At 39.3% G+C, this 72,089-nt stretch overlaps 3 protein-coding genes across 3 annotated transcripts; 1 reads left to right on the forward strand and 2 right to left on the reverse strand.

The window, feature by feature from the left end:
- The first annotated feature begins 7,535 nt into the window (after nucleotides 1-7,535).
- On the forward strand, nucleotides 7,536-53,419 carry LOC121294714 (anoctamin-3-like). Its single transcript, XM_041218746.1, is given in 27 exon segments — nucleotides 7,536-7,747; nucleotides 17,255-17,446; nucleotides 22,751-22,878; nucleotides 23,567-23,722; nucleotides 24,166-24,266; nucleotides 24,836-24,880; nucleotides 27,167-27,298; nucleotides 27,688-27,794; nucleotides 28,288-28,343; nucleotides 28,943-29,064; nucleotides 29,460-29,594; nucleotides 30,469-30,565; nucleotides 34,431-34,475; nucleotides 34,477-34,495; nucleotides 43,496-43,578; nucleotides 45,995-46,135; nucleotides 46,785-46,949; nucleotides 47,414-47,450; nucleotides 47,547-47,658; nucleotides 48,004-48,061; nucleotides 48,463-48,560; nucleotides 49,051-49,202; nucleotides 49,575-49,727; nucleotides 49,900-50,047; nucleotides 50,162-50,242; nucleotides 50,405-50,510; nucleotides 50,754-53,419. Coding segments are annotated over 27 exon segments (2,898 nt in total). The 5' UTR covers nucleotides 7,536-7,701; the 3' UTR covers nucleotides 50,937-53,419.
- muc15 (mucin 15, cell surface associated) lies at nucleotides 34,857-42,297 on the reverse strand. The gene is made up of 4 exons (XM_041218745.1): nucleotides 42,057-42,297; nucleotides 38,187-39,064; nucleotides 37,035-37,205; nucleotides 34,857-35,363 (listed from the first exon to the last, which is right to left on the reverse strand). Exons 2-4 carry the CDS (start codon nucleotides 39,028-39,030, stop codon nucleotides 35,236-35,238), a joined length of 1,143 nt encoding a protein of 380 aa, XP_041074679.1. The 5' UTR covers nucleotides 39,031-39,064; nucleotides 42,057-42,297; the 3' UTR covers nucleotides 34,857-35,235.
- A 1,903-nt stretch (nucleotides 53,420-55,322) lies between the features above and the next one.
- On the reverse strand, nucleotides 55,323-60,869 carry LOC121294983 (sodium-coupled monocarboxylate transporter 2-like). The gene is made up of 15 exons (XM_041219246.1): nucleotides 60,513-60,869; nucleotides 60,222-60,287; nucleotides 60,075-60,126; nucleotides 59,480-59,547; nucleotides 59,034-59,188; nucleotides 58,394-58,534; nucleotides 58,001-58,130; nucleotides 57,683-57,771; nucleotides 57,298-57,410; nucleotides 57,070-57,137; nucleotides 56,880-56,966; nucleotides 56,436-56,614; nucleotides 55,963-56,066; nucleotides 55,705-55,829; nucleotides 55,323-55,475 (listed from the first exon to the last, which is right to left on the reverse strand). The coding sequence occupies exons 1-15, from the start codon at nucleotides 60,867-60,869 to the stop codon at nucleotides 55,323-55,325; spliced, it is 1,887 nt and encodes a 628-aa protein (XP_041075180.1).
- Nucleotides 60,870-72,089: the final 11,220 nt, after the last annotated feature.

Raw genomic sequence — 72,089 nt, forward strand, 5'->3', positions numbered from 1 at the left:
ATTGTGCATTACTTTGTAAAGACACTGTTGCTGGTGATAGCTTCATAGTATTTGGAGACTCTTTGTGACTTATGATCGATAAGCAGTTCTTGAGATGTCTGCTTAAAGATCGCTACATTTAACACAAGGTAATCACAGCAACCCTGCTCGACCTGGCGTGAGTGGTCTAACTACTTAGGCACTAATCTGTATACAAATATTTTAACACACTGTGTCACTTGTTCATGTCATGGTTAGATGGCATCCCACGTCTTGTATATCACACTTCATTAATCCATACTTCATTAACAGCAAGAGTGAGAGGTGCTATCCCAGCATTACCTTCGAGCTGGGCGTCAGCTGTCCTTGGCAGCTTTGATCCCTTCAATTCAGGAGAATTCCTGCAGTCTGTGTGCCTGTTCCCTATCCTGTGCCTGCAAGCATCCCTCCCTGTCCCTGTCTCCCATATAAAAGTTAAGCACACTATTTTTGCATGGTAATTTTGTATTTTTTACCCTTATGCTTGGTAAAGCATAGGGACAACATGGTAAAGCATGGTGTAGCATTGTAAAGCAAGGCGATGTATGGTAAAGCATATTTAAAAACTTAACAAACCATGTTAAACTATTTTAAATGCATAGCATAACCATGGAAACAGTTGCAAAAATACAGTTGTAAACTTTTATAAGGGTAATTGTAAGTCGCCTTCCTTCCAGAACAGAAATTTCTTCCAAAATGGCACTATTGCAAAAACAATGCATCGTCTGATATTGTCAGGGAGGTTTCTTGTACTTTACTAAATGTTAAGAGAAGGATCAGCTTCATTCCAGTTCATTTTTAAAACTCACACTTTAGCTTTATTATGAGTGAATCAAAGATCGGTGTCCCATGAGTTTTTGCACAGGGTTTGAAGTATTTTAAACAATACCGTTGTGAAAGTTTGTGTTTTTCAACAGTTACGGGGAGTCACCGTCAACAATGATTTCTTCCAGTGTCAAAATATGCAATCTTTTTGGAATAAGGTCACAAGCCTTCTGCGTTTCTTATCACAATCACATCCTGAAGCTACCAGCTGAGAATTCGTTTGTTGTATCAGTGACAGTAAGGGCCTGCCAGATTCCCTTTTCTTCTTTTTTCTTTTTTTGTTGCTTAAATAGCATCAGTAAAACGAATGTGCCAAACAAAATCTCACCACTCGACCTTCATGGGTATTGATTGCAGCAGAGAATCTTCACAGGCATAATGAATTAATTATCAGATGATACACAGAACTTGGAAGAAGAATAAACTAAAACTTGGATAGGATTCATGCAAAGTTATCAATAGCTGGCTGGTTTCACATACCGTGATTTAGCACTTACTATACAACAACCATAAGAGTTCAATAGACGTATATGACAGAATACACCTCCATTCTGCCTGCCTGCCTGCCTGCTTGTCTGCCTGTCTGCCTGCCTGTCTGTCTGTCTGTCTGTCTGTCTGTCTGTCTGTCTGTCTGCCTGCCTGCCTGCCTGCCTGTCTGTCTGTCTGCCTGCCTTTCTGTCTCCCTGCCTGCCTGCCTGCCTGTCTGTCTGCCTGCCTTTCTGTCTGCCTGCCTTTCTGTCTGTCTGCCTGCCTGCCTGCCTGCCTGCCTGCCTGCCTGTCTGTCTGCCTGCCTGCCTGCCTGCCTGCCTGCCTGCCTGCCTGCCTGCCTGCCTGTCTGTCTGTCTGTCTGTCTGTCTGTCTGTCTGTCTGTCTGTCTGCCTGTCTGTCTATCTGTCTAACAGTAAAGTCATACAAATTTAATTTTAATTGCTCTGGTTTGTGGTTTCTGAAAACTTTTTGTTTGAAATACTTTAATTATTTAAGCAGACAGCATTAAAAAGGTTTTATAGTCTTGTATCTCGGATGCATTAGAAATATATATTTTTCATATTTAAATTTCAATATAAAGATGCCAATCTACTTTAATTGTGTATCTAGTTGAATGTTTTTTGATTGGTACAGAACTCTTTCTTCATAGGATCACTGGTTTGTGGGCTGTCTAGTTTCACTAAGATACTTTCAGGTTATATGCAGGATCACTGGTCTGTGGGCTGTCTAGCTTCACTAAGATACTTGCAGGGTATATGCAGGATCACTGGTTTATGGCTGTCTATCTTCACTAAGGTATTTGCAGGGTATATGCAGGATCACTGGTTTATGGCTGTCTATATTCACTAAGGTATTTGCAGGGTATATGCAGGATCACTGGTTTATGGCTGTCTATCTTCACTAAGGTATTTGCAGGGTATATGCAGGATCACTGGTTTATGGCTGTCTAGCTTCACTAAGGTATTTCCTCATTGTGTCTCATGCATTTTTCACAGTGGATATAGAGCTGATTGACGGAAATGTTGATTCCTGTCAGTCCCAATGGTCTTCACCTTCCAGTTACAATAGACGGAGATTGATCTTGTATCGTTGGCCAGGAAGCCAGAACATTTTCCAAAGCATATTGCAAGCGGTGGACAAAAAAAAAAATAGAAACTGTGGCCGTAACTCTTTCAGCAGAGCCAGGGGTCACCGTGGCAACCAGAAGGGCAACAATTCAACTTGACAGCTTTAATGGAGGAATATGCGTGGATATTCCTGTAGGATTACTGAATTCCTTAAAAACAGCTGTAACAAAAACATCTGTCTGTTAAGGAGGCTGTGTGGTCCAGTGGTTAAAGAAAAGGGCTTGTAACCAAGAGGTTCAACCACTGGTTCAAATCCCGGCTTAGCCACTGACTGGATCTCCACCGCTATCTGTTCTTCCAGAGAGAGGGGCAGGCAGTGTGTGTGTGTGTTCATTTAAATGCAACTTTCAGCAGGGTACCCTAGTTTTCTCAGGAACGATAGGTGAGTGCAGGCAGTCCCGTTACGAAGGTGTAAAGCCGCTCTCATCAAACACTATCCAGGGGAGATAATCTTTACAAAACTGCGGTTGAAAATTTAATGTCAGCTTCATCTGCAGCAAAGGCGAGCTAGGAAGGGTATTGGAATGTATTTAAAAGCCAACAGATCTACAAATAGCTTGTTTACCCCTATAAGAGTATACCACAGTATTTTTACATGGTTTTTATGCTTTCCCATGGTTACCATAGTTTACCCTGGTTTTCCTTGTTTATTAATATGCTTTACTATTCCTCTGTGCTTTGCAGTTATTACCTGTGCTTTACCATGGTTTCACTGCTTTAGTACACTCACTTCACATGCTTGGTAATGTTTGTTTTTTCCAGTAGTTCAAATCATTATTCACTCAAGTCCCTTGTCATTTTACCAGTTTTCCAGACCTTGATTTCTCTTCGATTCATCGGAGAAAGCCCAGTAATCCTTTCAAGTGACCACTACAGCCCGTTCGTAGTAGTTCAAGTGATGCTTCACTATGAAATTGATTGCATACTGGATCCTCCACCATAATGGCCTGATATATGAAGGGTATTTTATTGAAAAACGTTTTCACACGATCCAGCTTGCAGTCACATCAATATTGAGTGTTACCTCTCTCTGGCTGAGCTGCATCAATGACACGTGATACCCGTCCAAATGAAGAGTTTATGCATATCCTAGACAGAGCACAGGCATGGCAATGCTGCTCTGTTCCTTCACACATCTATATGCGCTTGTCTCCTCTCTTCACCAACTTCTTCTATTCACATTAAATAGGAAATCATTTGCATGAAAACACAATTGTCTGGAGTAATGCCTCTTATCCGTGCTGATTCTGAAATTAATGAAGAAATGACAAAATACTCACAGAGACTGTCCTAAACATGCGTCGTGAATGTAACAGGGTTACATGCTGGGATTTGAAACTACTGTACTCTAAACCTACAATAACCAAAACACTGCACTGCAACAATGTTTCCTTCTGCCTATCAGCTGAATATAAATAACACTTTTCAGGGAATCTGAGTGCAAAGGGTGTTTTTTATTAAGCCTTGGCTATACGGCGCCACAGTTTAAATATGTTCCAACCTAGCATGACCTTCTAAGTAGATTATAAGCAACAGCAGAGGGAGGCCAGCAGTAATTTCAACGTATTAATTCCCTGGTGAGTCAGTGTGACAGGATGCGAGCGTGAACTTGGCTTGTTTTATTACAGGAAATGTTCTGTACTGCTGTGCATTAGAAGCCTGCTATAAATTCTTCATGATTGTGGAATTAAAAGCAGAGAGGGGTTAGGAGTGGGATGAGGGTAATGGGCAGTGTTGTGTGATGCGCTGCGTTAATGATTCTGTCCCCTGTCGGTGAGATTTAAAACTCTAAAACCACAAATGCAGTGGAGCAAGGCTCTTTTGCATAGCGGTTAGGGTGCTGGCTTGTGGTGTGCCGGGTCGCTGCTTCCCACCCAGCTTGTGCCCGGTTATAGCTGCAAGACCCAGATCAGCTCAGGCGCATTGTTATCTCATGTTTATGTAATCCCAAACCGGATAATCCTGCAAACAGGACCAGCTGTTGCTTAGCTGGTGTGATATGGATGGTCTTATGATAAGAGTACATCAACTCCAAAAAGTAGGATTTGGGGGAAATGTGATTTGTTGTTGGTGATGTGACTGGTGTGCATGATTTAAAACCAGTACTTGTTACTTCACTGTGGGATAAACCATGGGTTGGGATTAAGTCTGAATTACAGGGCTGAAAACCAAAGTGTTTATTGTCTTTAAAGAAGTGAGTGCAACTCAAAGATGCAGCCTCCAGAAGCCCCTCCCCTTGGGGGGAGCCCTAGAATCTTGTTCCCTGAAGTTTGGTGCCTTCACATGTTTCATTGCTTTAAGATGAGTGTGTTCTTCTCAACAGCCGCATGTGGTGAATCAGGAAACACAGACAGCGGACCAAATAACAAGGAATTTCCAAGCAAGTTCACTGCAAACAGAGACATCTATAGAGAAAGATGATTGAACCTCAAGGATGGAACAACATAACGTCAGCACGATTGCAAATATCATAAAAACTAATAGAATGGGGCTCCCTACAGCCTGGATGTCGTGGGTTCGAGTCCAGGCTATTCCACTGCCTGCAGTGGACGGGATGTCCCAGGGGGCGGCGCACAATTGGCCGCGTGCCACCCGGGCGGGATGGTGGGTTGTGGGGGGGACTTAGGTTGGCCAGGGTGTCTTTGGCTCATCGCACACCAGCAACCCTGTGGTCTGGCCGGGCGCCTGTGTAAAAGAAGTTGTCAGCTGACAGCACACACTTCGGAGGATAGCGTGCGTTCGTCTTCGCCATTCCCAAATCAGCGCGGGGGCGGTAGTGGTAAGCTGAGCCTAAAAATAACTGGTTATTCCAAATTTGGGAGAAAATGATAAGAATGAAATTGTGTTAAAAAACAAAACAAAAAACCCCAAAAAACTAATAGGAACATTAGAATTACATTTGAGGCATCAGATCCTGTAACAGGACACTAATCATAAAGCACAATATACAGTAGGCTTCAGACAATGATAAAGATAAACAGGGTGATGCACGCTCTCATGGAATCTCACTGAGTATGAAATAGCAGTCAGTATAGAAATGGAATTGAGTGTGGCTGTACTGCACAGTAGCTTCTGCTTATTGCACAGAAACAGTGGGCTGCTGTAGATCCATCCTGTTAATGGTCTGCATTGATTGATCAGTGTATATCCCTTGTAAACTGCTGTCCAAAGCACTGCAATTATATTCTTGATTGAAGAGGCATTTTTCTTTTCTTTGTAAATACAGAAAGAAAAGGAAAAATCATTAGACTAATCTAAGTTGTAGGCACCTGGATTAAAATGTTTAATTTCTTATAATTTTTAATGATTGTACTAGTATGCAATTTTATCTTATATATTTAGCAATATCTAATGTGGCATGCATGCCTGTCTTAAATGTAATAAGATTGATATATACTGTACATGGCTGGTTATTATTTTCCATAACAAGCGCCGTTAATGGACATCATATCTCTGTTCCAGGTGTAGCTGATAATTGTATTGTGTTTGGGCTTCAAATGCTTCAGTATAGCATTTAAAAGTTATTTCACACTTCAAGGAGCTGCAATAACAATGATCATATCTGCACCTAAACATAAGTTGACAGCTACTTGTGAGAACAGAATGGCTATCAGGAGTTGCCAGGAGGATACTGGTTCAATGCATCAAGTCCTGTAACTGTTCTGGAGGGATGCATGAGCCTTCCGTAATTAATGAGCACCACCCAGGGTTAACCAGCCAGCTCTGTTCTCCAGAATGCTGTATTGAGTTAGAATGCTTATGAACAAGTCCTTGTGAAACATTCATAACCTGCCCAACTAACTAGGCCCTTATAATCAGCCCACTGTCCAATTCTGTCAGACATGCTGTCTTGCCCATCGTGACTGGAAGTGACTGAACTGTAGCTGTTCTATATTGACATGGGAGGGACGATCTAAATACATGTTTGAGCCACATGCAGCAGGCACTTGGAGAAAACTGGGTGATTTATATTGTAATGCAGTTCATCACAAGCTCCAGCTATAGTGGGGTAGCACAGTTGTTTTGAAATCTAGGTCTAGGTCATTGATTGTAAATGCATTCTACAAAAAAAGGCAGTAATGTAATAGGTTTAATGTAAAAAAAGAGCAGAGCATTCTGCATGTTGACAAAAAAGTATCTGTGAATGAGTTTGCCTTTGCAACAAACCCCAGGGCATTGGGTTTGGCAGTGTCTTGACTTTAGTTTTGATGAGGTTTTCACTTGGGCACAAAGACAATCATTAATCTGTCAATATCTGTCTTTTTTAATCAGTGAAATAATCGTCACAATTAGCATTTATTGACAGACAATTGAAAAAATATTTTTTTTTTTAACATATTGAATCAAAAAACAAAATCAACTGCATGAAAATACCGCTGGGTATGTTGTCTGGCAGCAAGAAAACGCACATACTTTGTATTCCTGATGATTCTACTTACCTTGTGTAAAAAAAAAAAAAAAAAAAAAAAAAAAAAAGAGAATTTATTGTACTATGAACCGAATGCAATATATGAGTTTGGGCAAAATATAACATTATGTGATAAGTGGAGACAACGTGGTGCAATATTTATCTGACACACCATGGCTGTCTCTCAACATTAAACGCATTCTAACAGAGGTATAAGATCGTGCTACTACCTTTTCTGACACCTGCTGATCATCAAATGAGATTTTCGCGAGATAGATGCATCCATCTCTAATGAAGCAGGTCTAATGTAGCAGTCCCCGTTTTGTTAACGCTGCAAAATCCTTACCCTTATAAAAATGTATCACAGTACAAGCATAGCAAACTGTAATACAACATAGTGCAAGCATGTTAAAGCATAGGGATGCATTGTAAAAAAACAGCAAGGTATATAAAACATATTAATAAACATGGCAACCTAGGGTAAACTATGGTAAACGCATAGTGTAACTACGGAAAAGGCATGGTAAAAAGTACTGTGCAAAAATACCGTGGTTAAGTATAAAGGGCGCGATCAGTATTATGCTAGTGGCCACGAAGACATGTGTGATGCTGATCTTGTCCTTGCTGTGCATCGTCATGACAACGGCAAAGGCTTGAAGATCCTGCACGCAAAAGCAGGTGCTCGGGTTGCGCAGCCCTCCAGAATGCTCCTGGGTTTGAGCGAGGAGCTGAGGTGAGAGTGTCTGTCCTTCAAGTCGTCGGAACGCACGCTGCCTGTTTAGACTTGATGAAAAAGGGATTATTGTGAATCAGGAGCTCAGAAAAACCGGAAAGATGGTGCACCACTCGTGTTCCATTCAGTCCTTTAAGCAGCAAAAAGGTCAGTTCTGAATAGGTTTTGTTTGTTATACGTGAAGTGAGAGAATGGTAAGATATGCCCGTTACAGTGTGGGTCTGGGTCGGTACACAGGGATGCTTGTTATGCAAGAAGTATCATTTCCTTTCAGTTTTCTGTGCGGTGCGTCCGAAACGATGATTGAAGTTGGAGTGTTGCGGTAGTTACATTAGGGGTTGCTTAACAACTCGTTGTGCAAACGAAATAAACTCTAGCTCGAAAGTGCAATTCTTAAAGTTTTTTGTGTGCTCAGTTTCTGAAAGAAGCAGTGTATTACGTCTGGTTTTTGTTTGTTTGTTTGTATGTTTTTTTTTATATATATATATATATATATATATATATATATATATATATATATATATATATATATATATATATATATACACACACACACACACACACACACACACACACGCATATACATACGCATATGTATGTATGTGTGTGTGTGTGTGTGTGTGTGTGTGTGTGTGTGTGTGTGTGTGTGTGTATATATATATATATATATATATATATATATATATATATATATATATATATATATAAACACAAACAAAATAAACAAACAAACAAACAAACAAAAAAACAAACCAGAACCCCTAACTTTTAAACGAAAGCCAAGGGTTCCATACCAGGACCAGATTATTTTAAAAAACACAGTGAGAACAGTGAGAACATTAAAAGTGTTTTTTTTTTTCAGTTAGATAGACTAGAGTATGTCTTCTTCTTCTTCTTCTTCTTCTTCTTCTTCTTCTTCTTCTTCTTCTTCTTCTTCTTCTTCTCAGTAATAACACTGTATAATTTCGCATAGTTTCAGTTTGTTCCGTGCAGTTTGTACATCATACCTACATTTCCTCTAGCTAACATAATTTCCTGTTGCATTTTCTGTTCCAGCTCTACTGAGACCTTGTTATAGAGTGTACAGAACCCCCACTGATCTGTATCCTGTGCTGTTATTTGAAAAGCTCACAATAATATTTATTCTTGCTACTGATATATTTATAAAACAGTTTTATTGCTTCCAGTTTCCCTGGTGTACACATATTGAACTGCAGATAGCAGCTATAATGGTGAAAAGCAGGTGTCTATTAAAAGCATGTTTGTGCAGCAAAAAAGGAAATCTTTTGTGAACAGCTGATATCTTTCCAGCAGATGTAGGTCAGTGTTGCCATCTGTCAGGATTCTGAACAATTTCAGATGTTAAATTGACCACCTGACAAGGTTTAAAATAATATCTGAACATAAAATAGATACATATGGATATACCGTACAGTGCTGTAACATACATTGAGCTAATACAAATTTAGTTAGACGCAACTGAACTTGTTACTTGTTAAATAAGTCTGGTTTGAAAAGCTTGTAGTAAAACCTACATGACTTCAAGATTCATGTTTTCAATTAAGGTGCAACCTCTTGCCTTTAACCTCGTAAGAATCAGGCTAAAGATGCTTGCACATTCTCAAACAAGCCATTACTTTTGTATTAGTGTGTGTTTGAGAAACAGCAGTCTGCATGTCTGCACCGCTGTGCGTTTGTGGGTTCTCTCGATGTTGTTGGAAGTTTGCTGTTACCGTCCCAGGTACAACCACTCAGGTGAGCTGGGGACAAACACTTAGCCCTCCCACGAGTAATGTGGCAAATCCTGATCTTGTAGTTAATGGTCTGGTACAGTAACTCCACCTGCGCAGTGTGGCCAATAGAATGGATGTATTCTGCATTTCGCTTAAGCTGCAAAGGAGGATACACTGATATGACACTTGCTCTTGATTGTTGTTACTTTATATCACAATCAATCTTTTGTTTTTAACTGTCTGCTGTTAGGATACAGTGTTTTTGAAGCTTGACACTGTTCTGAACCCTCAGGGGTTGCATAACAGAGATGTGATTAAGATATATCAGTGGAGCTTTTATGCCACAGTCAGGAATAACAGTGAGTAGAAAGAGGTGTTCAGGAAACACATCGTACTTAGAGCAGCTTAGCAAAATATGTTTTTTTTTTTTTTTTTTTTAATGTTCTGATCATCATTTCAAACTAGTTATGGTTTGACAATCTGAGCTCTGTTTTCCAAATTAAACAATTATATCAATTTACAGCTACAACTGTAGCCTGCAGTTAGCACTCTTCTAGTTGTCATAAAGAGATCAATTCATAAGCTACACCCCAGTGTATGTGGCTAGAGAGCCCTGGTTACTCATTTTTGGCAGGAGTAAGTTATCACCTTATACTACAGCCAGGGTAACATGCAGACACTAAACCCTGGAAGGGAAACAGCTGCTAAAGACCTTTTCAGGAACATTAAGCAGCTTTAGCATTTTATTCCATTGTTGATAAAATAATGTGGGTTTTCTCCATTTCCAAGAGTACTTTCTGGCAACGAGGGCCCCAAGAGGGTAGTAATTTAATACTCTGGATAATCTGGACTCTCCTGAACATGTCATATTTAAAATATACTTTCACTCGAAAAGGTTGATTGTAATGTGTCCTTCATTGTAGCAAATACCTCTTGTGAACCTTGTAGCTGCTGAATCCCCACACGAGTTACTATTGTAAATCATAAGCCGCAGAGCGGTGCTCCAATCAGTGCTCTTGCTGGCTGCCGTCTCTGCCATAACCAGTTATTACAGTAATGCTGTTTTTAAACTATCGTGGCTTCAGTTTCAGCAAGGCACGGGCAGTTTGGATGCATATAGCGATGCAGGACAACGGTCAACGTGAGAGGCTTTAAGCAAGTGCTTTTTTTCTTAACCCCATAAAATGTTAAGAAAAAACTAAAAATGAGTTTGTGTTAGGACGGTGGTGTTAAGATACGCCACTGTGCAGATTGTAAAAACAGACCCCATACCAGCTCTTCATACCTTAGCTGTGCTTCAGAAGCTGGGCTATAGCACAGGGCTGCAGTGCACGGGTCAAGCAGCCTGTCACTTGTGCTATGGGTGCTGGCAGTCAGGCTGTGGATATGAGTGCCCGAAGGTAATGAAAGCTGCGTGTTTTGAGATGTTTTGCTCAGAGCTGAGCGGTTTAATGCTTGTAGAGTTGTGGCTCGTTTAACTGTTACAACTCCTGGTGAAATCAGCTTCACACTTGACAGGCTGCCACCCTGTAGAAAATATTGCATGAAAACAAAATATAAAGCTGCTACTGTAGGAGTCGTGGTAATTATTCTATGAGGCGCGGTGTCCAATTAAAATGACTTTGTTGCCACTCAGGTATCCTATTTCAGTGTAAAATGGGCACTGCAGCTTCAGTCTGTACTCTCTATCCCACCCATTAAAATGGGCACCGCAGCTTCAGTCTGTACTGTATTGCAATCGTATTCAATATTTAGAGTGAATGACTGGAGGAGATAGTAGTTTGAAATACCCATAATGTGATCATTAATATATTTTATTAGCAGTGCTCCCCATCCTTCTGCTCATAAACTAGATATTAAATATTATTGGGGTGAGCACACCATTTAATCATTTTACAGTGTGTTAAACATTCATGTATTTAAGATTGAGGACTGATGCGCACAACAGTATTAAGGAACATTTTTGTAGCGTGTTAATCAACGTTGTCTTTAGTTAAATCGCGCTTTGAAGTATGAGAATAAACTTCTAACTCTCTCCAGAAAAGTTTTAAAAAAGGTTCCATGCATTGCAAACCTGGTTGTATTAATCGAAACAGGCTAACAAAAATTCCTAACAAAACTCAAAATAACCTTAAACTCTCTGAATTCTGTGGAGGTTCTTTGACATGTCTTGGAATCTTAAATAATATTCTATAGATTATCAACAAAGACGAAGGCAGGGTTTGACAGGATAGAAACCAGTACTTTACCGGGAGGCACGGACCCACTCTACTGGAAAGACTTGCAGTAGTTGCATTCATTAAAAGTATGCGCCTCAGACTTGATGTCAGGGATATACACCTATTCCCAGTCCTGTATACTGCTGCACAGAAACTGCCAGCTTGGTGGAAGCCTGTAATTGTATTATTGGTACAGTTGATGCAAGCTTGCAAAGTGCTAGCCCCTTGTAGAGCAATAAAACTGTCATAATTTACTTTAATATGACAATGAATTCTTCTGGGGGATTTCAGGTCCTTGGGAAAGTCAAAAGAATTAAAATATAAAAAAGTTTTGCAGTGAGTCATAATGAAGTGCTGTCCTACTTCCAGTGTTCCCAGCGCTCCAGGGATGAAGAACGATGTGTCTGTTCAATCGATCTGCAGCTTGTGGCAACCGATGAAAAATGGTGCTGTCTGCCCTGGTGCATTGTGGGTTTCAGTTTAGGCCAAGTATGAATAACTTGTGACATATATCAAATATTTGATAATATTAAAGAACAAATTGTAAATCCATTCTGTGTTATACTGCAGTACCAGTTATGCTGCATCAGTTTACACAAAATAAAAACCCTGCCAAAATGTAAGAGGTGATAAGACGAAATGGTCATGGCTCCCATTTGCCCCACAATGTCATTGCATGTCATGTCATGTCACTAGTATTCTCGTTATAAGGCGGAACACGAATAGCGCGGTCTGTTAACTATGGCTCCCAACTGCAGCGTTATAAAGGGGGCACAGTATGAATCTAAATAAAAAATCAGCCCTGTTTAATACAACTTCTGTAGTTGTTTAAAAAATAAACTTGGTAAAGTCTAATGGAAACTGTATGTGCTCTTATTTTCTGCCCTAGATTATACAACCATAGATTATCCACCAATGTGTTAAAAACACACAGTTTTATTAGAGAGCAGGCTAACGAGTTTCTGGAAATGAAGTTGTTTTTTTTTTCACCATTCTACTCTTCCTCATTTGTCTTAGTTATTTTTATTTGCTTTAGCTCTGCAGGTCAGAACTGACAAACTGCTGGAATAGCTGAAGCAGGTGTTTCCGAGTACCGTGCTCCAATGAAAGAGATCTGCAGTGCAGTTCAACTTCTTAAATACAAATCCTAGTCTACTTGCAGATATAAGCAATAAAACAGTGCATTTTAAATAACGTGGCTGCCCCTTGTGACATGGATATGATATTATCATGGACTTGCTTGTTTCAGTAATAAACAAGCCAATCTGGCTGGAAGGAGGGGTCTGGCTTATTGAATGCTTAATTTGTCTTTGTCATTCCTGTACTTCCAAGTATAGGACAGAAGCAGCATCTGCCTCCCCACAGCCAGTACTTGCTTTTCTTCGGCAGCTGCCCTACTTCTCCTCCTCCGGGTAGTTGGAGGATGTATTGAAGTGTTCACATTTAAAGTAATGAGGCTGAACACCAGCACAGCTGTTTGTCGCTGCAATAGAAATGAGCCCGTACATTGCAGGGAATACAATCTGATTCTTTCCTGTCTAAGTTCAGTATAACTCTTCATGTAACCCTCATGCACGACAACACAGCAATGCTTTTCAGAAGGTTTTGCTGTCTAAACTACTGTGGGCTATTTAGGCACTTTACATTTGTAATGTGTTGTATAAAAATGAATTGCCGGTACATGGAGCTATCAAAAGAAAAGATACTCAGGTCAAGTTGTGTTTTGAATTGTGTTGTAAGCTTTCTTGGATTCTTTACAGATTGTTCACATCAAATCAAAGCAACCAATTTGAAAAGCCCTTGTGCGCAATGCATACTGTGTCACAAGTAATGAATTGAAGTGGCTGTAATTTAAAAAAACTAATAAAACACCTTACAGTGTGTAGGACTTAACAAGGTGTCCCTCTCAGATATGCAGTTTTAAATTTAGAGTTGTTCTTAACAGAAACTCCAGAAGTTTTTCAGTAAAAATGACTGTTGTAATAAAGCCAGGAAATTCAAGTTTCTGCAGCCTGACCTTGTGGGGTTTGATTGCTGGTTATCTCTGATGTACAGCTAAGGTCCTGACACTGTACAGGTGTGTTAGTTTCAAACTCAATGGTTTGCTATTCCCGTGATGCTAAAGAACATGCTCAATTTAGTTGCCCACAGGAGATTTCAGTCAGATGTGTTTTGATTTTCTAACGAGTCGTTAGTATGTATCCAAGTCACCCTTCAAGTAATCAGCCTAGCTGTTACATTGTTACCATATTACAAGTAATGACACTATATTAGGTAATTGGGTATCAGCACATTTGTGAATGCATCAATTTTCAGCATGTTGTGTGTTTAATAAAATGTTTTTCTAGGCTGTTGTTAAAAATAACACAAGAGTACCAGTATAACACAGTTTAAGAAGTATCAAACTTTTTTTTAATAATGATTTGTATGATTCATGAGTTAAAGGTTTGTGAGTATAGAAGTCAGTGAGACACTCTGAATTACAATACTACAGTTAGCATCATTTGTCTTCCTGACAGGTGCTTTATATCTTGCTTGAGTCTGAGTGGCCATGGCAGCAAACCAGATAAAAAGGCAGCTAGAAAAGGGACAGGTTTTCTATTAGCTGTCCTGAGCTTTCAAACTGGATATGGTATTGATCACCGTCTGCCTGATCACAATTACAATCCGGTTTCTTTGACTGTTCTAAACTGCCTTGTAAAAGTCTCCCATAGTGAAAGCATAGCGGTGTAATAAAGCACAGTGTGGTAAAGCATAGATAAGCATTGCAAATCACAGGGAGGTATGGTAGAGCATATAAAAAAAACAACATGGCAATACCAGGACAAACTATGGAAAATGCTTTTTAAATTATTTTTTTATCTGCTGTGTCTGCTGACCTGCTATGGAGCCGCTCCCCACTTCGGATGACAGGTAGGTGATAGAAATACTGAAGTAATAAGAATATGTAATACTTGATGGATCACTTGCATCTTTTCAGCATCCAAATTCCTGTTTTTTTTTCTTTAAACTATTTCAACTTGTTTTTGCCAAAGTGAATATCGAGTATGGCTATGTGCATATTCATTTGTAATCTCCACCACACACTCCTAACTACCGGTTGAGTTAACAGGCTATTGCAGGCATATTTACAAAGGTGGGTGGAAGACCTGATATTTACTAACAATGCAAGTGGTGGCAGACGGGTTGACAGCTGCTCCTCACACATGAAGCACAGTGCATTCACTGAATGTTTGAATCAAAGCAGTGCTTCTGAACTGCACGCAGCACGGGCGGTAGAGTTGTGTGGGGCAGTTTAAACTTCCCTACTTTATCTAAACCATTATCTGCAGCTGTTTCTGGGATACACTTAGTTTGTAATATTACATGGCAAGTGCTGCATACTGCTATGAAGTGCCATGAAAACTAAAATGTTCTCTGCAAAACTTATGTTTAACTTGGGCAAAATTTGCTGCCTAAGGGTGGGCATGGAGAAGGCCGTTGCCCACCAGTCCCTAATGCGCATGGATTAAAACAGTTGCATCAATTAGATTATTTTCTAATGCTGGGTGAGAGACCTTGTCGTAGATAGCTACACATCTGGAATGGCTAAGTCATTTTAAGGCATGTGTTGTGCACTGTATTGCATCCTAAAGAAGAAATATTAAGGGATTGTGAGCAAATTATCCTTTCAATAAGACACACACAGTGTTTTTATTTCTTAATAAAGATATTTCTTACTGAGGTCACGACCATTGTAACTTACAAAACCATAGCTTTAAGATATGAAGTTTCAATATAAACCCAGTCCTTAATCATGTTATTTCTATGGTCTTTTTCTGTAGCTTTGGACATATTTCAATTCTAACAGTTCACTCTGTTAAGATTATAAAACAAATGCAGGTACATAAAAACATAGGTGACAAAAAATAGGTGATTCAATATGAATGACTGTTGTGACTCCTGTTTTTTTTTTTTTTTAAGTACATTGTAATATACTGCATGTATTATTGTAAAATCCATCCAATGGATAGTTTTCTTTGGGGATTATCCCGAAAAACTGTTTTCCATGGATTTCTGTTCTGGTCTGGTTTTGCAGATGCTGTGAAGGGTAATGAGTCTGCTGTGGTATAGCATTGTTCCAAAACAAAACCCATCAATTGATGAGATTAGATAGGAGAGGATAGGATTTAATATGGGGGTATTGTAAAGCATTAATCTGGATTTGGCCTACTATTAGTGAAATAAACAACAGGAGAGAGAGCGGCTATAATGATATTTCTGGGAAAAATATATTGAACTGTAACTGGGTATTAGATCATTCATTACAGATGGATATTATTTGTGGGATGGTTTTAGAATGCTTTTTGTGAGGCAAGAAAGGGAGTTAAGTGGAAAATTTTTGAGGTTTGTTTTCTAGCAAGTAAATTTACAGTAAGGCTACATTAAGTGGGACTGAGAAGCAAGAATGAGTCAATTCCGCAACCTTACACCAAACCTCCGGATCTTAACAGCGGGCTGGATTGCAAACAGAATCAGTAATTTCTAAAAGCTTGCTTGCTGTGCAGCAGTCTACTGTGAGGAGAGTAATGAGGTCATAAGGAAAGCAGGTGACCACAGCCTCACCTCAGTCACCCACAACTGCAGTGTCCTTCTGGCATTACAGTATACATACCAGCACTGTTTCTTTACAGTATGTTGAGATAGGATAGATCAGTCTTGTTTTCATGCAGGCAGATTTGCAGTTAATGGTGAAGTTTGATACAAGCTGCACAACTCGAATGCAATATTGCTATCAGATTATAGTAGCACCTTGGGAACCGACAAACCATTGGATATTCTGGGTCCAACTCCATTAACCTTTTGTCTGTGAAAACACGTCAGGAAAGCATAATATTCATGCAGTAAACAGACTGCAGATGTGGAGCAATTTCAGTTTAAAAAGTCAAAATAAAAATGCATGCACATGGACGTCTTTATTCATGTGCTGCATTTTTCTGTTTGAACAAAATGAAAACAAGAGCATTTTGATGGGTTTTCTGTGTCTGCTCAGGTAATTACCAAATGCCTCTCTGTTAAAGAGGGGAGACATCCTTATCTTTGCTCTAAATACAGAGTGGATCCACGTGTAGCGGTAGTAAAATGATAATACGATTTTCAGCTTGCATTTCGTGCACTGTTGGTGCAGATATCAAAGCTAATATTACAGTCTGGCTTGAGGCAACTTCCATTATTCCACTGCTCGATGGCACCTTATACTAATACAATCCCCAGAGGTGTATTTTTTTTTTTAGTCTTTTCATTTTGTACAGGGGCGATAAGGCTGAGTAACATAATGAATGTAGTGCTGATATGAATTACTTTTTAAATATTACCACTGTACAAATATTAGTAATACATACTGCAGGGTAATGACATTAGTTTCCTTGTTTTTTTTCTTTATTAGGGATTTTTGGCATTTGTGACAATTGCATTGTATTTATTATTTGTAGTGATAGGGCAGTCGTTACTGAGTATTGACCCAGGCAGCGTCAGTAAGTGCGACGAGGAGGAAACAATCGGTCAGGCTTTAAAAAAAACAGATAATGACAACTGTAATATCACATTGTACTTTATTCATTCATTCATACATAAACGTACTATATTCTCTGCACAGGCACGGACAGTAGCCACAGGTGTCAGTGTCTAGCTGTTAACGTTAGTTTTTCTTTTCTTTTCCTCAGGAATGCACACGAGTATCAGTGAAATCATTAAAGACAAGACACTGAGGCCATCCAGGAGAAGCATGCCCTGCCTGGCTCAGAGCCAGACTCACCCCCAAAATCTGAACAAACTATCTCTGCACCAGCCCAGTCAGACCCAGCTGCAGACGAAGAGTGCCGAGCCCTCCTCCGTCAACATCTCCTGTGAGAAAGGTCAGTCCCAGAGCAATCACAGCGTTACAATTACAGCACTCGACAGACAGGCGGAAAGAATGAGAATATAGAGGAATGTGTTAGAATTAATTGCCCACTAGGCTTTAGTGCTGTGTGTACTGTATAATTGGACAGATACCTAGAAGAAGGTTACTCTTGTTAACCACCTTCCAGAATAAGTTTACTAAGTAAGACATCTATAATACTAATACAAAAGTTCCTCGACAAACTGCAGGACATAGTTATGGATTAATAAGATTCCTTCCTTGTTTACTCAGTTATCAGGGTTTGTCTGCTGTGCTATAACCTGAATGTGGTGAGGGATTTTTTTTGTGTCTTGAGTTGATGCAGGCAATTATTCATACTTCAAAAACTACAAGAAACTCAAGTAAACAAACCTCTTGGCTATTGTACTTGACTTTCTTAAAATGAATGCAATCACAATTTCCAATGACTTCTTGGGCTGGCATGAACTTGCATGCTTCAGTTTAGCTGCTCTGGTCCCTGAACTCATACATATGAGGTACTTGCCAACTGGATTTGGGAATGAACACAGTCCTACCACAATTCCTTTATACAACTTGGCTGTGGATCAGTGAATGCATTGCTCCATGCCCTTTGCAGTGCATGTGCCCCGCTACGACCTTTACAAGATGAAGAGTTCTTTACTCGTATGTTCTCACGTGGTTTAGCCTCACCCTTCTGCTTCTGTAAGTACAGTGTCTTTGGAGGGTTTAATACAATTTAACAAGCGGAAGTAAGGCTGATACCCTCCTGTTAAAACAAGATGTCTGTGACAGAATGAGTTGTAGCTGGAGCAGGACGGGATAGACACACACCCTGCTGTCACATTCACCGATTTCAGTATATGGTGGGTTTAATATTCATTCTATCAGGCAGCAGAGTGCTAAAAGCAATATCAGGTGGCTCAACAAAGCATGAAGGATCTGTGTATAGGGATATATTCAGCTGCTGACAACTCAGATATTGATTTAGTAACAAAGACATAAAGTATATAATAGCATCTGGAATCTGAACTTTGCCCTAGAGCTGTTCCACATCCTCATGTTTATTAAGACGACTTTGTCATGGCACTGATAATTGTAAGGGGTTGTTTGTACCAGTGATGGGGGACATGTACTGTATGATTGAGTCATATCTCAGCACTTCCAGATTTAGCCCTGTCCACTTCTGAGTACAGGGAAGATCAATTGGAAATTGCAAACGATTCAGGCATAAATTACACTGCATACTGTTTTTCTTTCAGCAGACTGTAGTGTACTGTGGTTCTGGCATGTGTCTGATAACTCTCTTTTGGTGATGGTCAGGCGCTGTACAAATTAGTCGTATCTTTTGTGGTCATTTCTTTCTGAGACTGGAGGTAATCAGCGAGACTCCAGGAGATTACTGTGAGTTATTAACTTTGTAAACCTTAAAATACTGCAGGTATATAGCTATGCTCATCCACCCTCGGGTAAAGGAATATCATGCTTTTCAATCGTTGCTTCTGCAATCAATAATTCAAGAGCAGCTGACTCATGGTACATCCGATAATGGTGCTTACGAAAGGTCCTTGTCTGGACTTTTACACCGCAATACAAACATGTGTTAAAATGAACACAGTAATGTTTTTGATTAAGGGACAGACAGTAATTTTTGTGTTAATAAACCCTGTTAAAACATACCATCGTTAACTCTGAAATTCACATTGTTGTGTTTTTAATTAACCAGTTTGCGCGTAGAGAACATGCATTTTCAGAATAACATCTGAGCCTGGCTTAGTTAAAAATGCATCGGTAATCTCGCCTTAATCGTTTCAACTGAGCGAATATTAAAAAGGAATGGAGGAACTTTCTGGTATCAACTTTTGTGTTGTTTCACAGGTAACTAATCCCAGTGTGCCCCCTGTATAATTTGAACTGGATTGTTTTAAACCTATTTGTTTCGTTGCTAAACCTGCATGCATTTTTTAAGGCTTTTCTCATCTGTATTTGGCTGTGTTATTCCCACACTTAAATCAGCACACGTCACTGACATGATTTTGGTGGCAGGCAGTAATTAAAGAAAGTGCTAAGAATCATAGCTTTGCAGTTAGACACATGGTACAGGCTGATTTAAAAATAAATAAATAAAAAAAACAGCTGAGTAATTCAGTCGTGCTGCTGTATTTCAAGTGCAGTTTGGGAAAAATGATTACAACACAGATGGTTAATAAGATTCGCTTCCTCAGTAAATTTAGTTTGGGATTCCCCCCCCCCCCCCCCCCCCCTCCCCGTGTGCAATGGCACAGTTTTCACTGTGTGTGAATTCAGTGGAGAATACATTTTTAACAATCCTTGAATTAGAAACAGCTTGTACTGCGTGAATCATACAGCTAAAAGCCCAGGAGTACCAGTATACCCAGAATCATTGCCGTCCCTGTGCATTTAAGTGCTCTTAAGGTATTCACGACTATTGCATTTCCTTTATAATGGAGATCTCACTTTATAGATCAGGCAGCTTTAGCACTTTGAGTGCAGGTCTTTGTTCTGAAGAGGTCCTTGAAAATGAAACCTGAGATGGTGTGGAGTCGCAGGTCTGGAGTTGAGTACTCCTGGTCAATATGGATTTTAAATAGTAAATAGACTGATGCCTTGCTTACTGTACACAAGCCCCCAATCATTATGTTTTCTGGTTTGCCAAGCTGTAGTTATAATTAGCTTTTTAATAATGCTTGGCTCTCTGTAAGTCTGACAGCTCTGCAGGCTCCCAAAGCCAGTTTTATACAAATTAGATTGTGCAGTGACATTTAACAATTTGGCCTTTTACAGTACGTGGCTGAATTTCCGTAATGTCTTTTATTTGAGGCAGATTGATTTTGATTCAGAAGAAGTTGGTGTGAAACATGGAGGCTCTAAATCTCTGTGAAGCCTAAAGTTACTTTTTGTTTTTAATTAGCATCAGTTTTTTTTTTTTTGTAAAAGTATACTTCTGGGTGATTAGTATTGAACAAAGAGCGATGGTGTTTAGATCTGCCATTGTTCAGATCATAACACAGACCACTCGATTAGCAGACTCTTTTAGAGTGGCTTAGCACAGAGAAGAGGGAACGCACAGCAATGATGAGACACATTAATACTGCTGTAGCTCTTAGTAGTTTCCATTGTCTGCACTGTCAGATCAGTTATTGACTGACCAATATGAGATAATGGGATGTTTTAGAATTGTTTCATGCTCCAGCCAGTCATTTGGTTCTGTGGTTCAGGCACAAAGAAACCTTGCACATTCCCTATCTCACCCAGTCAGAACATAAAGAAACCTTGCACATTCCCTCTCTCATCCAATCAGAACATAAAGAAACCTTGCACATTCCCTATCTCATCCAATCAGAACATAAAGAAACCTTGCACATTCCCTATCTCATCCAATCAGAACATAAAGAAACCTTGCACATTCCCTATCTCATCCAATCAGAACATAAAGAAACCTTGCACATTCCCTCTCTCACCCAATCAGAACATAAAGAAACCTTGCACATTCCCTATCTCATCCAATCAGAACATAAAGAAACCTTGCACATTCCCTATCTCATCCAATCAGAACATAAAGAAACCTTGCACATTCCCTCTCTCATCCAATCAGAACATAAAGAAACCTTGCACATTCCCTCTCTCACCCAATCAGAACATAAAGAAACCTTGCACATTCCCTATCTCATCCAATTGGAACATAAAGAAACCTTGCACTTTCCCTATCTCATCCAATCGGAACATAAAGAAACCTTGCACATTCCCTATCTCATCCAATCAGAACATAAAGAAACCTTGCACATTCCCTATCTCATCCAATCAGAACATAAAGAAACCTTGCACTGTCCCTCTCTCATCCAATCGGAACACAAAGAAACCTTACACTTTCTCTCTGTCATCCAATCGGAACATAAAGAAACCTTAGGCTTCAAATCTATGCTTACCCATTTACTTATGGCTAAGGATGGTGCCTTAAATATTTAATACTTAAATACTAGTACCAGCTGCCCAGCCCCTTCTTAAGACAGTCTTCAATTTTTTTCCACTTTAGCTTGGAATTAACTCAGTACAGACCCCCCATCCATGACCACTCACTTTCAATACAGCAAATTGCTTCTGTCATAAAAGGTAGAAGCATAGACAAAGTTTTTAATTACTGCAGAAGACCAGGATGTGTTTGAGTTTGTACTGGTGATATAAAAGAGAGCAATATTCTCTTTATAACTGTGTCACTGGGGTGGGGAGGAATGTAATAGTGTTCTAATCAAGGCCATTCTAAGAGAATATAATGAAGTCTGCAGCTACAATAAGGCATTATTGGTTAGGATGGCTTTAATATCAAAGCCACTCTGTCCTAACTTTGCAAAATAACATATTTGTTTTTAAAACTAGATTAGGAACAGCTCAATCCTAAATTACTGTCCCCAAGCATGGAAATGTAATCTTGAAATTCAGCATCTTCCCTCAGTTCAGACATTGATGTTGTGCTTCCAGAATAGTAGTGCAGAAGAACTAGATATTTTCTTTCACAGATATATATATATATATATATATATATATATATATATATATATATATATATATATATATATATATATATATATATCATATGATATGCACATATCACTTATATTTCATTTTATTTTGACATGGTAAAACAAAAATCATTATTGAACATCTGCCAGTGCACAGAAGTAATTGCAGTTATTAGTTTTTGCATTGTAATCAATTCATAGTCATAATGACAATCTGTTCTTTAATACGGTGATAATGGAATCAGAACTGGCCACAAGCACCGGAGGCTTAAAGGGCTTAGAGCTATCAATAATTACCATGCTCTGCAGTGGAAATAAGAAACACCGGAGCGTGGAAAGGAATTCCACAGAAGCTCTAATTTATTAGGTGTCAAACTGGAGGGTTATTAGCAAGGTGGCTGGTCAGCATAATGTAGTCCAAGCCATCAGTATGGAGCCAAGAATATACCAGGGACCTAAATTCTGGAGTTGGCTGTTAGGCATATTATAAGATCTCAGATCAGTTACAATGGTGGAACTCCATCATGTTGGGCATATATATCAAACCCACTCTTGTGAAAGTTCCCACCACCAATACACACCCAAAATAACTCCATGTGTATCAATCAAAAGGGAAATACACCTTATGGTCATCATAGGAAACCTCCAATACATTTAACTTTCACAAGTGCGGTTTTGAAAATAAACATAATATATATTTTATCTGTATATATAATTATAATAATAATTGACTCCAGCCTCTCATCTCTGTTTCTGCCCAGATGGAGGAAAGGATGTGTATATAGATGAATCGGAACAAGGAAACTACGACTCCCGGACGGATCAGTCCCTCTTGATCCAAAAAACGTTGAACCGTCCAAAGCTGGAAGGCCGCACAGAGTCCTTAGAGGTACTGTGACAAAAATATCTGATGAAAAACAAGTCTTTATGTAGTCCTTAGAGACGTAGCATGAAAGCAAACACTGCAAACTCACACTGAAATCTGTTTTTTGCATGTAAGTCATTGTCGTGGAGAAAAAAAATAAACATTTAAACTTTTTGAAATGTGACAAGAGTAACAGTATATAACTGATTTCTGTGAGTCTTAAATGAGTATCTACAGTGACATAAAGCTAGGAACCCCAGTTGTAAAGCTCTTTATCTTACAAATGTATCCCAGACTGTATGGGCAACAGGACAAACAGGCTACTGTGCTTCAAGCACTACTGTTTGATTGCACATTTCTATTTTTAATGGATGATTTACATGGGAAACACATCTTTAGTTTTTCAGCTCAGTGGGAGCTTAATAAAATAGATTTCCTATTAAAAGGACACTGACGAGACAAATTCAACACCACGCTGCTTTTTCATTTATTCTAGCAGGGTTACTGATCGAAGATTTCTCAGACAAATGTCATGAGAGTTAGAAATACCCTTTCGATTTAAATAGCCTGATTTGTGGAGCTTGGTAATTTTACATTGAGAATCTCTTAACTGCTTCCCTGCTAAGCCCAGTGCTAATGTGCAAAAAAAATGCATTCTGTGGCAATAAAGGGATTTTCAATTTTAAATAGGTATGGCAAATTCTTTCCCTAGGATAACAACCCAACTGCACCATCAGGCCTGTTCTTTAGGGATGGGAAGAAGCGCATTGACTACATCGTAGTTTACAAGAAGTCCAGCCTGCAAGTGGAGAAGAGATGCACCTTTGAGAAGAACCTGCGAGCAGAAGGGCTAATGCTGGAAAAAGAGGTAAGATAGTCTTCAGATTGCAGTAACCTCTTAATGGGGAAAACCAAAAAAATCTCTGTTATGTAATGGGCAGTGTTGTGTGATTCAGTGCCATTATGGATTGGCCCCTGTTGGTGAGATGAGGTGAGGTTAAAAGCTCTATAACCATGAATGCAGACGAGCCCGGCTGTTTTTCATAGTGGTTAAGACGCTTGTCTTCTGGGCACGTGTTCCCCGGTTTGCATCCACCCTCCACTCTCCTGCAGTTCCATACCTGAGTACTGACTGAAAATCTAGTTTGCCAATATTGCTGCAGCTTTAAACTTCGAGGTGCAAATGTTTTTGTGTGCATGTTGGAAGTTTATTTTATTTTTCACTGCCATCCTTTTTTCTTTCCGTGGCGTTCTGAAGTGTCTCTCTTCAGTTAGTTATTTAATCCCTTGTTTGTTTGTTTTTTCTCACAGCCATCTTTGACAAACAGTGACATCATGTTTGTTAAAATCCACGTTCCCTGGGAGACGCTTTGTAAATATGCAGATCAGCTGAACATCAGGATGCCATTCAGGTAAAACACGGAGGTCAGGAGCAGGAATGATTCCGTAGGCATTTTCCTTATTGGAGAAGCCTAACAGAACTGCATGGCATTTCAATGTATTGTACTGTATCACATGCAGAAACCAAGCACTCTTCAAGAATAAATGTCATTGTTTAAATGCTTATGAATTAGTTAAAACAGCAGTACTTTACATGCATTTACAGGAAAATGCCCACTTATTGAAGAGCATTACAAATAACAATTGTTTCAAAATTGATTGAGCTGGTGTATATTGTGCACACTACAAACATTTCTAATGATACAGCGTGTCGTAGACAGGGCTGTTTTTTGTGTTAGTTCTTCCTTTGATCTCATTACTTATTGACCATGTCAGCATGTGTCTGAGTGATAGATGTAAACGCACTGCAGTGCTTGACACTATGTCACATCTTTTATTTGATACACTGCACATCAAATCCATCTTGCATCTGATCGACTGTACAGTGCGAGAATGGGTACTGCTATGATGCCAGTTTGCGTGATATCACTGTTCAGTAGCCTTTTTATATGCACTTAACTGACGTCTTCTGTCCTTTCAGGAAAAAATGTTATTTCACTGATTGGAAGAGCAAATCGATGGGCAGGTTAGTGGGTGCTGTGCAGTTACTTTATTTTATTTTTATTAAATTTTTTTAACACCAGATACCATTCAGCACCACAATCTCCTTGTTAGCAGGTGGAAAACCATAAACAAAAAAATTAAATAGCCCTTCCACTGTGCCCTCATATTTCACTCCCATGACTCGCAACTAGGTTTGCAATTGGACTCTAGCCATAAAGCATTCATTTGGAAAAGATACTAAGTGTGGCTTTACAACTGCTGACTTGCATGGACACTGCAGCCCTTCAATGCCTGTCCTCCCTAACACCTGGCTTCATGTTGGCATCTGTGCTTGTGCTGCAACCACAATTTCCCACTCTATGTAAGGCCACAGAGACAGAGGGAAGGTACTGTGTGCACCGCTGCTTTGCTTTTGAAAGTCAATAATTAAAATGGCAACAATGGATAAAGAGGTTGTGTTTAAATTCTACAAGGAGCTCCCCATATGTATGCTTCATATGAAAAGTTAATGTGCTTATGATCATCCATAAACATGTGACTTTGAATTCAATAAATACAAGACGATCTCACCTTAAAATAACCTAGGTCTGTCCAAAGATGATAGGCTAGTGTTTTAAAGCAAATCAGAACATTATTGATTTTGACAATAAGTAATTCCTTGTGTGGTATGCTTAATCTCTGTACTGTAATAAAGTAATGTCCAGTGGATAGTTAAATGATATGGTTCAGCAGCAATCACCATTTGCTAAACTTGCCATGACTTCCTTCTCAAAAGTATTCCACCACAACACCATTACTGTTTTACTGCATGCTTTCAGATCACACATTACAAATGTAAATGTTGTCTGAATTGTTTTTTAAATTGCATTCTGCATTTCCAAAGCTAACACCTACCTGCTAAGGCTGCTAATGTTGCTTTATACTGTAGAGGTGTCTGCAAGCCATTGCAGGAGTTGAATTCCAAAGGGGATTTACTTTAGCTTTGTGACACAGAAAGGTTCAAGTTACATTACATTCATATTGAGAAGTATGCAGGAATGTCTACTACTGTACTACTAACCAGAGGCTGTTTCAGCAACATGTATTTATGCATTGATTCGTCCTTGTATGGCACTAAAAGGATTTAGGAGCTGTGCCAATGTGCATTTGCCAGTTGCCTCCCAAGCACAATGACCCATGAAGCCCAGTGCGTAGATTACATATTCATTCAATCTGCATTGCCTGAGGCTTTTGTTCCTGCTTTAAACTAGTGGACTATCTGTCTCCTGTTGGTACCCTACCTGCCTCTAAATGCATACCGACAATGGCAGAAATAATCCATCACCACGTACTGAAGCACTAATATGAGATCTCAGCTGTCTCTTTGCAATACCACTTTGAAATCATCCTTTGAAGTGTTAATATCATCTCACCAAAAGCAGGTAATTATAGTTTTTAGTTTTTTCTACTTACTAATTGGACACTGTGGAGAAAATGATGGGTTAAGCTGGTATGCTTTCTCTTTGATCTGAAAGAAAATTAATGTTGCAAGGGTTGCAGGGTGGCTCTGTCTCTGCCGAGTACATGATGTATTTGAACCCCAACCCGAATGGCTTGATGTTTGCATAACAAACAAAATAAAATGAAGTCAGTTCATTGGTGGATGTTACACTCCCATAGGACAGAATGCGCTCAATACTTAGATCCACTTCTGGTTTAGCAGTGGATGTGGTAGAATGGGCCTCTGCATTAGATAAAATGTATTACATTCATCTGCATATTTTGTTTTAATGCAAAATGAAGTCCTGAGTCCTTTACCTATTTGCTGATGGAGAATCCAGCCGGCCAAGCTCTCAATAATGTACACTGTACACTAGCACTGCATGCTGGACACTTAAAACATTGCAGCTCACTTAAATAAAAGTCCAATTAAATGGTGCATAGTGAGCAGGGCACTGTACATACTTTGTCCATAGGCAGTTGTTGTGCATATATAACGCAGCCTAAGTAAGAAGTTCCTGCATCCCTTTGCAAACCAACCGTGCCCGCTATGTAGGTCATAAGTCCCCTGTAATGCTAAATGAGCATCATTCCCAGGCACAAAATGCCATGCCATGAATACATACTCAGACTTACAGTACATGCTAAAGCTCACACAGTACTGTACCATGTCATTATTAAATACAGAGAAAGTACATGCTAAAACTCAAGATCATATCACCTTTCTGTCTGGATCTCTTGCTTTTCCCTGCAGCATGCAGCGCGATTGTGATTAAAGTATGCTCCGATAATGTTGTTTATCATGCTGCCTGTCCTCTCCCTCCTTTAGGTTTCAGCACAACCTGAGACAGCTGAAGAGCTGGCTGCCGAGGAACCCCATGAAGCTCGATAAAGAAGCCCTGCCTGACCTGGAGGAGACAGACTGCTACACTGCACCTTTCAGCCGTGCACGCATGCACCAGTACGAGACCACAAGAGGGGTCACCTCTTTAGAAATAGATCTTTGTGTGATGCAATAATAATAATAATAATAATAATAATAATAATAATAATAATAATAATAATAGTAATGCAGTGTCTGTAAAAATCATGATAGTAAAATCTGCCTTACTATTATTACTTGCTGTAATAAATGGATACATGATTAAGCCTGGTGGAAAAGTGTGCAAAAAACCGAATAATTTCCATTTATTTCTAGTTACATAAATAACTGTTGTCATTTAAAAAAATTCTTGGGCATTTCAGGGTTAAATAATTCTACAGACACTCGGTTATAAGTAAGGAAAATGTATTTCAATATCATTTTAACATTACTGCAATGCTTAAGTAAAGCCTGATCTTTCTCCCTAGTTTTACAATCAACAACAAAGAAACCTTCTTCAGTAATTCTACAAGGAGTAGGATAGTCCATCACATGCTGCAGAGGACAAAGTATGAAGATGGGAAATCAAAAATGGGTAAGGGGGCCTGATACATTGTTACCATGGCTTGGTCTGAATCAGCAGTGAAGGAATATATGATGGATCTGTAGCTTATCCATTTGTGATGGCATTTCTAATATTGAGGGGTGCTGCACTAAACACATTTTCAGTTAATATGATCAGCTGTAGCACTGTCCATTATTATGGATGCATCTTTGTTTTGAAAAGTGTTTGAATGCAGGGATGGAAATAAGACTCCTTTTCAATAACAGTTTCACCCATTCCAGGTGTTAATTCAAATTCGAGTAACAAGCTCAGGTGAGTCCTAGCGAAAGCAAGAATATGCAATGGGTGTCTTATTCCCATCCCTGTAATGCAAGTTATTCTCAGCCTGCTGCCTCCTCTGCAGAGTAGTCGAAATAATAGATCCTCTTACCCAATGTGTTGTAAAACTTAATAAGTTTGTATGGCTTTGTTATTTACAGATTACCATTATAATAAAGTGTGATTTTTATTTTATGCAATTCAGGTATAAACCGATTACTTGGCAATGGGACATATGAAGCTGCCTTTCCTCCTCATGAGGTACTTATAATAATCTAAACTTTTTATGTTTAAAAAGTTTCAAAGTTTCAAATGTCACTAGATCACTCAAGGTCACTGCAATACTGACAGCAGCACTGGTCTTGCAGAAGTAATTACACATTAACCAGGACTTTATTTACCAGCATCAGACAGTATTTGTTTTCTTAGTGTTCGCTGTGTTTTGTTTATTTATTTTGGCCATTGTGCCCTTTGTTTTGTGTAAGCGTTTTGTGTTTAAACCTTTTACTGTATTTAATAAATCTGTGCACCAGCGCATTGAACCACAGTACTGTGTATCTGCATTTCCTGGTGTGACGCCACCATCAGCCATCTCTGTTACATTCTGATAGAAAATATCTATTATTATCCTTCTCCTTAACCCTACATATCGCTGCTCAAACCATGGTGTAGAAATACTCTCCCAAAGATCTATTGAAGGTGCTGAAATCTCAGGCAGATTCTCTGACTGGCTTCTCTTGTGCTTGTTTAAACTTTACTACTGCAGTGAGACACAGCTTGGTGTGAAAGGAATTGTACAAATTAAATGTGTTTTTATTGTTAAAGCATTAATAGACATTTGCATGGTTTGATCCCTGCAGGGCAGCTACAAAAGCAGACATCCAATCAAAACTCATGGAGCTCAGAATCACAGACACCTGCTCTATGAGAGGTGGGCAAGGTGGGGAATGTGGTACAAGTACCAGCCGTTGGATTTAATAAGGTAAGACAGGAGTTTGGATCACACCACACCATTCACAAAATATATTATTGGGATATGGTTGGGTGGAGAATCATTAACATGCAAGCTAGCCAATGTGTTAATTTACCATCTGTATTCCTAAAGTAGAGACAGTTTTATCAGAAGGTTTTAAATGCTTCAAATAAACTACTGATCATTCAAATAGGAAATTAAGAAATTGTACTCAACATGGCCACGTTCTTTTAACGGGTGTTTCAATAGAGATTTTAAATAAATATACAACATGCATTGATGCTGCTGATAGTGCTATTTGTTACCATTTGAAAAACGTCTCAAACCTCACTATATGATATCCGTTCATGTGCCCTTATAAAAGTTTCACATAGTAAAAGCTCACTTGTGTATTTATTGTGTAGACGGTACTTCGGGGAGAAGATCGGCTTGTATTTCGCCTGGTTGGGGTGGTACACTGGCATGCTGATCCCTGCTGCTCTCGTTGGGCTGTTTGTCTTTCTCTACGGGCTCTTCACGATGGACTCAAGCCAGGTCAGGTAAGACGTTGCATGGTAAAGTAGGCAACTGCCAGGCATCCTAAACTTACTTTCCATAACTCAGTTCAAGACCTCCACTAATTCCACTGAACCACACGGTGAGCTAAACCAAAGCACTGAAAAGTAACACCTGGGTTAAATTACAGTTTCATAGCAGTACTTGAGATTATCAGCACTGCTACAGTTCTGGCATTTGTTGAAAGCTGTGATAGCCTGCTTTCCAGTGAGGTGTTGCTCTTAAGCAATTAACTGAATTAATCCCATTGTAAAAAATGAGTATGTAAGTCATTGACCGAAACAGTATCTCCGCTCTTAATTAACCAGCAGCACAGTTTTTTAAAGAAAGCAGTGCAAATTCTATTCCCTTCTGCCCTTTCCTATAAATACGTGTGCTGAGTTTCAGTGTGCTGTTTTAGGTTCGTCTCCTGGCTGCCAAATCCTTCCGGCTGATTATCTATATATTTATTCGCTTGGTTTTCATGAGGAGCTTGTTGGGAGTAGCAGTAGCAGGAGCAGTGCTTATTTCTATAGTACAATTCAAAACAATTTTCATTCATTTATTTATTTACAATCTGAACAGCATAAGATGAAAATTAGGCATGTGGATGGTTATCCCCAGTTCCTGCATGTTATAGAGGTATACAGTACCGTATGTTAACAAAATCAACTGCAAAATGTTCTGTTTTTTTATTTTATTTTTATAAAGAGCAGTTTCAGACTCCATGTTGAGATAACAGGATAAATACATTGTTCAGTTTTAGCGTAGGGATCACAGATGGCATAAAAACAACAACTGCTCTGCTATAAGAGCCCTGCAACCTGCTTCATGCTGCCCTGACCTGTGTCTTGTTTCCTTTTGTTTTCATTTCTCAAGCAAGGAGATCTGTGACGCGAATGACACTGTCATGTGCCCTATGTGTGAACGCAACTGTTCATTCTGGAAGCTCAGTGATAGCTGTGTGTATGCAAAGGTGAGCCTTCCTTCACATGCAGGGCCTGAGCTAGGGCTGCCACTGGTCCCTGTTTTCCCAGGATCGTCCTGGTTTTAAGGAAGGTGTCTCAGGATTTCAATTTGCCTTCCCAGGACGCTAAAAGATCCTATTTTTTTAGCCTCATCCTATTTTTAATATTTTACTCCACATCCATGTAGATTACTACAGCGCAATGCCAGTGCCCTAAATTGAGCACAAGTTAAATAAATCAAGGTACTGTTTAAGCACTAGACGCCCAATTTGAATTGGTTATCAGTTCTGTAGTAATAGGCTTATTATCAAGGCTTCCTATTGGGTGACTGTAGGAATTCGAGAGAGTTTAAACTTTTAACAACCCCCCTTCCGTTCCAATGTCCCGGGTTTGTGTACCTCAGAAATGGTAACCCTAGCCTGACCCTCGTTTATTGCAGCTACTACTGTAGATTGGGATATTGCTATTGAATTGGCACCACAAGGGGAGACGGTATAGTAAAGAGGGGGTTGGGCACACACTCACACAGGAAAAATTACTGAAGATAATTAGTGTAAGGGTAGGAGAATGTAGGACTGGAAATAAGACTCCCATTGCATCGCAGTTTAATCCAGTCATAGTTTTACTATGAGTTTAATAAGACATAACTGAGCTTGCTACCTATATGCTGTGACTAATCAAGCTCGTAGTAAAACCTGGAATGGGTGAAACTGCTATCCAACAGGAGTCTTACTTCCATCCCTGAAATGTATTTAAAAACGCTTCTAGTATGCTACTGTTTCAAATCCTAAAATATTAAGCTTGGCAGTGACAGTGAGCAAGGAGTGAGAATGCAGAAGCTTTAATCCAAATACATCATCGTAAGATAACAATTCTCATGAGTTACGCAGAACAAATCCTCTGAGAATGTACAGCCCCAGCCAGCAGTCTCCTCTCTCAGTGCCGTGCATCTCAAACACCATCTGTGTAAGCCTGTGAACATTAATAAGCAAGAAGCTACAGTTTAATGTTTTTTCATAAACGTTACAGCAATACAAAATTTTAAATAAATAGATGAACTTAAGAACAAAAGAAAGGTTTGGGGATGAGAAAAGGCTGTTTGGCCCATCAAGGCTCTTGCCCATGTTAGCACACCCTTCGTCACTACTGGGGATATCTGATTTAATAGGACAGAATCCAGTGTTTCTTTTACTGTTCCCAGTGTTTTAAATCCTAACTGTCACCCGGCAGGCTATTCCATGCCTTTATAACTCTGTATAAAAAAGTGCTTCCTGCCTTCCATTTTAAAAATGACTGAACCCTAAATCAAATAAAACTTCAGCATGTCGTTATGTGTTCATAAAAGATAAAGAAATATAAAAATCGAAAATGGAATCTGACTATTCTGATTCATAACTTATCTTGTATTCCTCATTATAAGTTTAAAATAGGCATTGCAGTGAGAATCAGTCTGGGAAATTGGATGCATGTTGCAGATGGCATTTTCACTGGCCTGACATGCAGTCTCCTTTAGGAGCTGTAGTGGTGATGTAGCTACTCAGTTACAAGCTCCCCAGTCACTAGCACATGCATAATTATGGGTCTATACTTGACAAGAGTGTCACTTAGGAGAAATGAATGGAATCACAATTTTATGAATGTCGTAACTTCTAAATATCTCCGGAATTAATTATTTTTTATTAATATGCAAAACCTGACCATATTATTTCCTGTCAATCTCTGTGTGTTTACCAGTAATCTGGTTTCTATACAACCTGCAAATTACATTGTTTATGTTTACAATAAGCTGGTATTTTCATAGTAATATAATTTTAAAACAAAACAAAACAACAGCAACAGGGATTTGCATCGTTTTATTAAAATGAAAATTTAGGCAGCAGATTTAACTTCTGTAGGCTTACAGTTGGCACATTTTCCATAAAGGTACAAACTAGCCCTAGTGTTTGTAGAATACATCTAATGTGGATATATTAACAGTGATGTAGAACAGAATACAATAACTATTTCGGATGGGAAAGCTTTTGAAATGAAAACTACAGAGCATCTTTAAAAATTAAATATATATATATTATTATATATATTATATATATATCATATATACCCCTCGTTCTATTGTAGATTTAGATATATTGCGATCCTGAAGTTGGCACTCCATTTTTACTGTCAAACCGTGTATGCCTTGACTGCAATATAATAGGCACTTAGAATTACATCACAAACAACAATATGCGAGCAATTAAAAACAAAGCATTCATATCGTACTGTTATCATATACACACATATTGCACAATAACACAAAGCAAATTAAATATCTACTTGCTGAATTGGTTTTTATTTTAGCCAACGAGGTGTTCACGTGTGGCAGCGACGCACTCGCAAAAGCCACAAGGCAGTGATGTCAGCTCCCTAGCAACAAGCCTCCTATGTTGTTGTTGGGAATGGATTCTTTCGATTCAGCGGGTTTGTGCATTTGAGAAAGGAGTGGAAGACTCATGAAATTAATTGGAGACTGAAGTTGATGAGAAGCAATTACCCTCCGCTGCACAAATTAAAACGGTGTTCAGCTTTTTATTCGAAAAATGAGAAAAAGCAGGTTGCGTAGAGGATTTATACTGGACTCAGACACCCGCGATATATTGAGTGTGTGGTATATATTTATATATATATATACCCGGGTTAGGTTTATTTGTACAAAGTTCCAGGCAGGTTGGTGAAACAGGCAGGGTTTAGTACACAAAATCAGGTTCTCAGGGCGATCCACGGTCAGACAACACGGTAGTCAGAAATAATCCCGTGGACCGCCTCTTTCTGTAACACCATCCCTTTTCCCAGGCGATGTCACTTCCCAGTCAACAGCCATCTGGGAACTGTCATTTCCCCCGGTCCGCCATCTTGCTTCCGGTAGCATGAGGGCATAACTTGCCTCACGAACCTCCCATTTATAACCCTGCCCCCTGCCCTTGCTTTGTCACTATATATATATATTATATATATATTAGATATATTATATATATATATATTATATATATATATATAATTTAACTTATATATAGCAGTCCTGCTTTCAGCTTTAATGGGACACGTTTCACAATAAATATTTTCTACCAAAGGGGAAAATAAAGAACATACAAAATTTTATGAAAGTATAGAAAATACTAAATACTAACAGGTCTTTCTTAATTAAGAAATAGTTTTAACTAATGCACTCGCTATATTATTATTACTTTCTTAATCCACATCTCCATAAACAATGTACAGATCTGAGCAACTTTTTGTAATATTAGAAACAAACTTGCAGAGACTCTGTTTGGCAAAAAATATATATATATATATATATATATATATATATATATATATATATATATATATATATATATATATATATATATATATTATATTAAACAAGGATTTGTTAACTATACAATATGGGGAACTGTATACACAGGGGTTAGATAAAAAAAAGAAAAGCCTGCAGCAAATAAATAGCTCACATTTGTGTGTAAATGAGCTGACAAAGACTGCTTGAGAATGTGCTGTTATCATGTTTTAACTGCTGTTCCTTTGGCTGTTGTTAAATGTATAAAAGGTGCTTCTTCCTGTTGCAAGGGCATTGTCTGATGTTGTAGGCGTTTAATTGGTCACAGCTATGAAGTTCTCAAAATGTATGACTCGAATATATTGCAATGATATGAACAGTGGCAGATCTAAATTTTGGAACACAGCTGCATTCAAGTTTCAAGTTTTTAAATAAAAAAGAAATATATATATATATATATATATATATATATATATATATATATATATATATATATATATATATATAATTTTTTAATTAATTATTTTTTTAAGTATTTTTCATTTATGTTCCTCCAGGTTACACATCTTTTTGATAACGGAGGAACTGTCTTCTTTGCAATTTTTTTTTATGGCGATATGGGGTAAGGCAGCTTTTCTTTGATTTTTCACCCCAGTTCCATCCTCATTTCTTTCCCACTAAAATAGTTGGATTTCATTGCTTAAAGAAAGCAGGTGCATTTTATTATTATGCAAACACCAAACAAGTGTGTGTGTGTGTGTGTGTGTGTGTGTGTGTGTGTGTGTGTGTGTGTGTGTGTGTGTGTGTGTGTGTGTGTGTGTGTGAACAAGATGCTCTCAAAGGGTGCTATTTAAAAAATAGTTGAATCATGTAGTTGTTGACATTAGTTGTATAAATATATATATATATAGTTATATGTGTGTATATATTATATATATATATATATATATATATATATATATATATATATATATATATATATATATATATATAATATAAATGGTGTTTGTAAGGCTAACATTGCAGAATACAGTAAAAATTGTGTTCTTGCCTGGGAACGTTACAGCAATCTCTTTGGAAGCTAGCTTTGAATTCTATGTTGAATAAACTTGCAGAGGTTTGTGTTCACTGGTAACTTTGGGCATTTACAGAAAGGCAGTTTCTCTTACCAGAGGAAACCTGTACGTTTCTAACTTGACAGTCGACAGTGAATTATTTGAAATTAGATGTTTTGAGGTTGTTTTTTTTGTAATTCAAGCCAGCTTGTCAGATACTAGGTGATGTTTTTTCTACCTAATTGCAGTATAAATAATTGGGTTATGTTAATTCATTTTTATGTTAGCCCATTCTTGTCCAAGTCCACTAAGCATTCTGCCCTTGTGAGTGGATGTTGGCCATTTGGATAGAGTCCCCAGTGACTTCAGGATTGTAGTATGCTGATCCCTCATAGCGTAGATCAAGTTGATCGGCTGAGCTGTCCAATCGGAGAACTGCGAGAAAAAGAACAACAGTGAATGTGAGCACATTGGGGAGGTGTAGTGATCCTTGTGTCTATGGAGAAGCACAGCTAAGAGATGAAACTCAGTAATGGCACCTGTTCTAAAACCACTGCTTACTGATGAAAAGATTCACACAGGTGCTCCAAGCCATTCAGGGGACTACAATGATTATTTTAGACAAACAAGTATACAAAAATACATTCGTTAAAAAGTTGTAGTATAATAGTGAAGATTACATTGCTGTGGCGTGTTTTTTGGTAAAAAAAAGAAAAAAAAGAAAATGACCTCAGGAGTTCTATTATTGTCGCAGCAATGCCAGGGTCACTTAAATGGATTTTACATTCGTGCTGGTTAGGGACTTGACTGAATACAGAATACATTGAACCTGTAACATTTACACTGAAAAACAGCACAAAACAATTGCAAAACCTATAAATTACTGCTTGACCTTTAAAGCTTTTCAGAGGGAGCATACTTCAAGAGGAAACTGAGGTTGGAATGCATTTGTGCTACAAGTGTTTTGCTGCCTAATTACACTTACTCATTTCCAGTATTTTCAGCTGGGAAAATGTATTATAACCAGGCTTTAATTGGGCCACTAAATGTATTAAAAGTAAAACTTTTTTCTGTGCAAAATGCAGCCAATTGAGGTATGCATTGGCTATACAAGCTTTAACCCAATACATATTTTAAAAGGTATCAGATAATAATAATCTTTATATAGCGCCTTTCATAGTGGACCACCATCACAAAGCGCTTTACAAGAGACTAGGGTGTGTGAACTATGCCTCAGCTGTCACTTACAATAATGTCTCACCTGAAAGATGGAGCACAAGGAGACTAAGTGACTCACACAGTGAGTCAATGGCTGAACTGGGTTCCTCCTAGATACAAGCCAGTTTTTTTAACCACTGGACCACACAGCCTCATGAATACTGCTGAAATACTGTTGAGATACCATTCCTACGGCTTTGGAAAATACACAGTTGATTTGGACATTTATTCATAGCTGCTGCCTATTTTTTTAGTCTCTTCTGAAAGCTTTTGAATGATGCACGTCTTCTTGAACGTGACCGAGGGGTTCTTAAAGAGCTGCTAAGTGCATTAGTGATAAACAAATGCTTGCATATCTTGCACTTACATGTACTCGGTGGCAGATGAAGAGCTTAATGGAATAGCATGTACCACTTTGCATGAATTAACTGAAGCGCATGTGGAAGCATGACGTGAACAACAGTTAAGGAAATACCTCACTGGATGAGTTGAAACTGATCTCATGAAAAGCTTTTATAAGGCTCCCGTAACAAGGTCAGGCCATAGTACCCCACTTATCAAAACAGTCAGTAAGTTCAGAGAGTTTCGGTTTCCTTTGGCTTACTTAAACCCATTATTTAATGACCTCTTCAAAAAAAAAAAAAAAAAATTAACCTCTTTGGATGCCAACTGCTTATTTAAATTCAGTGTGGTACCCACTGTTTGTTGTGCCAGTAGATAGTTAGAAGATTATATTTCCTTGTTGTAGGAATACATTTGCATTGCATGAATATTCTTACGTGGCTAAAGAACGTTTCCAAATGTTGTCAATGTAAAATGGTGTGGTGCTTTTTAATTTGTGTATGCTAATCAGTATTAGTTACAACCAATCAGGATTCCTAAAAGTACCTGGATCTGCAGACACGTCTTCATAGAGTCTGCGGTGATTGAAGGACTCAGATTTTTTCTTCTTAAATATGAGGTAGAGGATCAGAGCCACTAGTGAGATTCCTAGAGCTGTTCCAACGATGGCTCCCACTGTGACACCAACGTCATTTTGTTTACTTTGAGGAGTGGATCCTGACAGTGAAGTAGAAAAGGGCTCATGTTAGTTTTCAGGGGAAATATCAAAATATATTAAAAACCTTTTTTTAAAAATTCTTTATGGGACGGTAACCAGTTATAAAAGATTTACATTGTTGCTATTTTTTTTTTCTTTAATCAGCTTGGTTTTATAAATTAAACAATTTATATAAAAAATGTACCACCAAAATTCTATTGTACAAATTTTTATAAAGATTGGGAAACATGCTCCCCCTCAGATTAACTCAGTTTTATAAGAGTCCATACTTTGCCTTTAAAAAGAATCAAGCCTGTGTAAAGGAACTTGGCTGCTGTTCCTCCCTGGACTTGGTGAAACTCGACTCTCTTTGTGTTTGTCAGTCACACATACTTTCCACTTCCCCCTGGTGACAAGGGACATCCAAATGCAAAATTTCCCTTCCTTTTGTCAGACTAATCTAGTTTCAGGTAACGGGTCAAGGAATGAAACCCTCTTTCTGAAAAGGGTTTTTTTTTTTCCTAGTACCACATTTCAGATATTGGCAACACCAAACTGTTGTGTTCAGTTATGGGAGAGCAATTTCCTGTTTTGTTTTTCTGTAGGCTTTTTCTCATAGTATCTGCATTGTTTTCCCCTCTGTATTTACCTGTATTAAAATAAAATGAAAAAGATTTGTATTGTTTGTAAATCAAAGATATCGGTGTGTATGATACCAGCTTCTTGTGTTCTGAGGTTGGAGCTTGTTTGTTTTTAACATATTTTCCCTTTCAGATGCTACAGTACATGAAAAAGTTAAATTGAGCTGTTTTGCCTACTTCTTTTTGTCAAAAAGAGGGCTGATAAATAGGTAATAAGATCCATTATATTGTGCATTTTTGTAAAGGTTACGGTATAGTTAAGTGTTAATGATGTTTCAAAAAGGAGACTCAAGCCACTGTTTTTACCAGTTTAGGCACTTGTGCACAACGGTATGAAAGTAAAATGATCACAAGACTCACCTCTGGAAGGAAAGGATACGTTCCCTGACCCCGGGGTGGTGGTGGTACTCATTTGATTGCGTGTCGTACTGCTCTTGATGGTCCCTGGAGATTTTGTAGTCATGGGGGTGGTGTTTGCAGTCGTACTGCTCAGTGCTGTTGTTGTTCCTGCTGTTGAGAAGTTTGGGGTAGAAGTGGAGAAGTTTCCGCTTGGGGTAGAAGTGGAGAAGTTTCCGCTTGGGGTAGAAGTGGAGAAGTTTCCGCTTGGGGTAGAAGTGGAGAAGTTTCCGCTTGGGGGAGAAGTGGAGAAGTTTCCGCTTGGGGGAGAAGTGGAGAAGTTTCCGCTTGGGGTAGAAGTGGAGAAGTTTCCGCTTGGGGTAGAAGTGGAGAAGTTTCCGCTTGGGGGAGAAGTGGAGAAGTTTCCGCTTGTGGTTGTGGAGTCGTTTCTACTGCTAGAAGTGGTAGATGAGAAGGTGCCTGTGGTTGAATAGTTGCCCCCTGGAGTTATTGGATTAAGCGTGGCCGGGGCATGGGTTGTGATCTCTGTGCTGGCAGTAAGGGCTGTTGTTGTTTCTGGACCAGTGCTAGCACCTGGTGTCACAGTGGCTTCCCCTGCAGTGCTTGTTGAACTATTTAATGTGCTTGTGGTGGAAAATAAATTTTCTGAACTGGTTGTTTTCTCCGTGGTTGGTTGAGGTTCAGCTATTGTTGTTGATGCTAGTGGGACTGTGTCCTGGAATGGTTTTGTTGAATAGGTTTCTACGGTTTCTACAGTATTGGTGGTCAATGAAATCTGGGATTGTGTGGCCCCTAGGAGGCCAAAGATTGAAATCATTGCAGTGATAAGTGTCAAGGGAAAAGCCATCTTTACTGGGAGCAAGAGTCTCTCTATCAAGATCCTAAAAAAAAGAAAACTAGTAACTTCAGTTGTGCTGATACTGGTAAAGGGAACATTTTGTCGAAATGATCAAAGCTTGTCTTCATAGAAATAAAAAAAAAACACAATAATAGCAAGGGATTTTACATGAGGATCAGGGTTGGGGTCAATTCCTGTTTTTCATTTCCAGTTTCATTTCCAATTCCTTTCTAAAATCAATTCCCATTTCCCATTCCCATTCCCATTGCAGTTAGCCATATTCTGTTAAAATGAGCTTCTCACAGTGTCAACACATTGCATCAGTTATTTTTGTCTCTAACAGATAACTGTTATTTTGAAGGAATTGGAATTGGAGTTGGGAATTGATTTTAAAAATAAATTGGACTTGAAAAGCCAGAATTGACCCCAACCATGGTGGGGATTAAAGGCATGTGTAGGTCATAGGTCATATAGATGAATATGCATATATATATATAATATATATATATATATATATATATATATATATATATATATATATATATATATATATATTATAGATATCTTGTTGCATGGACCTTTAATAAATAATAAACAATAAGAAACATCATTCATGATTAAAGTATTACTTTGTGTCGCAGTAACACAGCATGATTTGATCTCTCAGCCTAATTCTGATGATATTTATACAGGTTAGCTATGAGTATGCATACTTGATTCAACAAGGTGCCTGGCTTGCAATGACTCATTTAAAATAGCAGCATCATGCTGCTTTTATGTGGGTGTTGACTGCCAGTTTACAATAAAACACAAACTAAGAATACAAAAACAAACACAGTACAAGAACGAACATGCCATCTTGTAAATAATACATATAAAACAATATGTTCCTGAACAAGAGGTTCAGTGGGAGGAGTACATTGTAACAGCAGGTTATTTTTTTGCTGCCTGATATTCATCATAAATCCCAAAACTTGTTTTCTGCACTCTTCCTTGCTAGTGCATAAGGATTATACAGCATCTCGTCCTTGTCATTGCATAAGGATTATACAGCATCTCGTCCTTGTCATTGCATAAGGATTATACAGAATCTCGTCCTTGTCATTGCATAAGGATTATACAGAATCCCGTCCTTGTCATTGCATAAGGATTATACAGCATCTCGTCCTTGTCATTGCATAAGGATTATACAGAATCTTGTCCTTGTCATTGCATAAGGATTATACAGAATCTCGTCCTTGTCATTGCATAAGGATTATACAGCATCTCGTCCTTGTCATTGCATAAGGATTATACAGAATCTTGTCCTTGTCATTGCATAAGGATTATACAGAATCTCGTCCTTGTCATTGCATAAGGATTATACAGAATCTCGTCCTTGTCATTGCATAAGGATTATACAGAATCTCATCAATGCATCCAAGGCCATTGTTGATTGAAAGTAATCAGGAAGCTGTTGGGGTGCCATGTGTGTGAAACAGAACCATCTGGCACTAACTATAACCCTCCTTTGCAGTTTCAACTGAGAAGCCAGGGAATGACTGGGCATGGGTGGCTTAAACTACATTGTTTCTCTTGAATACAGATATAAGTCTCACAACACATCTAAATGTATATTTCTCTTATCAACACCTTTCAACACAACTAAGTGGCAACCCTCGAGGCTGCAAGAGCCAGTACTTCAGGACTAACCCTTACAGCACACCCTTACAGAACCTGTTAAACAGAATTAGTTATTTAAAGAATTCCAGCTCGGTTTCACCGTCATCTTCTCTACTGAATTCCATATAGAACACAGTAAGGCATAAGTCCCAATGATGTCCAGACAATGCTTGGGGTGGAGAATGTATTGTCTGAATCTATAAATTACTAAAATAAATCTGGCTGTTCTGGTTTGCCCCACCTTATGTTTAAAAGAAAAGCAAGGCATGTTGTTTGAACAGTCAGCTTCACATGACTGTTGAAATGAACGTCCTTCAATAGATGACTTGTTTACGTAATCAGATTTGCTAAAATGTGTTAAATAATTAGTAACGTGATTCAGTCTGCCATTCAGCTTGTTCATAAAGTTCAGAGCTCACCTCACCAAGTACCTTGATTGAAACATGAACTATTATGTACAGTAACCCTAGGTCAGATTATACTTAATCGCTCAAATGCTCTGGACATCCTTATATGTAATAGAATCTAAATATTTCTCGATGTCTTAAACTTGGAAGTACATCAATGTTACCAATGTTGAACTCAAGACAATATTTTCTGCATGGCATGAAGTTGGGTCAGTTATTTAATTCAATAGAGACAATAGCAGTTGTACAGAGAGGCTGCATAGCTCCACGGGCCCTTTCATTTGGAACGCTTCAAGTACAAAACAGCCTGATATCATTAGTTAAACAGGTAGCTTACTGCTTTCTCACTGTACTTCCTTATCAGCTGGTTACATTGTTATCGAAACCTGACAAAGACTGCCAGTGAATGAGGACACTGTTTGAACTGCAACAAGTACTTCCCTTGAAAAGCTCTAGTGTACAGCGTAGAAGTCAGAAGAAATCAGGCAGTGATGTCAGTGAAACTGATTTTTACACCGTTTTGATTTTAATGTTACAAAGCTACAGGAAAAGAAATGACAAAATCAGGTTAATTTAAAAACTGAAGCCCTGCCAACTTAGCACTGCCGCATTGTGAATGCATTGAAATTATAAAACAAAGAAAACATTCTATACAACTTTATATTGTTGGTACAGTAATGTGAAACCATCTAATTACTGAATGTTACCAGAATAGCTGAAATAGCTGAGATACAAGTCGTTTGTTACCATGTAACCTGGAGAAACAGGTTACCCAGTTACCCTGCTGCTAACACATCTGTAAATACAGATGAAGTATACGGTTGTAAACTTTTGGTCAGTCTTTAAAACAAGTGCCTATTCTGCACTTTACAGTACATGATGAATACAATTTGATCAAGCATTTAGTAAGAATAAAGTGTGAAATATGTCTATGTCATATCATACAGAATACAAAAGGCCACCTACCTTGTGCTTCTGATCTGTAGAAAGGCAGCTGCAATCTATCTTGATTCCCAGGGAGCCCTGCTTACAGGTGCAACAGAGAAAGTGAGTCAGACAGAAACTGTGTTTTGAATTAGACTGGAGAGAACAAGCAGGCTTGGCTTCATATCCATAACAGAGAGCCTGAGAACTGGACTGACCTGATTTCTTTACCTGCTGTACCTCCAAAGCTTGGCTGCATCCACAAGCAGGGAGGGGCAGTCAAGGTGTGCCCCCCCCCCCCCCCCCCCCCCCCCCCCCCATATACTAAGATCTAATTTCTTTGCAGTCAGCTTTGCGAAAACATATCCTGGCCACTCTTTTACCTGCGTCAATACATAACCGCTATATTTGGAAACCCAATCTGCATGGATATCTTTAAGGCTGCTGCCACGTCATAGTATCTTTTTCGCCTTTTCAACAATGCTCATGTGTGTGTGGTGGCGTCGGGGCATGCTGAGAAAGATATGTTCCACCTGAGTTGCCTCATGGGAGTCGTGTGGAATTGGACTGCATACTGCCTGATTTGTCTGTATTTCTAGAACTGGGTGGCGATGTCACTTCCTGGAGTTTGCTGACAGGGGTTGGGTTTCCTCCAAAAACCCTGGGGGCTTGTGATTGGTCAGAATAATCTGCCACTTCTCAGTTAGATCGTGATCATCACACCTTACACGTCTGAATCAACAGAGGAAACGTTGTGGGGGTCTGTGCACAGAACAGGTGTTGGAGACAAAATTGAAGCCCCTGCAGTATTGAGTACACGCATTTGTATAAATGGCACAATTAACAGTGATGAACCCAGACTGATTCTGTACTTTCTGACCTCAAACACACCTTTATGGTAAACACACCTATATGTCTGAAGCTACCACATTGCACTTCACTTTGAGATGTCATATAAATGGCACCTTAAGAATGTGGGATTGCTGGTGCGTTGCTGTTTGCGTCCAATCCCCATTGCACACAGTATATCAGATGGAAAGAAAACCCCCAGGATTGTTCAACAGGATGCAGCCACACCTACCAGCACAAAACAATACAAGTAATGCTTTACAAAACTGCAAAAAACACAAATATACCTGAGCAATCTGTTTAGAATGTGTGTACATCCAGCTAGATTAAAATATATTGAATCCAAGATGTGTCTAATTGTAACGCAGTGATTAAGAAAGGGATGAGCTACCTCCGTGAGCCTGTATTTAGTTTCAGCATGGCGGTGTTAGCTTGTCAGTGTGGCTGGTGACAGCACTTGCTACCCATTGTGAGTGCAGTGACTCGCAACATGCATTACATGATACATTTCAAGGATTTAATTCTCATAAAGTGTCATCTGCAAGACCAAAGTGTCTGCGTCATTGAAGGTTTTTACAATCACTCTTGTAATTGCAATCCAAGGCTGGTCACGGCATTCTGTTGTATTACAGCCACCGTGTTTCTGGAGTTTTGGAAAAGGCGACGGGCAGAACTCACTTATGACTGGGACCTCATTGACTTGGAAGAAGAGGAGGTAGGATTGAAGGAAGTACTGTGTCGTGTTTAAAGGCTTAACCCGGCTTTGGCCCATAGGTGTTTTAAAGGCAGGTTAAATTATTCATTTTCTGTTTTGAGAAAATTAAATAATATACATTGAAGCTTGGTTATAATGACTACTCAAGGGATTATGTGAAAGTGATCCTTAATAATAGGTGACTTAACATGATAAATACTCCCCCCTGCCCTCCTACATTAGTAGTGGGACACAGAGGAGGGCATGTTATAATATTGTACATTGCCACTTAATGCAAATTGCACAGTTACATTTTGTAATTATTATATACTGTAACAAGTTAATTTGTTCTCTTGTATAAATCACCTAATGAATACAGTCAGATTAAAATAAATAATTAAATAAATAAATAAATAAATCATTGTATGCATTTAATTTTCCCTCAATTAGCTGTCATAATGTTGACTATAAAGGTTAATTGTGCTACAATTTACTTGTATCCCATATTGAGATTTGAATAGCTGAGACCCTGTACAGTATGTAAACCATAGCAGTTGCATTCAAGATCAGTACATGATATTAATGATAACAGGTGTGACAGTGCGAGAGCCCTGCCTGTGTGTTTGTTGGGGATTCACGGTGTGTGAGATCATTTTGTAGTGCACAGGACAGGTGTCATGGCCGTAGAGCTAAAAGACTGCAGGTCCCAGAAGCCTTGAGGGCTAAATGGGAATCACCTGGGTGCATTTGGGGATTGTTTAAGTTAATTGTTGTTTAAGTGTTTGTAATTATTGTAATGGGTGTGTGTATAAAATATGTATTTTGTCTGTGTTGGTGGTGGGTTATGAAGTCTTGTGTTTATGTGAAGTCTGTTTGTGAGTTACTGGAAGTCCCATGTGTACAGAGATACAACTGTGTGGTGTATGTTTTTCAACTGTGTGTGAAATGGGTAAACTGCTTAGCACTCCTGTAATAGCTCAGCTTGTTATGAGATGGTTAGTCATGTACTGCAGCACTCTCGTGGTTTAGGAAGTCAATAGGAGACCTCAGTGGAAATGCAGCCTTGTCAGGGCCTGTACTGGCATGACTGGAATTAAGAGAGCCTGGAGATTGATAGGGCAATTTCTACATCCTTATTATTACCCTTTTGGAAAACAGGATGAAAAGACAAATCACAAAGCAATAGGGTGCACTGCAGAGAAGCAGCTGTGAGAATAATGCATAAAGTGATAATGCAAATGCCCTCTTATTCCTTATCAGAATGGGATGGCTTGTTATTGACTGTGGAAGGCTGAGTAATATACACAGATAATGCTGTAATAAAATGGGAGCAATTATCAGTCCTGGACACAAAGGGTGTAGGTTTATGTTTTCAGTTCTAAGGAACTGAAAAAAAATTACATGTCGTTATTGCAGACTTGTTATGTAAGACTTCAGATTTCATTTCTAAAGCTTTAGTGTAGGCCCACTGATAAGGCTTGTGATTAAAATGTAATTGCATTCGCAAGCTTGACACTTAATAATGGGAAATGTTTCTGCTCTAAACAGATTTAAAATCAGTAAATACAAAGTCCCTTTACAATGGTAATTAACATGTTCATCTTGCTCAGCCAAACTCCTAGTCGGCTGAATGAGCAGTTCCAAAAAACTCATTGCCTTTTCACATCCAACATGTCATTCAAAATGACACCTTTATAAAGGGGTAGAGGAATTATCCACTCCCTGTCTGTTAGAACAGTCAATAATGTCCATTCAATAACAGGACTTTTAATGCGCCCAATTCTGTACAGTATATGACCTTCTTAAAAGGCACACCCAGGCTATGTAATGGGAATGTGTATCAAGTTATCAAGTTAAGTATTTGAATTTGTTGTTCAACAGCTTACATGGGGTATAATGCTGATTTTGTTTGATCTGCCTCTTTGTGCCTTAGCTATTGTGTTGGTAATCCCTGTATGAATTAATGTTTACCTATGTGTAAACCTGTAGAGATTAGCAAACTGTCTGAAGGTTGGTTTCTTTTATTATTGGGAGATGCAGCAAAAGTTTCCATTTTGTAAATGATTTGATCTTTGCATTGCAGTTCAATAATGGTGTGACACCTATAATAAAAACATCTTGAAGTGACAGAGAAATGGAAAGCAAAAAAAAAAAAAAAAAATGACAGGAACAATGCTTCCCAAATGTGACAAGATGAAATAGGTCAAAAATATGGAAACCAAACTGAAGTAGGGAGTTTAAATAAGTGAACAGTGACAATATATTGTAATATAGTCAGGCATTCAAGAAATGCAAAAGAAAAAAAACAAATAAAAAAAAAACCCACTGCAGTTGGTTTCACACAGCATTGAATTTATCAAATGCGGTTCCGATGCTGGGGAGACCGGTGAGCCATCTCAAAGATACCTGTTGATTTGTTTATGCTGTCCTTTGGCAGGAGGAGCTGCGTCCCCAGTTTGAAGCCAAGTATTCCAAGGTGGAGAGAGTCAATCCAATCTCTGGGAAGCCGGAGCCCTTCCAGCCCTTCACTGACAAGCTGAGCCGACTCATGGTATCTGTCTCAGGAATATTCCTCATGGTACGAACCAGGAACCAGGCTCCCAGGGGCTCACGTTGCTAAGTGCTGGCTGAATGTAACATTGCAAGGTGACATTGCAAATTGAATGAGGCATCAGAAGCTGTCAGCAGCTTGACAGCAGACAGGATTCAAATTAAATATTAATCCAGCATCTAAAATACTTTTTGGCAGTGCCATCACATGCTTTTTTTTTCATTCCATCACATTCTACTGCACAGTTCATGTAAAAACAGTAACAGTTCCCTCTAGTGGGCCTTTCAATAACTGTAACTGCATTCAATAAATCTTTTCATTTCACCGAGGGCTGGATGTACAGTGTATGGATTCTTGGTCAAAGGGGCGCTTTGTAAAATGCATGCAAAAAACAAACACCCTATAGTACATACACACATACATACACACATGCATACATGCATACATACATACACATGCAAACATACATAATACTATATGCTCTAGTGCAAAATCTGCACTTTTTTTCTTCCTGGAGCCCTCTTCAGAGACAGATGGCTTGACATGGATAATCTAGATACTGTATATGCACAAGGATTCAGACATAGACACACGTCTTTCTCGGTCTCTGTGATACATGTTTGACGGTGCACAGCATGTCCTGGTTGAATGTAATCTCATGTGCGTCTGTCTGCAGATTTCCCTGGTGGTCACCGCAGTGTTCGCAGTGGTTGTGTACCGGCTGGTTGCCAAGGAGCAGTTTGCCTCATTCGAATGGGAGTTTGTCAAGAAGAACTGGCAGTTTGCGACTTCAGGAACTGGAGTCTGTATCAACTTCATGATCATCATGTCACTCAACGTGGTGCGTTTCCACTGCAGAACTCCTGGGTGGTGTGTGTGCATTGCACAGCAAAGCATTGTTTCGGAAAGGCTTACTAATCATGTGTTGAAACAATGTAGTGAATTGTAACTGATCAAGCATAGTCAAAGTATGGTAAAGCAGACATTGTAAATCACAGTGAAATATGACAAAGAATTGTTAATATATATACCTATATATATATCCGTAAAAGAAAAAAAACTGCCCCATGCCCATTTACCATAATCAATATTAATATGGGGTAATATCTTTCTTTATTGCAATGCATAGCATTGTTTGCAGCTAGAAAAAACATATTTTCTTTAGCTAAATTTGTTGGGAATCAAAGGGTGACAATAACACCCAGTACATTATCTGTATATAACCTATCCAACTTTCCAGTAATGTGCTTTTCACTTGAATTCCTACTCACATTGGCTTTTTTTTCTCTTATCATTATTTTTAAGGTATATGAAAAAGTTGCATACCTCCTTACAAATTTAGGTAAGCGGGCACCTGCTTCTTTACAAATACAAAAACAAGTAATAGGTTTCTTATAGTGTAAATGAAATGGAATAACTCATCTTTCTGTCCATTCAGAGCACCCCCGTACAGAATCGGAATGGGAGAACAGCTTTGCTCTCAAAATGTTCTTGTTCCAGTTTGTCAACTTGAACAGCTCCATCTTTTATATTGCTTTCTTCCTGGGAAGGTAGGTAATAGTCTAATGCCTAAGTTAATTAAATTGAACAGAATTGGATTGAGGTAAGATACAAATCCATTCATTGCCGATCGGTTTGTTCATTGAATGACAAGTAAGATACTAGCTGTTTGACTGACGGTTTGCTCTGAGTATTGGAAGTGGCTAAAATATGCTTGATGTTTACATGATTTGAGTTCAGTACAAATTTGCCAATGGGGTGTGCTTTGGGGAATTTACTGACAACAGATGGTGCAAGAAAGTTGCTGTTAATTTACAGGAAGATACAAATGATTGAAATCCATCATGCGTGTCAGTATATTAGATTGAGTCGTCATCTTGCTTTGTGTTTCCTAGGTTTGCCGGTCGGCCAGGGAAGTATAACAAACTATTTGAGAGATGGAGGTTAGAAGAGGTAAGCAATTTGCCATATGATGTGTTTTTCATTTAATTCGTACAACAAAATACATAACAGAAGGGGGAGTCCAATCACCGTGCTGGAGGGCCACTCCACTCCAGGATGGAGGTTTAATTGGTTCAATTAAACAATTTAGAACAGGGTTAGAACAAAGACCAGGAGTGGAAGGGCCAGTTTTGGACACCCCTACCTTGTTCGAAATTAAACAAACACTGAAAAAAAGAAGCAATTTCCTTGTAACCAGTGGATATTTTTTTCTGGCACTTGTGCCATTTTTAACCTTTGGAACATAGTTAATATAATTTTGTCAGATGGAAAACACACTTGAAACCATTTCAATGTGATTTTCTTTTTTAATGCACGTGGGTTTTTTTGTTTGTTTTTTTATTTGTTTTTAGTGTCATCCTAGTGGCTGCTTAATAGACCTCTGTATGCAGATGGGCATCATCATGGTTTTAAAGCAAATCTGGAACAATTTTATGGAGCTCGGTTATCCGTAAGTAACAGAGGCACGAGCGTGAGCAGCACTCGCTGACACAAGCATGAGAGAAGAGGGAACCAAGGCTCTCTGTACCACTCCCTCAGCAATAACTTTCCCAATTCCTATCTAATCATCCCCTGTGATCCAATGGTTCAGCTCAGCAGATCATTGGACAGTTACACTGTATGAGTTAATATGATGGTTCTAAAGCCAATAGATTGAGTGAAATGCTTATCAGCTCTTTCCAGGGGGCATACACTATACTACTGTATACCAGCCAATAGAAGAGAATATAAACACAAGGGAAGCAGTAAAAAGAACACAGCATTCAAGCTTTCGAAACCAGGACTGCTGAACGGTTGCCATTCCCAACACCACTGTAATGTTGATTAGGAGAGGGGCTAGTGGGAGACACAGCAGTGGCCACTTTTGAGAAACACTGCAGCTCATCGTGGCAAATAAGAGGTACGGGAAGTGAAGAAGACATCTATTTGTTTTGGTCTAGGCTGCTGCAGAACTGGTGGTCCCGGAGGAAGATTAAGAAGGGGAGTCCCAGGCAGAGTATGGAAAACAAAGGGATTCTACCGCAGTGGGTTGAGGACTGGAACCTGCTGCCCATGAATCCACACGGCCTGGTGGATGAGTACTTGGAAATGGGTAAGACATGCTGGTGCTGTTTTCACTGTATTGATGTGCTGCACTGCGCCACTTCATGCAGAACGCATGTGTCTCTTTGCAGGCACATGATGCAATACTGCATGCTTTCTGTGACAATGATGGATGCAGAAATTCATGCAAAGCTCTATAGACCCTTCTTTTAATACATCATGGAGAAATTAGATTTCCTAAATGTTTCCTTTTATTTGGCTGATACAGAACATGCAGTATATAAATGCCCTATATCTAACCTGTATAGTATTGCACAATGTTGTATGTATTGTATAACACTCAGCTGCACACAGTTAAAAAAAACTATTTTCCATGTTTTGTAACCAGACTTTCTTTTTTATTTGTATTCTGTTTCTCCAGTGTTGCAGTTTGGTTTCACCACGATCTTCGTGGCAGCCTTCCCCTTGGCGCCTCTGCTGGCTCTGCTCAACAACATCATAGAAATTCGTCTGGATGCCTATAAGTTCGTCACACAATGGAGACGACCAATGCCAGCCAGGGCTACAGACATAGGTGAGCCCCCTCGCAGACCTGCCGGCATACTGAGATCATGACTCGACACACATCCCACAATATCATGCTGTCTATGCAGTTCAATCGTTAGAGTGAAATTGCCTTCTCGGGCTGTAGCAATCCAAGGCATGACATTTGGGTCCTGCTAAAGCCTGATCCCACTGTTTTCCAGGTATTTGGTATGGAATTCTTGAAGGGATAGGAGTCCTCGCCGTGATAACCAATGCGTTTGTGATAGCCATTACCTCAGACTACATTCCTCGATTCGTCTATGCATTCAAATACGGACCCTGTGTGGACCAGGGCTACAGGCATGAAAAGTAAGGAAAACAATTTCTACCACCCAATTGAATCTCATGTTGCAGCTGTTCTTCTCACTGCTGTTACTGTGTGTGATGTCTCTGTGCCCGTCTCACTGGCAGTATTGTTTCCAGGTGTTTGAGAGGCTATGTGAACAGCAGTTTATCATGGTTCAACATGGCGGAGCTGGGCAATGGAAATTCAGGCTATTGTAGGTATGTATGTCTGCTGCCTGGTGCTATACATGGTCCCACATTGGTTTGTACTGGTTGATAACATTCATTTTTTGCATAATGTGATCTAAGATTGCAGTGCTTGCTGTCCTGGAATGGAGCAATGCGATTGGTTAAATTTGATGTCATGATGTGTCATTGCAGGTATCGGGATTACCGGGCCCCGCCCTGGGGTTCCCCGCCCTATGACTTCACTCTGCAGTTCTGGCATGTGCTGGCAGCCCGCCTTGCTTTCATTATCGTCTTTGAGGTCAGCGGACTGTTTGTGTTACTATACTGTTTATTTAACCAGGATAGAAAACAGCTGATTTTACTTCAGTAATACTATGAAATAGGTATATGAGAATGGCAAAAAATATATATTATGGGTTGCAGAAAAGAAAAGAGAATCAATTTCTGGTTGTCCAATATGTTGTGTGTTTTTTTTTTACTTTTATTAATTCCAACCCTTTGAAAAGCTTAATTTGTTATTCTTATGTTTATTTCTCCTCAGCACCTGGTGTTCGGGATAAAATCCTTCATCGCCTACCTAATCCCGGACATACCCAAAGACCTGTGTGACCGAATGAGGCGGGAGAAGTACTTGGTCCAGGAGATGATGTACGAGGCAGAGCTGGAGCACCTACAGAAGGAGAGGAAGAAGAACGGCAAGCGCTACCACCACGAATGGCCTTAGCATTGCACCCGCAAAGCAGCTGTGCACGTGAACAGCACGGGACTTGAACAGCACCAGAGAAGAGAAAGAAGAGCTGGAATCCAATGGGAAGCACCTTGTCTTGGAAACCACATTCACGTCCGATCAGGAGTGTATCCGCAAAAGGGCAATTACCCAAGCATGACGCGGAAGGCAGTGCAGAGATTTTATTTTACTTCTGATGCGTGTTTTTGAGAAAGTAAATATATAGACAGTATGTACTGAAAAGCATACATTTGCAATGAGCATCTGTGTATTATAAACAGCCACTTGGTGTAAACAGAGCAGTTTGACAATTAGCCAGACTTTGTAAATTAAAATTTAAAAAACAGTTTGAAAGCTGCTTAGACGCTTGTGACTTCACATTGCGCTAATGGCCCGGTGTTTGATGCTAGCTCTCCCATAAGCTTGGTCCCTCAGGACTTGTCCTGTTTGTGCAGTCTGAATGCTACAAAGAGTAATCTTAATGTCTACTATGCAGATCAAGGACTGTACATCACCATAATATACTTTTCATGTAATTTACAACATGGAAAAAAATGCAGCTGTTTAAAATGACCCAAAGACTTGTATTGCAGCACACAGTAATATCTGCTTTATAAATAATTAAAAATTGAAATTTGCTTTTAAATATATATATATATATGACATTGACAATATCATATGGTCTTTACAATTTATACTGTATCATGTTTTCCCATGCATTTCCATTAAAATAAACCCTAAAAATATAAATGAACACAAAGAAGCACATATGTTATTTTTGTGGTGATGTACAGTTCTTTTTTTTCTTTGAGTCTGTTAGAATCCAGCAGCAGATAATTCTTCAGTTGAAGTTATTCCTGCATTCAGCTTGATGTTGATTCTGAAAACAGTCCCGTTTTCTTGTCCGAACCGTTATCAAGTGTTTGTTACCAGCTGTGACCAAGAAGGCTGGTTTCATCCAGAAACAGAATCAAGGCATAATGAAGGTGATATTTTTCAAAGGATGTACAGTAGGAATGGGAAGATTACTTAGAAACCTTTCTCTGCTCCCAGGATGGCATGTCATTCAGGTGTACAGTACATACATTTGTCAGATTCACTGTTTGCCTTCAGGCGGGGTTTACCACTTTTTGGCTGAAAAATCATGAGTCTTGCCTTATTAGAGATCCGTCTGCTAAGAAAAACATATCGCTGTGAAATAGCAGCCTCTATAATGCATCCTCAATGCTACATTTAGAAGAGGGGATCTCTGTACTGTCTTAAAAACAATGTTGACGTCATTATATTTCAGACGTTGGCAGGTGTCTAAAGTACGAGACTCTTACTGACAATAGGTTTTTTTCAACAATCCAAAACTTAAAAACTTTGCATTTTCTCAAAAGCAGAGAATACACAGTGAGGACATACATAGGGGGTGTCACTAGATAATTTATTTGATCAGAGTGATCTGACTTTGTCTACTAGAGAGATGCAGTCAACTGAGGCTGGCTCAACGAAGCTTTGAAGTCCCAGTCCCGGTGGCAGATGGAAATGCAGCTCTTCAAAATATATGTACATCTTTGTATAAAGATACATAACTTTCTAAGGATGATTGAGGGATGTTTTTCCAACAGCTTTGCTAGGATTACTCATTTATATTGAATGTCAATAGATTCAGAACTAGCTCTTCAGGTGTCATGTGTTTTGATTTGATACAGCTTTGTCTCAAAGTCTGTGCTGCTCCCTAACCTGTTCTTAGGGTTGTGTTCTTTTATTCCCAGCTGTTCACGGTTAACGTCGAGGCAGGCACTGATCTAGGCGCTGTTGCAATAAGTCAGCTTAACAAGTAGTGTGTTGTTGCATTTCTAGTTCTGGTAAGAAGTTTGAAAAAATTACACTGTGTGTAAAAAAAGATTGTTAGTGCAAAGATGAAATGTATACTGTAGTGCACAAAAGTATTGATACCCTTCTGTCTTGGAGCACATTTTTTATGCTTAATGCTCAAAATTGACATTTGCTCATGGTCATAACATTGATGTGAATTGGAGTGCCAATACTTTCAGGGATCACTACATATATGTACGTAAAATGCATTTTACCTATAAAAAAAAAGAAGCTTTCAATGTCCTCAGGAATTCGAGTATGTTGAGTAATGATAGCTGCAAAACGTATTTTCTAAAACCTTAAACAAAATGTATCGAGCACCTAGCTTTTTACAAATCGCGTTTGCATGTCTTAGATGTGTTTGTGAATTCTGCAGAAGAAAAGGCCTATTAGCATGCCGTCTCAGAATAATTCAACAAAAAAAAAAAAAATTGAAAGCATGTTCAAAAAAAGTCTTGCTATGGTCAGCAGAACTGCAAATATTCAGAAGGTCATGTCTGCTCATATTATGAATGGTTCCATGTTATTAATTGTCAATGCCCCAGTGGATTACATTAGTGGAAGCCCCTTGCAAATGAAAACTGAACCATACACTGCATGCAAAAAGTTAAAGAAGCTTCAACCAAAAGAAAAATCTTCCTACTAAAATGTATTATTATTATTATTATTATTATTATTATTATTATTATTATTATTATTATTATTATTATTTTATTATTGCTCTAAATTTTGAACTTAAATAAATTAAATTTTTTTAATTTAAATCTATAAGATCTGGGGCTTATCTTATTATTTATCATCCTGGAATAGAAGGAAATAGTATACCATAATAATTAAAATTCTTTAATTCAATATACAAATAAAAATATATGTTACAAATAATTATTTAAAAAAATATTTTTTAGAAATTAATCATGAGTGATTATATTGAATATGTATTTTTCTATTCTATTCTATTTTCTATCTATTTAATTGTAATAAATATGCAAAACGCCTCTACTCCTGAACTAAAATTAAATTATCATTGCTCCAGATTTTTGGTAAGGAGAGAAGGAAGGAGGGGGAGGGGGGTTCTTTGGCAAGATCAATTCCCATCATTTTGTGTTCACTTAATCAAATTACTGTAGTTCCTTGTGTTTAATATAAATCAATGGCAGTTTAAAGTCCAAACAGCAGGAGGTGCTATTTTACCTTTCTCTGTGTTCTAGTGCTGCTTGGTGCTGTGCTGTGCTGCAGTCTCACCAGCTTTTTGCATGATGACCCTCCATTAACTTTGAGCTATTGATGGCACATAGCATTATAACAACAGCATTGCTTGATGTGATTTCTGCAAAAGAACTGACCCCACCCTGCTGTAATTAAGCCCCCCCCCCCCCCCCCCCCCCCCCCCCCCCCCCCCCCCCCCCCCCCCCCCCCCCCCCCCCCCCCCCCCATTAAGCACGAAAAAGATTGCACTAGCAATTCAGGAACGCCATTAAGTTTTCATGACAGAATCATGATAACTATGGTTTTATGACAAAAGGTGACTGACCCAACATACACTCCTCCAATCATGGTGGGGGGGTGGAGGGGGGGAGGTTGCTCTTTCACATACCGAAACGGCAGACATTGAGCGGGTATGAACCAGACCCCCACCCCAATACAAAAGACACCCCATTGTGTTCTATGTCTGTTCCAGGGGTCTTCCGGTTGAGATTTGGTGGATAAGCACAATGGATTAGGGTTTTTACTATCAGGCGCCTATATGCTTGTTCTTATAAGAAGTATAGTTAGTGACCATTGTTTACTTCATTCATGTTTACATGTAAAAATTGTAACTACTTAACTGTACCGTCAGATTTGGATATCACTTTTTTCTGTAATAAAGTAATGATTGTATCTTTAAGGTGTGTTTATGACTGTATATGACAATTTCTGTTCAAGGGCACATAAGGACCTTTTTATTTTATTGTGTTACATGTTCCCATGTGTTGCTACAACTGTTTAAGTAAGGCATGGGTATTGTTTTAATTATTTATTAATTCTTTTTACATTTTGACCACTTTAACTTTTAAATTGCATTCCTTGCCTCAAGATGACTTCCAATTTAAAAGTTTAGAAAAGTGGTCAAAATGAATTTTTTTTTTACTAAAACACTACACAAACCTTACGTAAACAGCTATAGCAACACATGGGAACATGTAACACAATACAATAAAAAGGTCCTTATGTGCCCTTTAAACCTAACGCAACAACCACTGTTAATGTTTAGCAATACAGATATTCAGATAGCAATATAGACAGTTATTGGATATTGTTAACAGACTGTATTCATTATCTATTATCTAACAGCAGATAGCAAATATTATATCCACTGCTTGCATTTGAGTATAGAAAAGCAGTAGCATAAGGTTTGCAAACCCTTGTTAAACATTGCAATATCCTCATTCCTTTTAAAGTGTTCCAAGTAAACATTTTTCTAGCACTCAGATGAAACAGATTTGCTTAAAAGTTGACTGTCATCAGTAGACTGCTAGATGATTAGAAATACGTGTCCTTCGACAGCCCTGGATTGCTCTCTTCTGGGCTGAAACCAGGCATGATGTTCTCAGGGTCTTTGCTTAAACCGTTCTGTGGCTCTTTATTCGTAGATATTTCTGGTTTCATCGAAAAGGCACCGTTATCGTGAAATTTCTGTCAAAAAAGATGAGCTTCAGTAACAACAACCAAGAAGAGTGCTATCTGCACGACCAGCTACTGATTTATATCGATTATTCCGATAGTAAAGAACAAAACAAGAGATGGCAGGACATTATGTGTTCATTGGACATTCTAGCTCACAGCTAAAGTCAATAACAATAAATGCTGCTATTTATAACTGCAATATGCTTGCAGACGCAATGCTTCTCTATGCTGGGCTTACCATGCAGTCTACATCATGTTGAACCCCACACCAGCACATCTCTTTGTATTTCGCAGACCAGAAACAGATCAGGTTGCAGACCGGCCGTATCAGGACTGGGTTCACGTCTTCACCACGGCTAGGACCTAGCAAACACATTCGCTTTATTAGGGATGTGCAAAATCTTTTACATGCCAACCATGGCAGGGAAGCAGAGCTATCTACAGTGTACACTAGCTCTCTCTTCTCCAGTAACAAACACGCGATCCTGTTGCATACCTGTTACTAAGGTTATCAGCAAGCCAGCGATCACAGCCGCAATCCAGCCCACAGCACTGTAGTAAAGGTAAGACATGCAGTACCAGTTATCTGCCAGCGCAGGTCTACAAAGAGAAGAAAGCTTGCAATTAGAAAACATATATATCGTAATGTAAAAAAATACTATTAGTTAGTCATTTAGAAGATGCTTTTATCCACAGCGACTTACAGAGACTAGGGGGTGAACTCTACACTAGGACATCTGTTTTACATCTCATTCGAAGGATGACAAACACTGTTAAATGCATAGTATTACCATAGAACAATTATGGAAAATTGCAAAAAAAAAAAAAACCATTGAAGCTTTTATGAGGGATCTGAATGCATAAATAGAGATTACACAGTACAGTATGCAAGCCTGCTGCTTCTATCCAAAACAAGACTTACTGTGATGTTCAAAATCTCTGTTAATGCTGGTAATAGATAAGACTGACCTCTCTGAGGCTAGGGTGGGTGCCAGTGTGCTTATGATGTCTGTTGTGTTCAATGGGAGGCAGCTGCTGGTGTTGAGTGGCAAGGGAAGAGCTTTGTCAGGACCCGCAGGGTAAACGAATCCTCCAATACCTGCCCAGAAAGACATGGCAATTCCCATCACCAGCCCCCCAGCAGCCCCCTGGAAAGATTAAACACACACGTCAGGATATCAGTGACAACCATGGGGCTTGAATAGATGAGAAAAGAATGAACAGAAACATTAACATCATGAGCTTTTCAAGCCATTTCTATTTATTTATTTTTTGGCTTTGGTGTTAGGGCTAGGGTTAGGGTTAGGGTTAGGGTTACAGTTAGGGTTAAGGTTAGGGTTAGGGTTAGGGTTAGGGTTAGGGTTATGGTTAGGGTTTTAAAAGATTAAAGTTAATGTCGTAAAACTGACTCACCTTCCAGTTTGTCCATGGAAACAAGATGCCCAGAGAGAACAGTCCCAGCATAGGGCCCCCAAACATCCCGTGAATGCTGAGTGCAGCCTGGAAGGAATGTTTAGTACAGCGTTAAAGACTTATAACTTATTCAAATGTGCCTGAGAAGTGCCCCTCTGCTTACAACGTGATCCCAAAGCGTATCACTTACCTGCACAACTCCACCCATCTGTGATGCAACTACTGCCATCGAGGTGCAGGCTACCCCAAACACTATACCTGGGAGATTAAACAAGGCAACAACGAGCTGGTAACATTTCAAATGCACCACACAGCACCTGAGGTGACATGAGGTTTAATCCAGACCCTCCCGAACCCAATGCAATCACATTAATAGATATGGAATAGGTGCTTGATTCAGGTGCAGAACTGTACCTACACAGTCCCTTGCTGATCCATGCGCCCAGTCTGTCGGAGAGATTCTTAAAGCAATTCTTAATTAAATCTTCATAGGTCACGGTTGCCAGTGCATTGATGCTGGCTGCTACAGTGCTGTGGAAATACCAATTGCATTTTTAACAATACGGTACCTGGTTTATCACAGTAGCATGCTTTGCAAGTGTCAGCGTACTGTCAACGTAGATTAAGTACAACCATAGTCATCTTCCACAGCAAGTGAAAAAAGTGATCTTCTCATAAGTATGCATGGGCAGTCCATCCATTTCCCTATGGGGAAGTGTATCATTGCTTGTATATTTTATAACATGTGGTAGTAGAGCCATTGCTATCCTACAACATTACAGGAGTTCAGCAGGCACGCATACCTTAGTGTGCCACTAAAAGCACAGGCAACAAACAGCCCTGGAAGTCCAGGGAGGCTGCCCAGTATGTCCATGACAAAGTAGGGCATGAGCTTTAAGGAAAAAAAAAAAAAATTAGAGCAGGACAAATAAATCACAAAACCAGACAGTTCCCCAAAACCCAATCAGTGTTAATGGCATGTTTTTCATCTGCTTATTCTCTTTGGCATGACTTTCCTCACAAGCTTTTAGGCTGTATGTTTTGCACAAGCTTTCCCCAAATGATTAAGAACATTCATTTTGGTCCTATTATAAACCTCAAGACACTGCACTGCACTGTACCTGATCAGGAGCCGACACGAACCCGGCAGTCCAGGGATCACAGTTTCTGTAGTAGGCAAACATCAAGAGCCCTGAAAACACTGCACAGACCACGATCACCCACAGTCCAATCAGATTGAGATAGAGTGCCCTGAGAAACAAAACAAAACCAGGGCTCATCATACTCACACAGACTGCACAACCACAGTGTGATAAGCAGGCTACAAATTAGACTACATTGTTGATGATTCACGTTCATCAACATACAAAATTATAAATTCTTAGCTTAAAATAAGAAAGGCCATTTTATTCCCTGTTTGATTTTAATAAGTCAAACTCAACCTGTCAAACACAAATTAAGTTTGACAAAAGGACACGAGGCTTGTTTACTGCAATTAGAGGTTTATCACTTACAGTTTAGCATGCTTCTCTGATTTGCATGAAATGCACCGTTGGATGGTGGACTGGTTGACCCCATAGATTCCCAGCCAAGTGAAGGTTCCCCCAACAGTTATTGTCCAAAAGGTGTGCCGTCTTAAAGGATCTGGATCAAAACTGACAACAGTAACAGTATGCATCTTTAAAAACACATAAACAGTACATCTGGCCCCTAATTACTGTGCATTTAGATAGTAGCTAGTACAGTAAATACATGTGTTCTTACACATCGTTACAATGTTATTAAGCAGATACTATATATTTAGTGTGTAAATATTTTTGCATGATATAACATTAAATCGAACCCTAACCCTAACCCTTTTCTGATACAATTGTGTAAAAATGTACACATTAAGTACATTGTAACTATGTATAATAACGTTGCAATTATGTGTAAGTACACATGTAAATCAACAGTAATTAGAGACGCTTAATGTAAAGTGGTACCAAAGTAAAACCATGCAAATTGCAAAGGGACAGTAGATCCACTAGGATAGCTTGACACTAGCTACTCATCAAACGACTAAAAAAAATGGTTGCAGATTTGAAGATATCAAGAAGTTTTACAAAGAGAAGGCATTCGGTTTGAGACATGTCGGGTTGTGTTGTATCTTACTCAAAGACCATCAGTCTGGACCCTGCCTTCGCTTCCTCCCATGCACTGGTCACCCCTCCATTAACAATGGTTCCTTGAACCATGACCGTCAGGAACCCCAGCACCATCACAACCATCTGAAAGGCATCTGTCCACACCACTGCTTTCAGCCCACCCTGAAAAACAACACTTCATCAGTGCTAGCTGGCATTACTGACTCCTCGTCACAGCAGAGACAAGGCCTGCTTTCAAACAAGCACCCACGATCAAGTGTCAATAAAGGACTTAACATAATGGTAAGGAGAGAGGGTCCATGGAACTTCCATTGATACCACATTGCACTACAGCGCTGCCTAATTGCATTGCTCATAATGGTTAAGAAGAGAAAGATTAGCACTGTTAAGTTTGATTTGTCTGTCTGATAACTCCAGTAAAGTACTGATTATGCTTCACACTGCCATACTTACCAGTGTACAGTAAAAGGTGCACACAATGCCAGTCGCAAATACAGAGCCCCACAAATTGAAGCCAGTCACTATAAGAAATATGAGGTATGAAATAATTGAATAAAGAGTGTGTACAGTATTGTGAGGCATTGTGAAAGTTGCTGGGTTTGGCTGTAAAGGTGATCTTGAACTGTCTATATGGCACACCACAATACAGTATCGGTAAAGCAATTGAGTAGATTCATATCCTGGCTTTCCATTGTTTTTGTGTCACAGTGGAAGGTGGGCTAGAGTACATTGGTCAGCTCAGTGTTTCTTGTGATTTAAAGCAGGGGCCCTATATTTTTACATGACTATGATGTCATGGAGAAGAGCTGCCTCAAAGGTTTTATTTTAATATCCAAATGAATTAAGAGTTCATGAAAGACACCAGATTACCAGGCTGAAAAATATATGTGTCTAATTTGTGCCTGCATGACAATGCAATCCCTAGCTACAGTAAAGCCAACCTGATCCCTCAGAAAAATATAATATATTTCACAGAGATCCAGAAAGAAAATATCCATTGCCATAATCCAATACCAGTGCCTTGTCATTAAAAGAGTTATTAGCTTACCTTGATTGAGAGCCAGAGAAGGCGCGTACACCACAACTCCTGTATAGACAATCTGCAAGCAGAACCACACACAGTTTAATGGAGGGTCATTGTGGGCACACATGCATCAGTGTAAATTTACAAAATGAATACATCTGAAATACTTACTGTTTGCATGATGTAGATTAAGGTAGCAGCAATGCGAACGGTCTTATTGAACCGCAGCTCTAAGTACTTAAACAAAAAAAAACAAAACAGGTGTACATGAAGTTTATGGAATGAAGCTCGTGAATATATTACACATGTGTGTATGTGTCAGAGCTCCCATTTATTAAGTAAAGTGAAAGAAAAGCTTCATGGCAAGAACTCTCATTAAGGGAAATGATATATTTGAGCTCTGTGGTTCTCAACCAAAGCACTTTATAAAGTGAAGCATTTGCTTAAGAAAGCTGCAGTTACCTCATAGGCGCTGGTAATCCCAGACCTGTAGAAAACAGGAACGAAGAGTTCAGCTGTGAAAAGCACGACCATGGAATAGGAAAACCCAAAGAGGATGAAGGCCCCCCCGAAACGGTACACCTCAGAGGGGGTCCCCAGCACGGTCACTGCTGACATGAAGCTGGCGGTGAGGGACAGGGCCACTGGTACGCAGCTCATCTGCTTCCCTCCTACCAGGAACTCATTGGAGGAGGACTTCTTCCTCTCCTTCACTGCAAAAAAGATCCCAATCCCAGAGGAGACCACGAACAGGGCTGCAAACACCACATAATCCCAGATGCTGAAGACACCCACCCCAGGACTGACAAACTCCGGCATCTCACAATGTGATGGCTTCACTACTGCAGCCTGGTGCAAAACAACCAAGACTCATCAGGGTGCAGCTTCTTCTCACCTGAGGGTTCGGTGCAAAGTAGAAAGGGCAAGCCGCACATAGAACTCTTTGCAGATTGTATGGATCCTTTGCCAAAATCTGACCTGCAATCTAATCTAAATGCTGCCGTATGTGAAAGGTGAAGGTTAGGTACAAAGTTTCTATTGAGACCTTGAGTAAGTTTACAATCCAATGGGAACACCACACCCCCAGATCTAGTGCATGCCTAGCTAGCACCGGAGATATCATAAGCATTGATCATGTGACTTTGTGAATTTCCAAGCTGCTGCAAGAAGTATTTACTTGAGCAGCATGATAGCACAGCAAAGCATATGACCATCAACATCAGACTTTTATAGTTTGTATTTTGTAATACAAAAGAAACATTTATAAAGTCCTTTTTTTTTTTTTTTTTTACGATTTCACAGTTGTTCACATTATAGTTGATTTAAAATGCAAACAACACATTCATTTCTACAAATTTGGCAGGACTAGCTCTTTCAAGGTGAAGGTTTAAAAATGTTACCTTTCATAACAAGCAAAACCATTTGGTTCAAATTAAGATCCACCTAACTTGTTCACTAAAACAGTTGACCAGGTTTATTGACATCAAATTAAATATTTCCTTATTCAGGGAAAGAAATAGATTTATATAGCAGTAACCTTCATGAAAGAGATAAGTACAGTATGTGATCAACACTTCCATGAGAATAAAACTTAGTGTAGCTTGGTATTGTGTTTTGTTTCTCACTTTTTACGTTGAGGTCAGATTATGATGAATTTAAAATAAAAAAGATTAGTTAGAAGTTAGTGTTCTTTTTTCCTTTATTCATCCGTCAATATAAATAATTATTGTGATTCCAAACTTTTTTGTAGATTTCAACAAAGATATTTTATTCAATACAGTCGAACAGTTGGGTATTCCATTTTCCCTAAGCACAGCTCATAACAGAATCAAAGATCCAATACACATGAGAGGATTGTTATACCAGTTCTTAACCAGAAAAGACAATGACATACTGATACAAGTTTTACAAGCCACCTTCATTTTATTAACTTTCCTTTTATTAACTTAAGTGATTGTAACATCAAAGCCTGTTTGATGTTCCACCCAGGAAATGCTGTTGTTATAAAGATAAAGATGGAAGGAGAGGTTTTAGCTCCCAAAGTGTTCTCTCTGACAAAGCACAGGGTCCCCTTTTAAATTGCCATTTGGTGCCCTTCAAAGCTTTCCTCTTACCATCTGTCTTCTGCTCCAGTAATGAATATTAAACCCAAATTGTCTTTTTCTAACTCAATCTAAAACTAAACAGTTAATCTTTTAAACTATAGACTCGTAAAGTGCATGCTTCGCCAACAGATTACAATACACTTTGGAATTTTTACCACCCTTAAGATAAATCAGATATATAAATCAGATGCAGCCTCTGTTGGTAATGCTAGTGAATTGGTGGATGTTCTGTTTTCAGTGGTGTGGATTAAGCACATCAGGTTGAAAACAGTATTGCATAATTAGTGCTTGAATTCTATTAACTGCTCTGATCCTGTAAAAACAATTGCATTTAGCAGCATGTTAGATAGCAGCATGTTAGAGTGTACAACGGGGGGGGGGGGGGGGGGGGGGGGGGGGGGGGGGGGGGGGGGGGGGGTGTTGCACAGCCTTAACAGCTTTTCAATCATTTCTCAGGCTGACACAAAAGCTTGCCTATATTAAGGTTTATTATCGTCATTTTGCATAGTCATTTTGCAATTTAGCAGGTTACCAGTTTTAGCTTGACTGTACCTCTCTGTTCTTGCCTACGCATGTACCATTTGGTACATTGCTTCTTCTTCAAAAAAGTCTCCATGCACCATTTCTCTCCCCGCTTGGAAATTAATTTTCATTACATCAAAAGACAGAAGTTTGGGATGGAGAAGAAGGATGGATTGCATTGTGGAGCTCTGATTCAAGGTGTGGCTTGGAACTTTTTGAACAACCTTTTGAAAACAATAAAGTTATGTATTCTTGTTGGTTTTTTTTACATATATTTATAAAACTCTTATTTAAACCTTTTTGAGGAAAGTGTTAATATTTTCATTTTTGTTTCCAGACATTTACAAGGTAAGTTTGATAGAAATTCATCTGACAGTTAGCCAGTTTTAACAATCCCAGCCAAGAGAGGGGTACAGGTAACAATACTGGATATATGCCAGCTAATGCATCTCACGAAAATGTAAGTTTACAGCTAAAGCATTTTCCAGGTTTCTTCTGATAGTCACAACAATGGAAACTGTTGCATCATCCTGGCGAAGCCGTGCACCCTAATAAATGATTCACTTTGTGAAATGGTTTGATACAATCCAGTTGTTGCTGATTATGTAGTTTCTTATTTCACCCTGTTCTACATCTGCTTCCAGTACATCTGAAACTGAATACAGTGCCAAGAGCAGTTTCCTTGACATCACTCCATTTCAAATCACTGAATGAAGCACATGGGTAATACATCACCTTCTGGCAGTACTGCCACAGCTCGTAAACTTTACCGTAACCCCTATCAAAGTTGGGGCACAAGGATCTGCACCATATGTAACAGGCAATGTTGATACACTGCAGTTACGGATTCTGTCCCCTGTCGGTGAGATGAGATCTCTAAAATCAGGAATGCAGACGAGCCCGTGCAGGTGCGTGGCTAAGTATGTGATCTTGCCTCACGCACTGAATGTCTGCCACAGACTCCCCTGGGTCCTAAACCCTGCTAGGCACAGATGGAGATTGCAGTAATCACACACTGGCCATTAATTCTGTAGACATTAAAGGTTTGATGAAATAAGGGGGTTTAACAGTAGAACGTTGGAGAAAATCTGCCCTGGGAGATGTCTGGGAGAAGGATCCAAAATATAGGAGACTCCCGGTGAATACGAAGGAGTTGACAGGTCTGGATGTGCTGAAAGCTACTGAACAGTATACGTTAAATGAAATAAATAGCAAAGCCATTATTCATCGATAGGGGGTTCAGTTGGGTTTTAAGAGGTTCTGGCAGTACTGGCTTACTCAACTCCAGTGATTTGATTTGCTCACCTCAGGACCAGACTGTCTCAGACTGACTTATGAGGTTAGTAAAAGGAGTTATTTCTTAAAGAAAGTTGCAACATGCGTATTTACATTGGGCAAGTTGCCGGACTGTATTTATGATTCTTGGCGCTGTTTCGGATGGATTCATATCATTTAAAATCCATTACTACTGCAGATGTCTGAAAAACTGATGGCATTCCACAGAAATCCCAGGCTGGCTGAAATACTACAAAAGGGAATCTCTAATAGATTGGAACTCGGGTCTGGTGCTTATTTTCACAACCTGAAACAGGCACAGTTTCAATAATCAATACTAACAAATCTTCTGTAAAGAGTTGTCTACTGAATAGATGCAATGACACACAAGCACACAATAAACCAATAAAAAAAGGTTTGTATGTAATCAAACCACTAAAATTCTAAAATGGCATTGGCTGATTTGTATTTGGGTTAGCTCAATAATGCTTTCTCTGTACCATATAAGACCCTGGTTGGTAAATTCCTCTGGGCTGCCAGGGCTCCATTACAGGGGAAATTGCACAAATCAGAAGGCGAGACTCTGTGTCTCAGGCTAGGGAGGAGGCATGTCTTATGCATAACAAAGAGAGAGATGGTGCAACATGGCTACAAAGTTTCACATTCTAGTTGAAAATCACTGTGGGTGTAACTGATAGAGCTGAATCGATACAGTCGTTTAGTTCATCACCACCGTTACTTAGATTCCTACAATGGTGTGACAGAGAGCGAAGGAATCCCAGTCAACAATCTCCCTTCCAATCTGTGAGGGCACAGTATAATCAGAGCAGAGCGCCCTGGAATGGAAGGTTCGGCAGTTCATTCCAGGGTCAGTCGGAAGCCGGATATCCAGGAAGGGGGCGGGGCCACTGTACCAGAAGTCATTGCCTAAATGCGGTAGGCGATGTGTCAGTTGCGTATTGGAGGAGACGTGATTGGCTGTGCCACTGAAAGAGGGCGTGGCGGGGGGATATTTAGGGGAAGTGGCCCCAGCAATCTGTTCCTTTTGATGTGGTTGCCTCTAGAACCGAGAAAGGAAGTGATCAATTTATAATTCATGAGTGATGTGTTTTGTTTGTTTTGTGCAACTGTGTATATTTGTCTTTGCCAGACATCTAATACGAATCTGGGAACTGCCACTTATAGCCAGCACCACTGACACCTGCACCTAGAGCACGCATTGTCCGGAGACGTATCTGTATCTGTGTTGTGTGTCTGTGTTTTGTTTTATTACTTTGGGACTGCAACCCCTTGGTTTATACGCTGGCAATACCCACAGTTGGGTAGAGCCAGCATTACTATTTCAATGGTCAAGTCGACCACTAAAAAAATAAAAGAACTTGAACCGCGAACTTTGTGTTTGTCATTGTCTGGAGCACCTGCATCACCCCTACACCTACGCACTGCAACCTATACGTTCACAGATGGCTATAGCTTAAATCTAGGTGTTTCTTCTGTGGTACTAGAACATACCTGCTGTCATTTCTGATCAACAATCCCAACTGAGGTATAGAACAATGGACAGTGCAAGACTCATAGGGAGATAGGAAGTCTCGACCCTTACCAGTCCTACAGTTGCTGAATATGTTGTTTTATTTTCCTCTGCTCTCTGTTGATGAAGGGCCCTTAAAATGTAATCAGACTTGCGTCTGCCCTGTTGTAGCATTGTACACTGCACATGTTAACCTGCATTGGATGTGACATGACTAATTGCAGCTTGAGAGCCCTTGGTACCTAGTGGCAGCTCCCTGTATTGAATCTGACAGTTGGAATATCCCAGAGTGGGTTTCTCCTTAGATGGAACAGCTATAGCACTGACAAGTCTCTCTTTCTCCACTTGCATTTAAACACAGGCATGGCTTGAGTATTATTTAACAAATGCAAGATACAATTACATTCAAATATGACTGCATTAGATCAGAATCCAGGGCCCAGAATATTATAATCTGCATAGGTCTGCATAGGGATACAGCGCGCCTACTTTCTCTACCATCCTGGGGACACGGTGTTCTTTAGGATTTACCAGGCTATGCTTTGCATTGACGTCCCTTGTGAAAAATATCAAATTGGCTGTATTTCAGGCACAGTTCATTAGATAGAGCCTCATAAATTCTAACCTGTCACTAATTCAGGCACTCTAGTGCAATAAGCATAATGGAAATGGGTTTCTTAATATCGCATATTAAATATTAAAATCAAGAAGTTTTTCCTGATTATGTTTTTATTAATATCCACTGTGCCATTCTAGTACCATGCCAACTATTAACGCACAAAAAGTGTTTTGAGAGTCAGCTGCTAAATAAACTCAGTGCATGTGGAAAGAATGTGTTAATCTAATGCTGAATTAAGAGAAGGGGAGCTGTACGACTTTCTCAGATTTGCAAAAATCATTTAAATCGCAAGAGTAAGAAAAAATCGGCAATATCCATCATCCTTTTTAATCATTGTTGTTTCCTTATCTGTTGCACTGCAGTGTTTTTTCTTTTTTTTTTTTCACAGTATATATTGGGTGTTCTAGAATAGTTTCCTACACGTTTCAGACAGCCTGACATGTTACACATGTAAGGCAATCAGGTTATATACTGGATCAAATGTGAAGTTGATTATAAACATCAGAAGCAATACAAACGAACAGCAGCCCTTGCTGGTTTTACAATCGTCTGTTGTAGCCTATCTGCTTCCTTCCAGCCCAGACACATTGATTTGTTTCATGACTACCCAATGATCTTCAGTGGCAAATATGTAGTGCCATCAGAAGTAGTGCACAATTCATGTTTTATTCAATATGAAGCATCAATTTTTTCCAATAGTATTTATTTATCAAAGATGCAGTGAAAGGGCAAGGCACAGGTGAAATGATACCTTTAGAAGTAGATGGTTTTAAAAATGGGATTAAAATCAACATTACTGATGCATGGCTTCTCTGAAACTATTCAAGAATGAACAATTGTAATAAAATGAAATGTGGTTCATGAAATATTGCCTTGGGTGTAGTTGGTTTCAAGGTGAGGGTTACGCCCCATGTTTCTTGTTCTTGCTGTGCTGTTAAATTCACCTCACCGTTCTTACTTAATGCAGCCATATGAGCAAATAAAAATGTCTTCAAAGGCACGGCTGCCACATACTAGATTGAAGCACAGCAAGCAGAATGCTTAGGGTTCCAAAAGCAATTATTTCAACAGGAAACCTGGAAAATTGGAAAAGGGACTAGGTTAAAAATGTTCTATTTTTACACGTCCTCTGCCATTTATTTTGATGGAATTTGGAAACAGAAGACACACAAAATATGCACTGGCTGGGCCTGCTAGTGGTCACAAAGTACAAAACGTATTTATTTTCAGAAGCTTCTAACCTCAGAGGAGACTCGATTTTCTGGCTGTAAGCAAAGTATTGAGTCTCCTCTGAGGTTTAAAAGACATGGCATATGCAGACAGGCTTAAAGAATTGAATCTATTCAGTCTTGAACAAAGAAGATGACACGGAGATCTGATTCAAGCATTCAAAATTCTGAAAGGTATTGACAATGTGGATCCAAGGGACTTTTAAGATCTGAAAAAGAAACAAGGACCAGGGGTCACAAATGGAGATTAGATAAAGGGGCATTCAGAACAGAAAATAGGAGGCACTTTTTTACACAGAGAATCGTGAGGGTCTGGAACCAACTCCCCAGTAATGTTGTTGAAGCTGACACCCTGGGATCCTTCAAGAAGCTGCTTGATGAGATTCTGGGATCAATAAGCTACTAACAACCAAACGAGCAAGATGGGTCGAATAGCCTCCTCACATTTGTAAACTTTCTTAAGTTCTTAAGTACAACGCAAATACAAATACACCTTTTCCTCTTTGCAGCTGTGCTGATAAAAGCCTACACCCAAGCTGGTGTCAGTCTTTTTATATAGATTTCTCCAGCCACGTTATTAGAGATCACAATCCCATGTGTTGGAAAATGGCCAGCCCTAAGCCTAATGTATGCTACAAAAAATGACAGAAAAATAGCTACCTTTTGTACAACAGTTAAATGACTAAGCTGGGGATCTCACTGAAGACTGCTATTGGCCAGGTTCTAACAGTGTACATAGATTCCACGCTAATGATACGCTGATAAGACTGAGGAGGCTTTGTCTGCTTCACCTGTTTTAATGGATCAATGGCCTTTCAGCTGTTGACCACCAGACTTGTGGAACGCACGCTTAACATAAAATAGCAAAGCAGATCTAAAACCATGCTCCACCCCTTGTTATACAGTGAGACATTATTATCTCTGAAGTGGATTTGAAGTGTATGTAGGCGCCATAAGCAAGGATCACGTCAGGGTCAGGTTTGGTTGATACGATATCAAATTTGATGGGGGAGTCTTAAGCCGCTGCATTTTTGGAGTGTGTTTCCAAACCTTTGTAATATACTTTTTAGATTTTGTTGAGACCGACCTCTCTTGGCTTTGGCATGGAACCTCTGCATGAGAATATCAGCATATGGAATATATTAGCTTTCGAAGCAGAAAAGGCGATGAGAAGAAAATAGGATCCCTAAGAACCTTCCAGACTGCTAGGTTATACAGCAGGCAGGCCATGGGGAGGGAGGCAGGTCTAATATACTCCCAGTACTGCTGCTCCAAGTCTTGCAAAATTCTAAATTAATGACAAATTAGGAAACCTAGTTAAAGCACCACCAGTGTTGGCAGGACCACTTTTATTTAAGTGGCATTAACTACACTGCAATTACTGTTCGCACCGGTTCAGAATTGTTTTACTTATACTTCACTAGGGTTAGGGCTGTGTGAAGAATATTGGTTAGTATTTAGAGGCTTAGCCTCGAGGGAATGATGATGGCCTGCGGGCCAGGAGTGCTTGCTTTGAACTGTTAGTGGCCTGTCGGTTAGGGAAGGTTTGAGCTGCTAATGGCCTGCGGGCCACAGCAAAGGACGGGCTCTAGACTTTATACCGCAAAACCTCGTACTGCGGAGGTCGGCCCCATGGGCCCCCAGGACCCCTTAAAAAACAGAGAAATTCTTTGACTCTGCAGAGAATCCCAGAGGACGGACAGGTTCATAACCGGGAAAGATAATCCTTGTCTCCAGGAGCCGCCCTCAAAGAGATGAGGCAAGTCCTCCAAGGCCAGGCACTGGAGTGCGCCCGCAGAGGTATCTGAAAGATATTTTGCTAGTATTTGGACTTAGGTATTTAAGGATTGTAGATGACTACAGCTCTTACTGGTACAGTGAGAGAGAAAAACAATAGAGTCTCTGGGTGAGACAAGAAATAGCACATGAGCTGTGAAAGAACAGTGTGGCCAGTGGTCTCCTCTGACTCGAGGATGCCCCTTCGAACGAAGGCATGAGTAGCTGCGGCTGACTCAAGGTTGAGGAAGTGAGACTCACTAACTCCCGCAAGGACCGCACCGCACAAATGTAGGAGTTGTGATAGTGATGGTACTGTGACTTCTGCACTTCTTAGAAATTCAAAGAAAGCTGGCAGGCACATAGCTCCCATCACCAGGTCTTCAAATGGGTTGAAACATCCTGAGCGCATGTATGTCCATAGTCTGGATGGAGATGACAGGGAAAAACCCTTGGAAATTCCTCTGAGTGTGAGGCTCACTGTGGGGATGGAAAGAAGTGTCGGCGAGGGGATGGACAAGCTACAATAATGAAATTGGATACCTGAGATGTAGGATTTTATGAAAGCTGACAAAATATGAAGAATGTCTTGTCAGTGGACGATGAATGCTACAATCCAATTTTCATTAAATGCGGTAGGGGATATTCGCTTCTGGGCGCAGAATGAAGAGAATGACGACCAACCTGTAGCGTTGGAGGACCTGGTAGATGATGAAGTGCTGATGACATGTATTCTGTTGCAGATGACAGTAGGCTTTTAGTTTGGGTTTAGTTGAATATGAGATGGTGGAACTGGGGAACCTTCTGATGTCTAGAGAGATGAGATGCTGACCATCCTCTGTGTTAGTTAACCCTTAGCGGGCCATTTATTCAGCGCCTGTCAGGCGCGTCAGGTCCAAATTATTTTCACACAAGCGTTTATTTTACACACACTGTTTAAAAGTAATTTTATTCACAGTAAAACAGGTTTAAAAGGCACTGCATATTAACAAGCCACTTAGTATTGTATCTCTAGCCCTGCCCCACCCCTTGTTCACAGTATTTATCACATATTTCTTCATAGTCATGCATACTGATAAATAACCTTGTTTTATTACTCGTTTTATCACCAAACTCCTCAATAATGTTATCTAAATCATTATTTTATTACTATAACATTTCAAAAAGCTTGGCAAATGTCTACGATTTTCTCTGAGCGCTGGATGTGGAAGCAGCTACCTTGTTTGTTTATGTCCGTGTTATGTCTGTGGTGAAGGGACTATGCATATTGCTCAGATCCCTTTTTTCAGCTTTTTCCAGAGAAAAAATGACTAGGGACCTGTGCTTGATGTCTTTTTGATAATGTCAGACAGGGTCCGACATCGGACCAGAAAGAAAAATTGTAATGTCAGACCTGGTCTGACACAGGATCGCAGAGGGTTAATACAGGATCGATCAGCGGTTTGCTACTATCATGTCTGCTTGGAATGGAAAAGGTGAACTCACATTTGTGTTTCACAACTCCAGTCATTCTCCTAAGAGTGTTTGAAACTCTGGAAGAGGGTTTCTTGCTTCTGAAAGATACTTTTGCCGGGGTAAAATGAAAATTACGAAAATATCTTTAGTTCAGTAGCAGTGAAAACTGGAAGAGTACAGGATGGGAAAGTCCAGTAAAACAGCAGCGTGAAGCCCGTTTCCAAAAATTAAACTTGACAGAAACAACAACTCAGCCATTTCTTAGTATTTTCAAGCAGTCTAATTTAGAACTGTACTTGAAAATGATCCCTTTCAGAAAATAAAATGAAATGAGGTTGGAAAATAGCTTTGAGAATCCAGCCCTCAATTTCTCACAAATATCAAAAGTAGAAACCATATTTGGTGGCTGGACTTGATTTCTGACTACAGGCACTTGTGAATGGCCGATCCTTATAAGATAGCTGCTCCAGAGGCTGAGCCTGCTGGCAGGGCGTTTTGATCTCCATAGTGCCAGGGCAGCAGGTCTGGTTGCTGGCTAGAGCTCTGCATTAGAAGTAGACTGTCCATCACAGAAATGAATTAGATATTTTGAGGAGAATCCTTCAGGGAGGTTTCCTGCAAGATATGCAAGAGAAGGAACATAGATTGTGACGTGGCTTAAACAGGCTTGATAGCTTTGATAGGCAGGAGAAAATAGGAGAAGAGGAGCTCCAGCTCCTGCCCCTGAAACCCACTTTAAAGTTAACATTTAAAGAGGCTATGTGTGATCAATCCTTATGATCTGTTTTGAGGTCTTTAAGGTGATGTCCAGATTCCTACATGTGATGGTCATCGGAACAAAACATTGTTTCCAACCATCCAAGGACAATTTAATTAGTCATTTTAAACAAAACTTCAACATTTCTATTTAGTGTGTTGGATATATTATAATTACTGTTATACAAAATACATAAATAAAAAAGTTAACCCTGTCTGTTTAATTAGAAAAATGTTCTATAGAACTTCTTTTGCTTTGGTGTTGAATCATATATATATATATATGACAGATGTTTACTGTTGCCTACAATATTTGTGCCCTAATTCTCCTCCAGCACCATCAGAAATGATTTATTAGGGAAACAGTAGCACAGATTACATACTTTCAGACTGTCAAAAAAAGTAATAGATGATTTATTTTTAATTGGCAAACAATATGCGGGTGTGATACATTTTTTGCAGTCTTAAAAAAAAAAACAACAACATTTAGAATTAGAGATGAAGTAAGGAGAAAAGTATACTTCTTAGTTTTTTTTTCTTTCCATTCTGAACCCACTTGATTTGCACAACAAATATGAAATGCTCTTTTGACGTTTTTTTTTCCTTCATCCTGCATATGGCATGGAGAAGGAGAGGCAAAGCCAAACCAGTTTTATGGAACAGTTATTAATTTATTTATTTATTTAATTTTAGATGTCATTTTTTCCACTCGCTTTTTTTTTTTTTTTAAATGCTGCGGCTTCTTTGGTCAGCTGCTTTATGAGAAACATT

This window comes from Polyodon spathula, chromosome 19 (genome assembly GCF_017654505.1).
Source record: "Polyodon spathula isolate WHYD16114869_AA chromosome 19, ASM1765450v1, whole genome shotgun sequence".
NCBI classification, from domain to species: Eukaryota; Metazoa; Chordata; class Actinopteri; order Acipenseriformes; family Polyodontidae; genus Polyodon; species Polyodon spathula.

Coding starts and splice junctions, on each gene's coding strand:
- muc15 (XM_041218745.1), bottom strand. CDS start 39,030: ATGGCTTTTCCCTTGACACTTATCACTGCAATGATTTCAATCTTTGGC. Junction 37,206..38,186: donor CGTATCCTTTCCTTCCAGAG/GTGAGTCTTGTG, acceptor CTTCACTGTCAG/GATCCACTCCTCAAAGTAAA. Junction 35,364..37,034: donor AGACGTGTCTGCAGATCCAG/GTACTTTTAGGA, acceptor TTTTTCTCGCAG/TTCTCCGATTGGACAGCTCA.
- LOC121294983 (XM_041219246.1), bottom strand. CDS start 60,869: ATGCCGGAGTTTGTCAGTCCTGGGGTGGGTGTCTTCAGCATCTGGGAT. Junction 56,967..57,069: donor AGATGGGTGGAGTTGTGCAG/GTAAGTGATACG, acceptor CATTCCTTCCAG/GCTGCACTCAGCATTCACGG. Junction 55,476..55,704: donor AACATGATGTAGACTGCATG/GTAAGCCCAGCA, acceptor CTTTTTTGACAG/AAATTTCACGATAACGGTGC.